This window comes from Meles meles, chromosome 3, assembly GCF_922984935.1.
Source record: "Meles meles chromosome 3, mMelMel3.1 paternal haplotype, whole genome shotgun sequence".
In the NCBI taxonomy this organism is placed as follows: domain Eukaryota; kingdom Metazoa; phylum Chordata; class Mammalia; order Carnivora; family Mustelidae; genus Meles; species Meles meles.
In genome coordinates, this window is record NC_060068.1 from 32,889,127 (window position 1) to 32,961,215 (window position 72,089).

Genomic DNA, 72,089 nt, shown 5'->3' on the forward strand with positions numbered 1-72,089 from the left:
TGGGGCTAATAATACATTATATGTTAATAAAAAAATAAAAATTATTTTAAAAAATCTGGTTTGTCTGACAGAAGTTGGTTACTCCAGCCTTATTTTGATGTCTATTAGCATGATAAATAGTTCTCTACCTCCTCACTTTCATTCTGAAAGTGTCTTTGGATCTAAAATGACTATACTGTAAGCAACATATTGAATGGTCTTCTTCCTTTATCCGTTGTCATACCCTAAGTCTTTTGATTGGAGCATTGAGTCCATTTACATCCAGAGTAATTATTGAAGGACTTGTATTTACTGCTATCATATTACCTGTAAAGTCATTATTATTGTTGATCATCTCTTTTCCTTTCTGGTCTTTGTTACTTTGGGGATCTCTCTCCACTCCAATGATTCCTTTTAATATTGTCTGCAGGGCTAGCTTAGTCATCAAAAATTCCTTTAGCTTTTGTTTGTCCTGGAAATTCTTTCCTTCTTTTTAAAAATATTTTATTTATTTATTTTACAGCAGATATCACAAGTAGGCGGGGGGGGGGGGGAGTGGTGAGCTATCTCCCTGTGAGCAGAGAACTCGATGTGGGACTCGATCCCAGCACCCTGGGATCATGACCTGAGCTGAAGGCGGAGGCTTTAACCCACTGAGCCACACAGGTGCCCATGTCCTGGAAATTCTTTAGCTCTCCTTCTATTCTGAATGACAGATTTGATGGATAAAGTAATCTTACTGCATATTTTTTCTCTTTTGTACATTGAATATATCATGCCAGTCCTGTCTGGCTTGCCAGGTGTCAATGGACAGATCATCTGCCAGACTTATGTTTCTACCATTGTCGTCTATGGACCTCTTCTCCTGAATTGCTTTCAGGATTTTCTCTTTATCTTTGAAATTTGCAAGCTTCACTATTATATGTCAAGATTTGACCTAATTTTATTGATTTTGAGGGGGCTTATTGTGCCTCCTGGACTTTGAATATCTGTTTCCTTCCTCAGTTTAGGGAAGTTCTGAGCTATAATTTGTTGAAATAAAACTTTTGTTCCTTTCTCCCACTTTTCATCTTCTGGAACCCCAGTGATATAGATATTATTTCACTTATGGAAACACTGATTTCTCTAAGTCTGTCTTTGTGATCTAATAGTTCCCTTTCTCTTTTCTTGTCAGCTTTCTTATTTTCATCATCTTATTTTCTATATCACTGATTCACTCTTCTACTCCATTCATCCTTGTTTTTTATGGCTCTACCTGGGATTGAATATAGGCAACAGCATTTTTAAATTTGGCCTGAATAAGTTGTAGGGTTTTTTTTTTTATTTCTACACTAAACATTTCTCCATTGTCTTCTATGCTTTTTTCAAACCCAGCTAGTATCTTTGTAATCATTGTATTAAATTCTAGTTCTGACATCTTTACTTATATCCATATTGATTAAATCTCTTGCGATGAATACTACATCTTGTTCTTTCTTTTGGGATGAATTTCTATATATCCTCATTTTGTCCAGAAAAGAAATTCAGAAAGAAAAGGAAACAAACAAACAACCAAACACAAGAATAACAACAATGAAAACAGAAAACAAAACAAAACAAAACCAAAAAAGAACAAAACCAAATAAACATTAGACCCTGAGTGTGTTTTGGTCTCCTTGTTCAAAGAAACTAGATCCCAAAATAAGAAAGAAAGAAAAACATCACAGATAGATGATAGATAGATAGATAGATATAAACATAAAGATAGATTGATATTTATATAATAAAAACAATGAAAGGAAACAAAAATTTTTTTAAAAATATATAATGTATATATATAAATTAATTTAAGAAAGACTCAAAGAAGAATTGAAAAAAATTAACAATAACTGACAAAAGTAATACTAAAAGACTAAAGAATAAAAAAATACAAAAATGCTATATACTGTTTTCCCCAAGAGCTGAAGTTTTGCAGCCCTCTATGATCAGTAAACTTGGTGGGAGCCAATTGCTTGTGCTGGCCTTCTTGGGATTGGGCCTGTCATGATGATTCTCAGGTGGACCTGTCTTATTGCAAATGTGTCTCTTTGTGCTGAAGCAGTGCTCAGTGTAAGTGGTTCTGGATTTCAACATGTGTGGCTGTTTTGCTCTCTAAAGTATTTCTACACTGATCTATGGGTGATTTCAGCATTGATCTATGAATATGGTGGCACCCAACTCTCTAGCTCCAAAGCTAAAAGTTCACACTCCCCACTGTTTAGTGAGCCCTCACAGAAAAGCAATCACTCTTGTCTCCCGAGTTTCCATCAGAACTCTGTGTTCACCCTGTCTGTCACCAAGATTCTTTGTTTTTGTTTCTGTTTTTTGTTTTGTTTTTAATTTCAGGCATATGACTGAGTTTCAAAACTCTAAATTTTATGGACTCCTGTGGCTGGGACCCATGCTGCTCCTCCCAGGGGAGGGAGTGGGTCTCATCACACTTCTGCTTTTCATTGGGCCCCTCATAGGAAAGTGGTGGCATGACCTTGGAGTGGTTCCTAGTTTGTCGCAACATAGAGCAGGAAGCTAGACCCTAGACTGACTCCTTTCAGTCAGTTTCCCAACCCTATGCCTAGAAACTCTGCCCCATTCAGGCATTCTCCCACCTTCTTCTTGTGACCCTGGGGATCCTGAAACCATACTGCCACACCTGTGATTCCGCCTTGATTTACTGCCTGAGCACCTTTAAGCCAGGGACCTCCTTCATTGTAGCAGACTTAAAACATTCTGATTTTGCTCTCTTTTGCTTATAATACTTTGCAGCAGCCTCCTTAAGCAGGGTCCATCCTCTCTGACATATCCTCAGTAATGTCACTCCAGCTTCAAGTCTCCACACCTCCTAACTTTCAAAAGGTATTCACTTTTCTACAAATAAACTCACAGCATTTCTTTTCTCAGATCTTTGATTGATTTCTCAGGTGTTCAGAATGATTTGATAACTATCTGGCTATATTCAAGGGATGAGACAACTTAAGATCCCCCTATTCCTCTGCCATCTTAACTCTAATTATACTGGAACTTTTAAAATTATGAATAAATTAAGAAATTTTTAAAAAATCTTCTGCTTTGGGGCACCTGGGTGGCTCAGTGGGTTAAGCCGCTGCCTTTGGCTCAGGTCATGATCTCAGGGTCCTGGGATCAAGTCCCGCATCGGGCTCTCTGCTCAGCAGGGAACCTGCTTCCCCCTCTCTCTCTCTGCCTGCCTCTCTGTCTACTTGTGATCTCTCTCTCTGTCAAATAAATAAATAAATAAATAAATAAATAAATAAATAAATAAAAGACTCTTCTGCTTTGTTAGACCAACCATTTGCTTAGATTAATTTGTTTTGACTTGCTTTTTGTTCCTACAAGAGTTGGGTCTTTTTTTAACTATACAGTTATATACCTATGTAAATACCTATGCATATTTCTAGTGAAAATAATTTGCATTAAGTGAAATCTAGTTCTTGCCATTGCCTCTTTACACAGTATGATCACTTCCCCTGTAGGTAATTACATGTTATTCCTAAAGTTTTCTCATGTTTAATTGAAGAAGATATGGAAGTATACATTTATATTTTGAACTGCCTTAGGTCATCAGTAACAAACTACACACATAATTCCCCATCTTACTTTTTGCACTGAACAATAGTGTATCCTGAAGATGAGTGCCTAACAATATAAAGGGAATTACTCACTCTTTTGTATAGTTGTCAAGTCATCTGTTTTGTAACTAACATTTCTATTGAAGAATATTTCAACTTAGTGTTCTCCCATTTCAAATACTGCTACAAATAATAAAATATGTGTTTTTTGTATTTTTTCCAGTTTTTTGTCCTCCCCCCAGCTGATTTAGGTAAAAATGACAGATTAAATCATATATATTTAAAGTACACAAGGTGATGATGTGATATAATTGTGCATTTTGTGAAATGATTACTACGATCACGTTAATTAATACATTAATCACCTCACATATTTTCCTTTTGTGCTTGTGTGGTAGAAACACTTGGGACCTACACTGTTAACAAATTTCAAATATACACAACAGTATTATTAACTATAGTAACATTCACCTTATAACTGAAAGCTTGTCCTCTTTCAGTAGCACTACACATTTTCCCCACTTTCCAACTACTAATCTACTCTCAATTGTTATGGTCCAGATTCTTCAAAGAGGGATCACTGTGGCAAAGTGTAAATGTATGTGTAATTCCCCTAGAGATGGTGTAATTCACCATATTATAGGCTATATCATATGTGCAACCACCAGCATTACATGACAACCAGTTTTCTACAGTTTCACCAAACTTTGCAATTTCCCCTAATCTAATAGGGGATAAATGATAGCTCAGTGTAGATGCCATTTCTAATTTGCATTTCCCTTATTAGATGAGGGATTGGATATGTTTAAGGACCTTTTGATTTTTTTTTTTTAATTTCCAAGTAGTAATCATAATCCTCTTGTCTCTTATTCCCTGACCTCTGAAGCTTGGGCACAAAATATACTGTTACCAAGCAAGGAGTGTCTAAACCCACAATATGCAGACCCTTTGACTATTTTGCCATCTTATGTACTTGTCTCTCTCATAAACACCCCAGATAAAGACTTTTTCTTAGCTGATGTTTCTCTTTCATCTCCTGTGACACATGTTCATCTCACTACCTTTTATGTTTATTAAATACAATGGTAAGCCTAAAAAGGAGAAGAAGGTTATCAGTGAACATTAATTGGTGATCTATTAAAAATCAGAACGTTATTGCATTCACGAATGAAGGCATATGTTTTGGAGAGGAAAATGGTGGCAAACTAGGAGGACCCTAGGTTCACCTTGTCCCACAAACACAACTAGATACCTATCAAATCATCTTAAATACCGCAGAAATAGACCATAACGACTACAAAACAAACTCCATGACTAAAGGAGTGAAGGGGCCACATCGAAGAAGGTAGGAACTGCAGAGCCAGGTACAGGGGAGAAAAGAAACATGCATGCTGTGGAGGGGAGAGAGGCATGGTCACAGAAAAGGACAAGAGGGAATGGAGCACACAGGTAACACAAAAGGAAAACATTTCCCAAAGCAATTGGCCTGGGAAACAAGAGGGTCTAAATGTCATGAGTTCTTGAAACTGGTAGGTCTTAAAGCCTGGAATGGTAAAGGTCAGTGGGCTCAGCTGGATTAGAGCCCAGAGGGCACAGCACTGCTCCCGGTGAAAACACAGGCAAACAACCCCAGGACAGACAGCCTGGAAACAGTGATCTAAATAGTGCCTGGGGCACATAGTGGGGAGATGTTTCGATCTTCTCAGACTAGTTGCTGAGAAGCAGCATCATGGAGACACCTCCCTAGGAACAAAGGAAGTGGCCAGTGTCATTTCCCTTCCCCACCCCTCAGATAAACACAGAGCCACCTGCAGGAAACAGCAGAGTGCCAACACTGGCTGCTTAAGTTGCATACACCAAAATCCACCCTTCTGGAAATGCCAGAAGGCAGTGGAAATGCCCGTCTTAGGCTTCCATCAGTCCCAAGGTGACAGACTCCTCCCCCAGAAGACCAGCCCAAACCCCTGTCCACACCACATCTCCCACCAACCAGAGAGTTCTTCAGGCCTTCAGTTCTCATAGAGGTGGTGTCAGGTCTTGTTTCACAAGAAATCAAGATCCCACTTGGTTAAAACTCAGAATTCAGCAAAAGGACCAAACACTGCCTACTGCAGACAAATAGAGCCTTTACAGACAACTGGCCTGAAGGATAGAGCAGCCAAAGCACAACAGCTGGGTACATGCAGCATACACCCAAGACACTCTCTAAACCTGCACCACTTCTTTACACCATATACAAAAATAAATAGAAAAATGGATTGAAAAATTCAATGTGAGACCTAAAACCATAAAAATCCTAGAAGAGAACACAGGCAGTAACTTCTCTGATATTGGCTTTAGCAACTTCTTTCTAGAAGAATCTCCTGAGACAAGGGAAACAAAAGCAAAAATAAACTATTGGGATTACATCAAAAGAAAAAGCTTCTGCAGAGTGAAGGAACAGCCAACAAACTAAAAGGCAACTTCTGGAATGGGACAAGATATTTGCAAATGACATACCTGATAAAGGGTTTGTATCCAAAATATATAAAGAACTTAAACAATTCAACATACAAATAATAAATACCATTAAAAATGGGCAGAATATGGGGCGCCTGGGTGGCTCAGTGGTTTAAGCTGCTGCCTTCGGCTCAGGTCATGATCTCAGGGTCTTGGGATCGAGTCCCACATCTGGCTCTCTGCTCAGCAGGGAGCCTGCTTCCCTCTCACTCTCTCTGTCTGCCTCTCTGCCTACTTATGATCTCTCTCTGTCAAATAAATAAATAAAATCTTTAAAAAAAATGGGCAGAATACACGAACAGACATTTTTCTAAAGAAGACACGTAGCTGGCCAAAAGACCCATGAAAAGATGCTCAATGTCACTCATTATCAAGGAAATGCAAATCAGAACTACAATGATATATCAACTTGCACTCGTCAGAATGGCTAAAATCAACAATACAAGAAACAGCACGCATCGGTGAGGACGTGGAGAATGGAAACCCTCTTGCACCATTGGTAGAAATGTCAAATGGTACAGCCACTCTGGAAAACAGTATGGAGGTTCCTCAGAAAGTTAAAAATAGAAGTACCCAATGATACAGCACTACTAGTTATGTGCACAAAGATTAGAAAAATACTAATTAAAAGGGATACATGCATCTCAGTGCTTATCTGCAATAGTCAAATAATAGAAACAACCCACGTGTCCATTGACTGATCAATGCATTAAGAAGATATGATATATAGATACAGATAAAGACATAGATATAGATAAAATGAAATATTGCTCAGCCATAAAACAATGAAACCTTGCCATTTATAATGACATAGATGAGGGGAGAGTTATGTTAAGTGAAATAAGTTGCTCAAAGAAGATAAATATCGTACAAATTCACTCACATGTGGAATTTAAGAAAAAAAACAAATAAGCAAAGGGGAAAAAAGAGACAGAGAAAGGCAAACCAAGAAACAGACACTTAACTATAGAGAACAAACTAACGGTTACCAGAAGGGAGGTGACTGGGGGGATGGATTAAATAGGAGATGGGAATTAAGGAATGTACTTTTCGTGTTGAGCACTGGGTGTTACTTTGGAGGTGTTGAATCACTATACTGTACATTTGAAACTAATATTACATTGCATGTTCCATAATTGGAATTTAAATAAAAATTTTAAGAAGAGAATTTACGACAAAAAAAAAAAAAAAAAAGAAGAGAATTTACGGATTCATAACAGAATGTCAGGAACACCAAAAATGCACTATGCATGCGTTTATTTCAAAATTCATTTTCAGAACCCACTCTGTGCACAGCCAGTTTTAATAGTATGTCAGTAGAAAGAGCGGTGCTGTGTACGAAGTAACCATCAAAGAGTTATTCTCTCCACTAATCAGAAAATTCCAGATTACTGTCCTTCACTTTTCCCAAAATAATCATACAAAGGAAGGATTCTTTAGAGCTCATTGCTCTCACTGTCAAAGAATAGCCATTACCTTAGTGGTTTACTCAAGGGTGTATTATGGAAATGTCTGTGATACCCTTGAAGCAGTGGGTCAGAAGGCTTAAAGGAAGCCCTAAGTCGACTTTCCAGGCACCAGTGCCATAGCAGCACTGAGAATAGTTCAGGAGCTGGCTGTCTCACTTTTCCCATTTTCGTTCCCAACATCCTGAGGTAAACAGGCTTGCCCAGAGTCCTCAAAGTCCTTAGAAATCTGTTTTTTAAGAAGAACTTTTGCATCACTTGCCACAGTCTCAAGGACAATATTTTGAAGGTAGAAAATCTTGTTAAAGCAAATACCAGAGGCAATGGGTCCTCCAAGAACAGGGAAGAATTTTTCCACATATCTCCACAGTTTTTCTCCTAAGGATTTCTCATCCTTCTCAACTGAGAGCAAATGGGGAAACTTAAGATTTTCCTTGAGTTTCTCCACCGATACGTTCAAGTCCTTGGCTATGATTTTCAGGGATGAGTCATCCAGCCCAAAGTAAACCCTGTAGAGGGTTAAAGTGTCCTTTAAAGTCTCTATATCTTTATCACTGATGTAACCCATCATAGGGACAAAGGCCGATGCTCCAGCCTTTATGGCCTCCAGCCAGACCTTCTGTCTCAGGGAGTCCCTCTTTTGGTCAATGGTGGCCTCAGTAATATTCGGCAGGTGTTGCATAAAGATGTGGCGCTTATGCTCTGGGAGGTCCCTCAGAAGGGTACTCTCCAGCCTGGGGAAATCATAGTCAGCCAACTCAAAGCTCGAGATTAAGAAGACCTGAGGATCCCTCACATTGGCCTCTTTAAGTTTCTTCTCACAATCATCGCGGATCTGTTTCAGGGTTTCTTGTTCATTAAATTTGTTGGGTTGACTCCTTTTTACGTTACTTAAATCACTGTCTATTTTAGTTCGAACAAAGTAGAAATTCTTCTTCATTTTTTCAATTGCTGTAGACAGTTGTGCATCATTGCTTTTGAAGCGGGTAGCGGAGATGATGATAAAGAAGTCATACTCCCTAAATTTCATTTTCTCCAGATACTCATGAGGCTGAAATTTAGTGGTCCCTATGCCAGGCAGGTCCCATAATGTCACATTGGGAAACTTTGGGTGTTCATATTTCGTTCTCTCCATGGTTGTCTCTACCGGCCCAGTAGCGGCAGCCCCTTCCTCCTCAGCCCCCAAGCCCCGTATGGCATTGATGAAGCTGGACTTCCCTGTCCCAGACTCCCCAGTCACAGCGATGCTCAGTGGGGCATTATCGATATCTCTCAATGCCTTATTGATGACAGAAACCGCACTCTGAAGGTCCCCCGCTTTCAGGCTTGATTGAATTGACTTGCTGGCTTCCTGAGAGATGATTTTGCTTTCCATCTTGAAGTCCTTAAAAAACTTCTCGAAGCTGGAGGCCAAATCACCACCATGAGAGGGTTGGGAAGAGGTGGACTGACCCATGGCTAGAGCAGGGGAAGGCACTATGGGGAGAAGAGAAGAGGGAAGGAAAAATAGTTAGTATAACAAAGGGTGGCTTGGGCTGTGCTCTTAGGGACAGTATAACATCAGTCCTGGCCACAACATTGTCTCCAGCAGCCCTTCCCTTTCTGTCCAGACATTCTGTAGACTTTCTGACCTGGATGTAAAATTTGGCCTTGCTCAGTCTCTTCCCTTATCTTGGAAAGTCCTTCTTCTTTAAGATACTCTTCATTCCTACAGAATAATTTCAAAGCCTGATTCTTTTATCCAAACTTTCCTGTCCACATTACTCTTTGTTTATCTTGCTTTAGTTTTCTAAAAACTGACTCTGGAGTCAGAGTCAGGCTTGGGAATGCATTAGAGTGTCTGGTCCCCAGGCCCTCTCCTTTTTCCTACTAAAGTGTCTGAAGTAGTCTTTTCATCTGTTGCCTCGGGGTTTGCTGGCCAAACTTGACAGACAACAGAGTTTTTAGATCAGGAAGCAAGTCACTTCAAGTCACCACTGATGTTGTGCCAGCACACAGGCTGGAGAGGTGAGCTTGGGCTAAAACTGAAGGATCAGACACATCTTCCAGGGGCTTCCTGGCAGCCATTGGCTGAAGCCAATGGAGGATGCAAATGCAAGATGGAGGATGGCAAAAGCAAATTTTGGAAGAAATTATTTAGAGCAAGTGTACAAGGTCTGAACTGACACACATATGACTAGGGCATGGAAACATTCTCTTAGAAGAAAAAACTGGGAATCTAGCTTGCAAGGGGTAGCTATTAAGCAACTTAAGAAAGCACTTGTGAATGCTCAGCAGGAACATTCAGATGCAGAAGAGTAGGAATCTTGACCAAGTGGCATGTGCAGGGTCAACCCCTTGCTGTGTGGAGAGCAAACACTATCACCCCTTTGGGCAGCAGGCAGGACAAAAAGCAGAATTGCAAACACTGAGTGTGAAAGAAGCGTACACAATTAGGGCCTCAGGGAGGAGCCAACGAGATGAGACTTCAGCCCTATCAGGTGTGGTCTCATGCCTGCGCATTCTCAGGGGATGTAGGAGCAAATACACAGGGGAGTGAGGAAATCTCTGACTGAGACAAGTCCTGAGGAATAGAACAAATAAAGCAAAAGGAAATCAAACGATGGGGTAGGAAAAGCAAACAGTTGTGGACAGCAAGATCCTATGTGCTGAGCAAATTTCAGGCTCACAAAAGCCATGCCCTCAGCTGATGTTGTATGTGATGTCCTGTTATTTATTATTTTCTGCTGCGACAGCAATGCAGGGAGAGCAGGGGCAGAGTACCTTATGGTATCCCTGAGAGCTTGTATTCCGATTGCTGGCAGTGGGTCCTCTGTGGCTGCGGTAGAAATGGGAGGAAATGTGAGAAATCCATGCCAGTAAACCTTAGGTGAACATCTAGACACACATTTCTTATCTCATCTTATCAACAACATGACTCACGGACTTTATAGTTCTACAGAGCCATGTGTTAAGAAGAAAGGCACAGGGTCATAACAGAGCCACTTAAGCTAGTGCCCCAAGTCAGTTAACCAAGGCTTAATACCTAAAAGCAGTCTCAACCTCCAGGGATGTAATCTTTCAGGAGTCAACAAGGCTATTTCCCGACTAAAAACTATACTGACAGATCCCCATCTCTCCCTTAGGAGGGCAAACTTGGCTAAAACAATGGATTCTTTTCTGCTTTCTCTCTGTGCTTAAAAACTTTTCCCTTTCTGTAGTTTGATAGAGCTCCTTTCTATTTGCTAGGTGGGATACTGGCTGATTCATAAGTCTTTTAAGAAATCCAATTAGGTTGGGCGCCTGGGTGGCTCAGTGGGTTAAGCCTCTGTTTTAGGCTGAGGTCATGAGCTCAGGGTCTGTGGACTGAGTCCCCCATCAGGTTCTCTGCTTGGCAGGGAGCCTGCTCCCTCCTTTCTCTCTCTCTCTGCCTACTTGTGATCTCCCTCTGTCAAATAAATAAATAAAAATCTTAAATAAATAAATAAATAAATCCAATTAGGTCTCCAAAGCAAACTTTTGACTCTATCTGGGGAGAAAAAGAAACACAGGGGTGGCACCCCATGAATCCTTTTGAGTTCAGAGTCTTTCTCAATATTTCCAAGGGCCACCAGTAAGTCCGTCTTGGTTTGAGCTCTTTTTTGCAGTACAATTCCTGACTGAATTGCCTCTCAAGTCCAGGTTAATGGATCACTCTGTCACAGACGCGGAAGGCAGTGACAGAGCACGAGCCCTTGGCCCTTGGCTCAGACACAAGTCCACCCTGGAATCCCTGCCCCAGTTCCAGGCCACAGTCTGTATTTACTGGTCTTTCCTGGCTTAGTCTCTTGCCCACTTCCTGTCTGCAGACTTTATTAGTGGAACCTGCTGGTTTAGTCCATGATGGACATTGGTTTTGATGTATAGAGGGCACTCTATTGAACAGTTCCTCGTAACTTGTAAACCTAGCCCCTGGATCTGAACTCAGATTCCAAGTTGGGAACTGCTGGTTGCAGTGACAGTTCTCCGTGTGTGTGGATCAGGCTGCAGTTCCCCTTCTTGGAGATGTGTTGGTTCAATCCTTGTCCCAGTCCCTGGCTATTTGGGTACTGATGGTGTGCATAGTTCCATTACCTCAGTACTCTTATTTTCTGTTCATGTGTACATGAGATTAAGCCTTGGTTTAAAGAAAAATAATAAATAAGTAAAATGAGTACATAAATAAATAAATATATGGGATCTTTAAAATCCAGAGTTAAGTGCTCTATCCTCCAGCACATTATTGTATACCTAAGAACTATGATTCTACAAGCTATAAGCATCTACAAGCCCGTTTTGTGTCCTAACAACTTGACTTGATAACGTTCAGGTTGGTAGCCACAGAGCAAGGCCAGACAACAGTGTGAACCGCTCCCTATTTCTCAGGGTCATGAGATCAAGTCCTGCATTGGATTCCATCAAAGCACAGAGTCAACTTGAGAATCTTTCCTCCCTCTGTCCCTCCCCCTGCTTCCACACATGCTCTCCCTCTTTCTCTCTAAAAAATTTAAAAAAAAATCCTTTTATAAAATCCCTTTAAAAAAAGAATTAGTATATAAAATATATGAGGAACTGATACAACTCAACACCCAAAAAACAAATAACCCAATTTAAAAATGGCAAAAGACGTGAGCAGACATTTTGTCAGACAAGACATCCAGATGGACAACACACATATGAGAAGATAAACGTCATCACTCATCATCAGGGAAATGCCAGTCAAAATTAAAATGAGATACCACACGCATGTCATAATGGCTAAAATGAACAACCAAGAAACAAGAAGTGTTGCTGAGGGTGTGCAGATAAAGGAATGCGGTACATAGGTGGTGGGAATGACTGGTGTAGCCACTGTGGATAAGAGTACGGAGGGCCCTCAAAAAGATAAAAATGGAACCACCCTACCATCCAGTGATTGGACTACAGGTACTATTTGGTACTATTTACCCCCAACATAGAGAAACCCTAATTCAAAGGGATGCAAGCACCCCTCTGTTCACTGCAGCATTATTTACAATAGTCAGATTAAGGAAGCTGCCCAAGTGTCCACTGATAGATGAGTGGATAAAGAAGATGTGCTACATATTATTTAGTCATAGAAGGAATGAAATCTCACCATTCGTAATGACATGGATGGAGTTTGAGAGTATCATGTTAAGTGAAATAAGTCAGTCAGACGTAGACCAATACCATATGATTTCACTCATATGTGGAATGTAAGGAAAAAAGCTAATGAGCAAAAGGAAAAAAAGTGACTGAGAGAGACAAACCAAGAAATAGACTGTTAACTATAGAGAACAAACTGTTGGTTACCAGAGGGGAAGTGAGTGGGGATGGATGAAACAGGTGATGGGTGTTAAAGGGTACACTTACTATGATGAGCACTGAGTCATGTACAGAACTGTCGAATCACTCAATTGTGCGCTTCAAGCTAATGTAACACTGTATGTTAACTATACAGGCATTAAAATTAAAAACAATAAATGGGAGAATAATTGTGATGTCTCATGATGTGTGATTACTCCTTTTATGGGTGATCTAAGCATAATAATTAAGAACAAGCATACGGGCATCTGCCTGGGTGGCTCAGTGGGCTAAAGCCTCTGCCTTTGGCTCTGGTCATGATCCCAGGGTCCTGGGATGGAGCCCCACATCGGGCTCTCTTCTCAGCGGGGAGCCTGCTTCCTCCTCTCTCTCTGCCTGCCTCTCTGCCTACTTGTGATCTCTGTCCTTCAAATAAATAAGTAAAATCTTTTTTTTTTTTTTTAATTTTTATTTCTTTGACAGAGAGAAATCACAACTAGGCAGAGAGGCAGGCAGAGAGAGAGGAGGAAGCAGGCTCCCTGCCAAGCAGAGAGCCCCATGCGGGGCTCGATCCCAGGACCCTGGGACCATGACCTGAGCTGAAGGCAGAGGCTTTAACCCACTGAGCCACCCAGGCGCCCCAATAAGTAAAATCTTAAAAAGAAAAAAAAAGAACAAGCATATTGAATAAATGTATAAATAACATTTTTAAAAATTTTAGGTGAACCTGTAGGGGCCCCTCTATGGTTCCGGCCTTATGCCATGTGACTCTTGATCTTGGGGTTGTAAGTTCAAGCCCCATGTTAGGCGTAGAGCTTAAAACAAATAAATTATTAGGTAAGCTTTTAAATAGTTTCCAAAATCTTTCTGCTAAACTGAAATCTTATAGTTCTGCTGAGTTAGACTAAGTAATGATTTAAGTTAAATTCATTAAATATTTAGATCATTTCCAAATAACATAAAATAATGAAACATTAATTACTAAAATCGGGTTTCCCTAATTTTGTTTTTTTATTAAACATAAATATAGGTCTGTTGGTAAACTTTTTTGGAGTCCTTTACTGAAAGGTGTACTATTAAAAAAAAACACACACATTTGTAGAAATTACAAAATGTATTTCTAAATTTGCCAATCTAAAGAATGCTGGTGTAACACAGTTAACTCATGCTTACTATTTCATTTTCACTAGAAATTAAAGTATCTAAGTAAGGGCGAAGAACTCTAATTAACTAATGTGGCTAGAGCTAGTAAAAATAAAAAAGGAAATATCTCTTAATAAAAGAAAAGTAAAAAAAAAATGTATGTGGATTGGTGATGCACTTTTTTTGAGGCAGAAGAAAGTTGTAAAAAGATTGTGAAAAAGGAATCTTTGGAAAGGAATTTTATGCATGGTCAGGACTGATTCACATTGGGATGAAAGAATTTTAATACAAAAGAAATTTGAGGGGGAGATGAACCATGAGACTGTGGACTCAGAAACACACTGAGGGTTTTGGAGAGGAGGGGGCGGGGGATGGGTGAGCCAGGTGGTGGGTGTTAAGGAGGGCATGTATTGCATAGAGCACTGGGCCTGGTGCGTAAACAATGAACTCTGGAACATTGAAAAGAAATTTAAATAAATAATTTTTTTTTTAAAAAAGTAAGCTCGTGCAAAATTAGAATTTGGTTTCTTGCCTGTCAAAAAGACAAAGTTTTCTTTGTTCTTCCAGGATTTAATCTGCTTTTGGTAGTAGGTTGTGAAAGACCATTTAAGTGATCTTCCTAGAAAACAAAGATCCTATGTTTTATGTTCTATTTGTGTAGGTATATAAGCATTCTAGAAATTAGGTGAAATTCCTGGAAATTTGATATGTCTTAGTATAATGTTATCCTGCATAATTACTCTCTTATCTTCTGAAATTGTTGTCATCAAAACTGAGGCTCGGGGCGCCTGGGTGGCTCAGTGGGTTAAAGCCTCTACCGTCGGTTCAGGTCATGATCTCAGGGTCCTGGGATCGAGTCCCACATCAGGCTTTCAGCTCCATGGAGAGCCTGTTTCCCTCTCTCTCTCTACCTGCCTCTTTGTCTACTTGGGATCTCTCTCTGTCTGTCAAATAAATAAGTAAGAAAAAATTTTTGAAAAAAAAAAAAAACAAAACTGAGGCTCACACTGAAAGGACTGAAACAGAGTACCAGGAAAATGTCCCAGCTGACTCTCATGCAAAGACAGTCGGCAAAAGTATCTATAAAGAATGCGGCGCATGTGGGTAACATCCGCCTCTGTAAAAATGTCCCCTCATTGTGAGATTTCTGCCATTCTGATGCCAGGGTAACATGGCAACCCTCTGCTTCTGAATCAGAGAAAATGAAATACATAAACCATGGCTTTAAGTTGAACGAACAGTTAAGGCTTTGGGAAACCCAAGGCAGCTGCTTGGTTTTCCTTGGCTCACTAGCAAACTCCACGGTGTTTTTTGTTTGTTTATTTGCTTTTTTCATTCCTTCACCCATCACCGTGCATTTAAGATGATTCAAACTATGACTACATGGTGGAGGGAAGACTTCTATAAAGTCGTGGGAACAGCTTGCCAGCAATTTCTGACTTGTCAGACCCATTATCCTGGAAAAATTATTTTTGCCCTCAGAGGACTCACATCACCTCTTTTGAGAGACATTTGAACACCCAGAGCTGGTCTTTATGCAGCTGTCACCTAGCCTGAGTCATCAATGTGTTCTTCTTACTGTACGTGTGTTTTCCAGTTCAGGTGAAGTTTGCCCTGCTGCAAAGCAGATGCCCTCACAGTGGGAAAGGAACTGTCAATGATTTCTTTCTTTTTCTCTTCCCCTCTTCCTTTAAAAACATTTCCCTTCCTACAGCTCAGTGGAGCCCCTTTCTGTTTGCTAGACAAGACGGTGCCCAATTTATGAATCATATAATAAAGTTAATCATCCTTTAAAATGTATTTATTTGAGGGGCACCTGGGTGGCTCAGTGGGTTAAAGCCTCTGCCTTCAGATCAGGTCATGATCCTAGGGTCCTGGGATGGAGCCCTGTATCGGGTTCTCTGTTTAGTGGGGAGTCTGCTTCCTCCTTTCTCTCTCTCTGCCTGCCTCTCTACCTACTTGTGATCTCTGTCAAAAAATAAATAAATAAAATCTTTAAAAAAATATTTATTTGAATTGTGTCATTAACAGATAATACATGCATTGTCTCCCCCACAGAAAGGCAGTTAGGCATGAGATGGGGAGTAGGGGGTGTCTGATCAGGAAGCTCTTGGGGAAAAGCCCCATCCACTGACACCCCAGACATTCACATGATCCTTCTGCAGTTCACAGGAATAAAGTTTGTCCTCCAACCTCCCTCTGAAAATGTCCCAAATAGTTAAATGCTCTAAATGGCTCACAGCCATCCACCAGACATCCTGCTCCTCAGCCTTTCAAGTCCACAGAAACTGAGGTCAAGCATCCAGGCTCTCCCAAGCTGAGACATACAAATCTGTGATTTCTTGCTTACCAGCTCCTGGAGGGAAAGAGACTTCTGGTGTCAGCGTTGAGCTCTGAACGTGTCCCCGGGCAGCTCAGGAGATGCTGAGCCTGGTGGACGTGCCCCCTGCAGCCCAGAGCAGGAGCACTGCTCAGCTCAGACTGGCCTTGCACTGGAACATGTCCTGTGTGCTGGTGTGGTCACTGCAGAGAGAAAGAGCTGATTGTCGTCTGGAATGTCTATACTGCCTGTGAGGAGCACTCAGGACTTAAATAATCTCTGGTCTCTGCTCCACCCTCAGAAGAATCTGACCAATAGTAAAAAGCAGCAGCCATCACATTGCAGAGCCCTGCATTTCCCGGAATAGAAAGTGAAATTGAAGCTCTGAGGGCTCCTTTTCCGAGAAACACAGCCATCACCAGGAAGGGAAACTGAAAGGCATCAGGACCATTGATATGGTGTGTTTTTAGCTTCATGAGTCAGAAGAGGACAGAGGATCCCAGGCAGCAGGCTTTTCAGTGACCCCAAAGGACACCTAACTGAGCCCCAGACTCCAGGCCAGGCAGAATCTGAATGCACATTCAGAGAACACAGTCTTGGGAAAATGACAGTCATGCCTCACCTGTTAACCTCAGACTGCTCATACTCTATGGGAAGTGAAGACTAGCAAAGAGGGTACCTAGTCCTAGTCACTGGTTCCTGGCAAGAGCTTCAGAATCCCTGGGTATTTCCTGACTGTTGGAAGCTGACTTTGTTTTGCTAATGAAGTGATTCCAGGCAGGATCCTCAATTGCTTCAGGTCAGTGACTGGAGAAGAGGGTAGACACTGAGCTCAATTAAGTAGCCAGTGATTTAAGCAATCCTGTCTTTGTGATGAAACATCAACCAAAACCCTAGACACCAAGGCTCAGTGGGCTTCTTAGTTATGTTTGCATTGATGTTCTGGAAGGTTGCATACTCTAGCTCCATGGACAGAGGCATGGAAGGGTTGTACTCCCCACCAGAACCCACCCTATGTGTATCCTTTTAAATAAAATCGGACTTGTAAGTGTAACACTTGTCTGACTCATGTGAATCATTCTGATCAATTAGCAAGCCTGAGGGGGTTACAGGACCTCTCTAATTTGTAGACAGTTGGAGATCCAGGTGGCCTAGGGACCTCCCCCGCCCCCCAGTGCAGCTGGTGTCTGAAGTGAGAGTAGTCTTCTGAAGGACTGAGTCCTGAAACCTAGGGAGTCTTTGCATGGTTAGTGCAGGAATTAAAAGACAGTATAACCAATTGGCGTGGAAACTGAATAGGGAGTAACCCTGTGTCCTGGGGAGCCATATCCTGGCTTTAATTTTTCTTTTCATATTTTTAAAATATAAATCTTCTATATAGTTTACAATTCGAAGGGTATAAAATGTATGCAATAATATGTCCCTCCACTGAGGGACAATGGGCCTTTGTCAAGTGTCTGTGCTAGAGAGACCATGTCATCCTTATAGGTCCATTTTATGAATGTATGAGCAAATATGCACAATCCATTTTCTACTATTTATAAAAATGGCAGCCTTCCTTACATAACGTCCCGCACCTTGGATTTTTCATTTGATATTTGGTAATAGTTGTGGACATGTACACTCAACCCTCCTCCTTTTAAAATAGTGTACACCTGAAATTAATGGAAGAGTGTACGTTAACTAACCGGAATTTAAAAACAAAAGAAAAAAATAAATTATGTAAAATAAAATAACAAAAGAATAAAAATATTTTTATTAATATGTTTTCAAGTAAACATCTGTTTTACTGACAAGTAGGTTAAGAAATAAGACCTAGGTGAACTATGGCTCAATAAAACTGTCGTTTTAAAAAAGGGGAAAAAGAAATGGGACTTGCCGTTAACCCAGTAAAGTCTGGTGATGCCCTGCAAATAGCAAGTCCCTCTTCCAATGTGGAGTTTCTTCCCCTTTTTTTTTTTTAATTGAAGCACAATTAACATAAAATGTTCTATTAGCTTTAAGTGCACATAATATGAATATAATAGCTGTAGACATTACTCAAAGCTCTCCTTGGTAAATATGTCACCCTCTGTCACCACAGAACATTGTTACAATATTATTTATATTCCCTATGTTGTACCACTCATCTCTGTGATTTATATTCTTTACAGATGGAAGTTTGTACCTCTTAATCTCCTTCATTTATTTTGCCTTTCCCTCCTCCCCTAACCTTGCCTCCCCTGAGGCAGCTACTAATTTGTTCGCTGTATTTCGTAGTGTTTTTTTGTTGTCTGTTTAGATGCCACATATAAGTAAAATTATATCATATTTGTCTTTATTTTTCTGAATTATTTCAATTAGTATAAGACCTTGTAAGCCCATCCATGTCATTCTTTATGGCCGAGTAATATTCCATTGTATATAGTACATGGTCTATTTCTATTGGTCTATCAGTGCACACTTGCATTGCTTCCATATCTTGACTATTGTAACTAATGCTGCAATAAACATAGAGATGCAGATACCTTTTTGAGTTAGTGCTATTGTTTGCTTTAGGTAAATTCCCAGGAATGAAATTACTGGGTTAGGTGATACTTTTATTTTTAATTTTTTGAGGAAATTGCATTCAGCTTTCCACAGTGGTTGCACCGATTTATATTCCTGCAACAATACATGATATTTCCTTTTTCCCACATCCTCACCAATACTTGTTACTTTTTATCTTTTTAATACTAGCCATTCTGACCGGTTGAGATGTTGAGATGATGTCTCATTGTTGTTATGATTTGTGTTCCCTTGATGATTATTGATGTTGAACATCTTTTCATAACTATTGGTATATGTTTTTGGTTTTGTTATATCTACTCAGGTCCTCTGCCTATTTTTAAATTGGATATCTTTTTCCGTGTTGAGTTGTAGAAGTTCTTTATACATTATCTGTATTAACACCTTATCAGATGTATCATTTGCAAATATCTTCTTCATTTGCTAGGCTGCCTTTTGTTTTGTTTATTGTTTCCTTCACTTTAAAAAAGCCTTTGTTTTGTCATGGTCATAATGGCTTATTATTGTTTCTGTTTATCCTGCCTGGAGAGACATATCCATAAATATGTTCCTGAGAGAGATGTCCAAGTGATTATTGCATATATTTTTTAAATTTTTATTTATTTTTTAAATTTCTTTTCAGTGTTCCAGAATTCATTGTTTTGAGCACCACACCCAGTGCTCCATGCAGTACCTGCCCTCCATAATATCCACCACCAGGCTCACCCAACCTCCGACCCTCTCCCCTCCAAAACCCTCAGTTTGTTTCTCAGAGTTCGCAGTATCTCAGGGTTCGTTTCCCCCTCTGATTTCCCCCAACTCACTTCTCTTCTCCATCTCCCAATGTCCCCGTGTTATTCCTTATGCTCCACGAGTAAGTGAAATCAAATGATAGTTGACTTTCTTTGCTTGGCTTATTTCACTAGCATAATCTCTTCCAGTCCCGTCCATGTTGATACAAAAGTTGGGTATTCATCCTTTCTGATGGAAACATAATACTCCATGGTACATGGACCACATCTTCCTTATCCATTTGTCTGTTGAAGGGCATTTTCATTCTTTCCACAGTTTGGTGACTGTGGCCATTGCTGCTAAGAACATTGGGGTACAGATGGCCCTTCTTTTCACTACAACTGTGTCTTTGGGGTAAATACCCAGCAGTGCAATTATATTTTTTAGGAGTATTATGGTCTCGTGTCTCACATTTAGGTATTTAATCCATTTTGAGTTTATTTTGCAGTATGGTATAAAAAGTAGTTCAGTTTCATTCTTTTGCATGTAGCTGTCCAGTTTTCCCAAAAACTCATTTGTTGAAAAAATTGTCTCTTTCCTTTGTGTGTTCTTCCCTATTTTGTTGTACATTAATTGACCATATATGTACAGCTTTATTTCTAGATGAAAATTCTGTCCCATTGATCTCGTGTCAATTCGTGTACTAACACCATACTGTTTTGATTTCTACAGCTTTGTAATAAAACCTGAAGTCTGGAATTGGGATGTTTCCAGCGTTGTTTTTCTTTTCCAAGACTACTTTGGCTGTTTTGGGTCTTGTGTGGTTCCACACGAATTTTAAGATTGTTTGCTCTAGTTCTGTGAAAATTGCTGTTGGTATTTGGACGAACTGCATTAAATCTCTACACTATTATGCATTACATGGACATTTTAACCGTATTTGTTCTTCAAATCCATGAGCATGGGGTGTCCTTCCATGCATTTGTGTCGTCTTCAGTTTCTCTCATCACTGTTTTATAGTTTTCGGGGTGTAGGTCTTTCACCTCTTCAGTTATTTATGTCCAGATATTTCATTACTTTTGGTGCAATTTTAAATGGGATTGTTTTCATAATTTCTCTCTGCTGCTTATTTTTTTAAATTTTTATTTATTTATTTTCTCAGCGTAACAGTATTCATTGTTTTTGCACAACACCCAGTGCTTCATGCAATACGTGCCCTCCCTATTACCCACCACCTGGTTCCCCCAACCTCCCAGCCCCCGCCCCTTCAAAACCCTCAGGTTGATTTTCAGAGTCCATATTCTCTTATGGTTCACCTCCCCTTCAAATTTCCCTCAACTTCCTTCTCCTCTCCATCTCCCAATGTCCTCCATGTCATTTGTTATGCTCCACAAATAAGTGAAACCATGAGATACTTGACTCTCTCTACTTGACTTATTTCACTCAGCATAATCACTTCCAGTCCCATCCATGTTGCTACAAAAGTTGGGTATTCATCCTTTCTTTTTTTTTTTTATAAACATATAATGTATTTTTATCCCCAGGGGTAGAGGTCTGTGAATCACCAGGTTTACACACTTCACAGCACTCACCATAGCACATACCCTCCCCAATGTCCATAACCACCTCACCCTCTCCCAACCCCACCTCCCCCCAGGAACCCCCAGTTTGTTTTGTGAGATTAAGAGTCACTTATGGTTTGTCTCCCTCCCAATCCCATCTTGTTTCATTTATTCTTCTCCTATCCCCCTAACCCCCCATGTTGCATCTCCACGTCCTCATATCAGGAGATCATGCTGCTTCATTATTACTTTATATAAATGCAGTGGATTTCTGTATACTGATTCTGTATCTTGTGACCTTACCTAATTCACTGATGAGTTCTAGTAGGCTTTTGGTGGAGTATTTAGGGTTTCTTTCTTATTTTTTTTTTAATGTATCATGTATCACGTCATCTGTAATAGTGTAAGTTTTACTTTATCCTTAACAAATGTTTTAAATATTTTGTTTATTTATTTGAGAGTGAGAGAGAGTAAGAGGGAACATGAGTGGATGGAGAGAAGGGCAAAAGGAGAGGGGGAAGCAGGTTTCCCACTGAGCAGGGAGCCCAATGGGAGGCTCAATCCCAGAATCCTAAGATCATGACCTGAGCTAGAGGCAGACACTTAGCTGACTGAACTATCCAGGAGCCCCAAGACCCGGGGATCTTGAAAAGGTCATGGCTCTGGGGGGAGAGTAAGGTTGTGTAAGTCCCAAAGCTGGCCACATCAGGTTGATGAGATGAAAAAGGACTTATTCCGTGTTCATGCTCTTTATAAGAACAGATTGTGTGTAGTGGTAAGATGGCAAGCAGCGTGGACTTTGAGAGTGTAAATTCAGCACTTGGGATGCGTATCAAAACCTAAGGAACAGAATATTTAAGTTCAATGTCCCTTATAAGAGGGTCAATAACTCCTTTCCTTTGAATATTTTAAACATCTGTTATACATGAAGCAATACAAACAATCATCCACTGTCTCCCTTACTGACAACCTTCTGCCCTACAGGAGACCCCTTCTGAGCCGTGGATGAGCAAGGAATGCTCAGGGGATTGTGGGCCAGTAGTGTCTTCCTCTACACCTCTGTGCCGTCCACTCTCTGGGGAGAACTTTCAGATTAATGGAGCATTTGAGGGACAGCCTCCCCCATATATACCTGTTACACCATAAAGCACCCACCCTATACCACTGATGGAGAAAATAGTGGGAAAATCTTAATTATAGTAACAGCAAGTATAACTATTCTGGATCTTGGAGGCAGATATTGTTCATGGCACTCAGGTCCCTTTTTGTAAATTTGACGTAGAAATTTCTGTGGAAGGAAAAACACTATTCTTCCAATTTGCCCAATGAATTCATCTTTGTTTTCCAGTCCCATTCTTAATTCACCTTCACTCTCTTCTATCTCCCGCGCCTCATTGTGCCCTGTTCACAAGTCCCTTGGCCCATCTAGTGTTGGTAAAGTCTTAGAAATACAAACTCTGACTTTGTTCCCTCCACTCTGTTCCCCCATAGTATCTGGAAATATGACATCATAGAACATTGCCCTTTTCCTCTTTCTATAGTGCCCTCCTACATGATAAATTATCTACTTGGACATGTTCCCATATTAGTGGATTTCACATAGTTTGCTGATGAAAGTATTGATATGATGACTGGGGGAAATCCTTCATAAAAAGCCAATGGACAATTGTTACCTTGATTGCTACTGAATGTTTATTACCTGACTAAATCAAACACATGTAAACTACCTCATAACATGTGAGAATAATGAAAAACATGGGGTGCATTTCTGTCATGATTTAAGCAATACAGACCTGAGTGCAGGGAGAGACCATAGTCAAATCCCTGTTGACAGTGGAGTATCAGTGTAGAACAGGACCCCACCACTGACAGAACCTAACACAATTTGTTGTTCTGTTAGGCAATTTGACCCATCTTTGTGGCACCTTCTTCTCCCCGCCCCTCCCCCACCCCCGTGGCATCACACCCAGTAAACATTCACTAAATTCCAAATTTTCTTCCATTTTAGAAACAGCTTCACACACAATGCTTCTCTCTTCTTCAAAGAGGATGGCATGAGCAGTGGGATGAAATATTACCTCTCCACCAGCTGCCACTGTCATTCAACCCTCCAAAGCACAAGACAGTATCTCCTCATTGCAAGTACACCACTGGCTCCCTCAACAGCTCCAGAAAAATAAGAGATTTCTGATATCAGAGGTCATTAATGTTTCCACTTACATAGCTGAAAATGCTAATGCAAATTAGCTCTCTGGTTTCTTAAATCCGTTCATGAGGGCTGAAAATGTCAAGATTAACAAAGAGCTCCCTTGAGTCCCAGGCTCCTGTGAGCACCCCTACATAACTGACCTCCCTGGGAAATGCAGGCACTGGGGCCTCCTGTGATCACTGCCCTGAGCAAGGGGCTGGAGAGTCTCTGTCATGCCTGGGTAAAGTATGAAAACAACAGGAAGGATGACAGCCTCAGACTTGAGCCCCTCCTTCAGGAAGACTTGGCTGAACTTTGCAGCCCACATTTACAGAACATGAAAGTGAAACCACCATTAAAGTGTTTTGACTTCTGCTGGCTCAGGGAGTGAGGGGAGGGCAGAGAGTCACCAGGGGTAATGGGAGGCAGGTCTCCAATGACCTCTGATGTCACCTAGCCAAGACTCCCATGGGAGTCCTGGAGGCAGTGAGGAAGACTGTGAGCAATTTTCTAAAGCTTCTAGAGAATGAGAGAAGCATTTCCCTTCAGAAAGGAGAGGGACTATATCATTTCTCTGTGGGTTTTTTTTTTTTCTTTCATTTTTAGGTTCCCTGTTGCTGACTGTCATGTTTTCACTCTTGGGCATGTATGACACTGGCAGGTCATGGGGTCACATCTCATGAACAACTTAAACTACCAAGAGGGACTCTGGGGAAATCTGGGAAGACAGCAGGGTGGGAGTTCAGAGAAGGAGGAAGGAGCCTGGATTCTAGGATTATGTGGAAGATCAGGAGGAAATTACCAAAGTTTATTTAGAAGAAGCAGAACATAGGAGGATCTGCTATTTCAGATAATATTTCTTTTTCTTTTTTTTTTATTAAGATTTTATTTATTTACTTGGAGAGAGAGGGAGCAAACACAAGCAGGGGGAGCAGCAGAGGAAGGAGCATGTTCCCCACTGAGCAGAGAGCTCAACAAGTGGCCTGATCCCAGTACCCTGGGATGATGATCTGAACTGAAGTCCGATGTTTAACCAACTGAGCCATCCAGGCACTCCTATATAATATTTATTTCTATGTATAGTATCTAAGGAAGGTGGATGCTGTGACAGGGACAGACCAACTGACCCACAGAAAGGGACACAGGGACCTGTATAAGATTCAGGTATATTTGGAGTTCTGTGACATGGGAGAAGTGCATGGGATGTCATGGGGTACAGAGGCACCACCTAGTAAATGGAGCTGACAAACTGGTTCTCCATATGGACATAAGTTACTGAATCTCTCCTTACATTACTTATGATAATCAGTTCCAAAGGGATTTAAGACCTAAATCTCAAATGAAAATGGCAGAAAATCATATAACTGTTCTTAGAGAAGGATTTCTTTATTTTTTTGTAAGTTTCAGAGGTAGAGTTTAGTGATTCGTCAGCTGCGTATAACACCCAGACTCATTTCAAGTGCCTTCCTTAATGCCCACCACCCAGTTATCCATCCTCCCACCAATCTCCCCTCCAGCAACCCTCAGTTTGCCTCTTTGGTTACGAGTCTTTTATGCCCTCCTTAAGGAGGACTGGATGGTATATGTAAATAATGAATCTTTGACCAATACATCAAAAACTAGTGATGTATTGTATGGTGACTAATATTACACAATAAAATTTAAAAACAAAAATGAAAACAAACAAAGAGTCTCCCTCTCTGGTTTCATCCTATTTTATTTTTCCCTACCTTGCCCTATGATACTCTATTTTGTTTCTTAAATTGAAGGTGAATTAAATCATGTGATGATTATCTTTCACTGACTGACATATTTTGCATAGCATAATACCCTCTAGTTCCCTCCATGTTGATGTAAATGGTAAGATTTCAATTTTTGATAGCTGAGTAATATACCTCCTCTTCCTTATCCATTCGTCTATCAAGGGACGTCTGGGTTCATTCCATTGTTGAGTATTATGGACATTGTTGCTATAAACAATGGGGTGCAAATCACTATGATTATATCCTTTGGGTAAATACCTAGTAGCGCATTGCTGGGCTGTAGGTAAGCTCTATTTTTTAACTTTTTGAGGAATCTATGTACTGTTTTCCAGAGTAGCTGTACCAGCTTGCATTCCCACCAGCAGCGTAAGAGCGTTCCCCTTTCTTCACATCCTAAGCAATATTTGTTGTTTTCTGACTCAGCCCTTTCCACAGTTTGGATATTGTGGCATTCCTGCTATGAACATTGGGTGCAGGTACCCCTTCAGATCACTACATTTTTATCTTCAGGGTAAATACCTAGTAGTGCAATCCCTGGGTCATAGGGTACCTTTATTTTTAACTTCTTGGGGAAACTCCATACTGTTTTCCAGAAAAGCGGTACCATCTTGTATTCCCTCAAAAGGAGATCCCTTTTCTCCACATCCTCACCAATATTTGTTGTTTCCTCTCTTGTTAATTTTACCCATTCTGACGGGTGTGAGGTGATATCTCATTGTGGTTTTGATTTGTATTTCCCTGATACCAAGCTATAAAGAGAATTTTTTTTTTTCATATGTCTGTTGGCCGTGTGTATGTCTTCTTTGCAGAAATATCTGTTCATATCTTCAGCCCGTTTCTTGTCTGGATTTTTTGTTTTTGGGGGGAGTTGAGTTTGATAAGTTCTTTATAGATCTTGGATACCTGTCCTTTAACTAATATTTCACTTGCAAATACCTTCTCCCATTCTGTAGGCTGCCACTTTTGTTGACTTTTCTGGTGCTGTGAAGAAGCTTTTTATCTTGATGAAGTCCCAATAGTTCATTTTTGTTTTTGTTTCCCTTGCATTTGGAGACATGTCTGGCCAGAAGTTGTTGCAGCTGAGATTGAAGAGATTGCTGCCTGGTTCTCCTCTAGGATTTTGATGGATTCCTCTCTCACATTTCGGTCTGTCATTCATTTTGAGTCTATTTTTGTGTATGGTGTAAGAAAATGGTCCAGTTTCATTCTTCTGCATGTGGCCGTCCAATTTTCTCAGCACCATTTATTGAAGAGACTGTCCTTTTCCACTGGATATTCATTTCTGCTTTGCTGAATGTTAGTTGACCATAGAGTTGAGGGTCTATTTCTGAGTTCTCTATTCTGTTCCATTGATCTATGTGTCTGTTTTTGTGCCAGTACCATATTATCTTGATGGCTATAACTTTGTAATATAGCTTGAAGTCCAGAATTTTGATGCCATCCCTTTGGTTTCTTTTTCAGAATTCCTTTGGCCATTCAAAGTCTTTTCTGGTTCTGTACAAATTATAGGATTATTTGTTCCAGCTCTTTGAAAAATACTGATAGTATTTTGATAGGGATTGGATTGAATGTGTAGATTGCTTTGGGTAGCATAGTCATTTTAACAATATTTGTTCTTCCAGTCCATGAGCATGGTATATTTTTCCATTTCTTCATGTCTTTCTCAATTTCTTGGATGATTCTTATATAGTTTTCAGAGTACAGATCCTTTACCTCTTTGGTTAGGTTTCTTCCTAGGTAGTTTATGGTTTTTAGTGCAATCGTAAATGGGAGCAATTCCTTGATTTCTCTTTCTTCTATCTCATTGTTAGTGTATAGAAATGCAACTGATTTCTGTGCATTGATTCTTTATCCTGCAACTTTGCTGAATTCCTGTTTTGGCTTTAGTGGTTTTTTGCTGGAGTCTGGGTTTTCTGCATAGAGTATCATGTCTTCTGCAAAGAGTGAGAGTTTGGCTCCTTATCTGCCAATTTAGATGCTTTTATTTCTTTTGTTGTCTGACTCCTGAGGTTAGGACTTCTAGTACTATGTTAAACAACAGTTGTGAGAGTGGGCATCCCTGTTATGTTCCTGACTATAGGGGGAAAGTTCTCAGTTTTTCCCCATTGAGAGTGATATTCTCTGTGGACTTATCATAGATGACTTTTCTGATATTGAGGTATGTTCTTTCTATCCCTTCACTGTGGAGAGTTTTCATCAGAAAGGATGCTCTATTTTGTCAAATTTTCCCCCCTACATCTTGAGATTATCTTATGGTTTTGTCTTCTCTTTTATTAATGTGGTGCATCACATTCATTGATTTGCAGATATTGAACCACCTTGCAGTCCAGGAATAAATCCCACTTGGTCATGGTGAATAATAATTTCAAAGTAATATTGGTTCATCTCCCCTTCTGATTACCCCCCCCTTCATTTTCCCTTAATTCTTGTAATGTCCTCAGAGGGTTTCTGGGGGCGGGGTGAGAGATGGGTTAGCCAGAGATGGGTATTAAGGAGACATATATTGCAATGAGCACTAGGTGTTACACGTGAATAATGAATTGTGGGACACTACATCAAAAACTAATGAAGTACTATATGGTAACTAATAGAATATAATAAACAAATTAAAATTAAATTAAATTAAAAAGTAGTTTAAAATAAACCTAATACTGCAATGTGGATGTACCATATACTGTAACTGAACACTATAATATACTTTATTGAGGGAGCCTAAAAAAATCACTTTTAACAAAAATTTTAAAAATTCTAAAAATAGAGTAATGATGGATCCGGTTAGCTAGTATCTTGGTGGGAATATTTGCATCTATGTGCATAAGAGATATTGGTCTGTCATTCTCCTTTTTGGTGGGATCTTTGTCTGGTTTGGGGATCAAGGTAATGCTGGTCTCAAAGAATGAGCTTGGAAGTTTTCCTTCTTTTTCTATCTTTCGAGACAGCTTCTGAAGAATAGGTTCTTCTTTAAATAGTCTTCTTTTTTTTTAAAGATTTTTATTCATTTATTTGACAGACAGAGATCACAAGTAGGCAGAGAGGCAGGCAGGGGGGAGGAGGAAGCAGGCTCCCCACGGAGCAGAGAGCCCGATGCGGGGCTCAATCCCAAGACCCTGGGATCATGACCTGAGCCAAAGGCAGAGGCTTCAACCCACTGAGCCACCCAGGCACCCCTAAATGTTCTTCTTTAGTTCTTCTCTAAATGTTTGGTAAATTTCCACTGGAAGGTCATCTAGTCCTAGACTCTTGATTTTGGGGGAGATTTTTGATTACTGCTTCAATTTCTTTGCTGGTTATAGGTCTGTTCAGGTTTTCTATTTCTTCCTATTTCAGTTTTGTTAGTTTATATGTTTCTAGGAATGCATCCATTTCTTCCAAATTGCCTAATTTTTTGGCATGTATGTACTCATAATATGCTCTTATAATCTTTTGTATTTCTTTGGTATTGGTTGTGATCTTCTTCTCTTATTTATCATTTTATTAATCTGAGTCTTTTCTCTTTCATTTTTGGTAAGTCTGGCTAGGGGTTTATTGGTCTTCTTAATTTTTCAAAGAACCAGCTCCTAGTTTTCTTAATCTGTTGTATTATTCTTTTGATTTCTATTTCATCGATTTCTTCTCTAATCTTTATTATTTCTTTTCATCTCATGGATTTAAGCTTTATTTGCTATTCTTTTTCCAGATCCTGTAGGTGTAATCTTAGTTGTATATTTTAGAATTTTGTTCCTTGAGAGCAGTTTGTATTGCTATGTACTTCCCTCTTAGGTCCATTTTACTACATTCCAAAGGTTTTGAAGAGTTTCTTCCCATTTTCATTTGTTTCCAAGAATTTTTAATTCTTCTTTAATTTCTTGGTTGAACCATTCATTCTTTAGTAAGATGCACTTTAATTTCCATGTATTTGTGTTCCTTCCACATTTTCTCCTGTGATTTAGTTCAAGTTTGAAAGTAGTGTGGTCTGAAAATATGCAAGAAATAATCTCAGTCTTTTGGTATTGTTTGAAACCTGTTTTGTGACCCATTATGTGGTCTCTTCTGGAGAATGTTCCATGTGCACTTGAGAGGAATGTGTATTCTATTGCTTTAGAATGGCATGGTCTGTGTATATCTATGAAGTCTATCTCGTCCAGTGTGTGACTCAAAGCCCTTGTTTTCTTGTTGATCTTCTGTTTAGATGGTCTGTGCATTGCTGTGAGTGGGGTGTTAAATTCCTCTACTAATATAGTATAATTATCAGTGTTTCTTTAATTTTGATATTAATTGGCTTATATAATTGACTGCTCCTATGTTAGGGATGTAAATATTTACAATTATGAGATCTTTTTAGATAGACCCCTTTATTCTTATATGGTGTCTTTCTACATCTTTTATTACAGTCTTTGGTTTAAAATCTAGTTTGTCTGATATAAGGATTGCTACCCCAGCTTTCTTTTGATGCCCATTACCATGATAAATGATTCTCTACCCCTTCATTTTCAAACTGGAGGTAACTTTGGGTCTGAAATGAGTCTCTTGTAGATAACATATCAATGGGTTTTGCTTTTTTGTCCAATATGACACCTCAATCTCCTGATAGGAGTATTTAGTACATTTATATTTAGAGTCATTATTGAAAGATATGAAATTAGTGCCATTGTATTTCTGTAAAGTCAGTGTTTCTGTATATTGTCCCATTCTTTTGTTCTGATCTAAATTATTTTGGGGCTCTATCTTTGCTTATAGGATCCCCTTTAATGTTTGTTGCAGGGATGTTTTAATGATCACAAATTCTTTTAGTTCCTGTTTGTCCTGGGAGCTCTTTATCTCTCCTATTCTCAATGATAGCCTTGCTGGATAGAGTATTCTTTTCTTTTTTTTTCTGAGATTTTTATTTATTTACGAGAGGGAGAGAGAGAGAGAGAGAATGCACACAAGCAGGGGGAGCACCAGGCAGAGGGAGAGGGAGAGTCAGGCTCTGTTCTGAGCAAGGAGCCAGCTGTGGGACTCGATATCAGGACCCTGGGATCATGACCTGAGCCTAAGGCAGTTGCTTAAACAACTCAGGTGTCACTTTTTTTTTTTTTTTAAGATTTTATTATTTGAGAGCAAGAGCACGAGTGGGGCCAGGGAGGAGTGGAGGGAGAGGGAGAAGCAGGCTTCTTGCTGAGGAGGGAGCCCAATTGAGATCATGACCTGAGTGGAAATGGAGAGTCAGATACTTAATCTGCCAAGCCACCCAGGAGCCTCCCATTTTTATTTTTTTATTTATTTTTTAACTTTTTAAAAATAATTTTTTCATAAACGTATAATGTATTATTAGCCCCAGGGGTACAGGTCTGTGAATCGCCAGGTTTACACACTTCACAGCACTCACCATAGCACATACCCTCCCCAATGTCCATAACCCCACCACCCTCTCCCTACCCTCTTCCCCCCAGCCACCCTCAGTTTGTTTTGTGAGATTAAGAGTCTCTTATGGTTTTTATCCCTCCTGATCCCATCTTGTTTCCTTTATTCTTTTCCTATCCCCCAAACCCCACACATTGCATCTCCACTTTCTCATATCAAGGAGATCATATGATAGTTGTCTTTCTCCAATTCACTTATTTTGCTAAGCACAATACCCTCTAGTTCCAACCACGTCATCGCAAATGGCAAGATTTCATTTCTTTTGATGGCTCCATAGTATTCCATTGTATATATACACCACATCCTCTTTATCCATTCATCTGTTGATGGACATCTAGGTTCTTTCCATAGTTTAACTATTGTGGACATTGCTGCTATAAACATTCAGGTGCACATGCCCCTTCGGATCACTATGTTTGTATCTTTAGGGTAAATACCCAGTAGTGCAATTGCTGGGTTATAGGGTAGCTCTATTTTCAACTTTTGGAGGAAGCTCCATGCTGTTTTCCAGAGTGGTTGCACCAGCTTGCATTCCCACCAACCCTTTCTCCATATCCTCGCCAGCATCTGTCATTTCAGGACTTGTTAGTTTTAGCCATTTTGACTGGTGTGAGGTGGTATCTCATTGTGGTTTTGATTTCTATTTCCCTGATGCTGAGTGAGTTCGAACACTTTTTCATGTGTCTGTTGGCCATCTGGATGTCTTCTTCACAGAAATATCTGTTCATGTCCTCTGCTCATTTTTTGATTGGATTATTTGTTCTTTGGGTGTTGAGTTCGATAAGTTCTTTATACATTTTGGATACTAGCCCTTTATCCGATATGTCGTTTGCAAATATCTTCTCCCATTCTTTCATTTGTCTTTTGGTTTATTGACTCTTTCCTTTGCTGTGCAAAAGCTTTTGATCTTGATGAAGTCCCAAGAGCTCATTTTGCCCTTGCTTCCCTTGCTTTTGGTGATGTTCCTAGGAAGAAATTGTTGCAGCTGAGGTTGAAGAGGTTGCTGCCTGTGTTCTCCTCAAGGATTTTGATGGATTCCTTTCTCACATTGAGGTCCTTCATCCATTTTGAGTCCATTTTCATGTGTGGTGTAAGGAAATGGTCCAATTTCATTTTTCTGCATGTGACTGCCCAATTTTCCCAACACCATTTGTTGAAGAGGCTGTCTTTTTTCCATTGGACATTCTTTCCTGTTTTGTCAAAGGTTAGTTAACCATAGAGTTGAGGGTCTATTTCTGGGCTCTCTATTCTGTTCCATTGATCTATGTGTCTGTTTTGGGGCCAGTACCATACTGTCTTGATGCTGACAGCTTTGTAATAGAGCTTGAAGTCTGGAATTGTGATGCCACCAACTTTGGCTTTCTTTTTCAATATTCCTTTGGCTATTCAAGGTCTTTTATGGTTCCATATACATTTTAGGATTCTTTGTTCCATTTCTTTGAAAAAAATGGATGGGATTTTGATAGGGATTGCATTATATGTGTAGATTGCTTTAGGTAGCATAGACATGTTCACAATATTTGTTCTTCCAATCCATGATCATGGAATATTTTTCCATTTCTTTGTGTCTTCCTCAATTCTTTCATGAGTACTTTATAGTTTTCTGAATATAGATTCTTTCCCTCTTTGGTTAGGTTTATTCCTAGGTATCTTATGGTATTGGAGTGCAATTATAAATGGGACTGACTCCTTAATTTCTCTTTCTTCTGTCTTGTTGTTGGTGTAAAGAAATGCAACTGATTTCTGTGCATTGACTTTAAATCCTAACACTTTACTGAATTCCTGTACAAGTTCTAGCAGATTTGGAGTGGAGTCTTTTGGATTTTCCACATATGGTATCATATCATCTGCAAAGAGTGATAGTTTCACTTCTTCTTGTCTGATTTGGATGCCTTCAATTTCTTTTTGTTGTCTGATTGCTGAGGCTAGGACTTCTAGTACTATGTTGAATAGCAGTGGTGATAATGGACATCCTTGCTGTGTTCCTGATCTTAGTTGAAAAGCTCTTAGTTTTTCTCCATTGAGCTCCATTGAGAATGATATTCGTGGTGTTTTTTTCATAGATGATATTGAGGTATGTACCCTCTATCCCTACATTTTGAAGAGTTTTGATCAAGAAAGGATGCTGTACTTTGTCAAATGCTTTTTCAGCATCTATTGATAGTATCATAATGGTTCTTTTCTTTCTTTTATTAATGTATTTTATCACATTGATTGATTTGCAGATGTTGAATCAAACTTGCAGCCCTGGAATAAATCCCACTTGGTCGTGGTGAATAATCCTTTTAATGTACTGCTGGATCCTATTGGCTAGTATTTTGGTGAGAATTTTTGCATCTGTGTTCATCAAGGATATTGGTCTGTAATTCTCTTTTTTGATGGGACCCTTGTCTGGTTTTGGGATCAAGGTGATGCTGGCCTCATAAAATGAGTTTGGAAGATTTCCTTCCATTTCTATCTTTCGGAACAGTTTCAGGAGAATAGGAATTAATTTTTCTTTAAATGTTTGGTAGAATTCCCCTGGGAAGCTGCCTGGCCCTGGACTCTGGTTTGTTGGGTGTTGTTTGCTGACTGCTTCAATCTCCTTATTGGTTATGGGCCTGTTCAGGTTTTCTATTTCTTCCTGGTTCAGATGTGATTTTTTATACATCTCTAGGAATGCATCCATTTCTTCCAGATTGTCAAGTTTGTTGGTGTAGAGTTGCTCATAATATGTTCTTATAATTGTTTGTATTTCTTTGGTGTTGGTTGTGATCTCTCCTCTTTCATTTGTGATTTTATTTATTTGGGTTCTTTCTCTTTTCTTTTTGATAAGTTTGGCTAGGGGTTTATCAATCTATTAATTCTTTCAAAGAACCAGATCCTAGTTTTGTTGATTTGTTCTCTTGTTTTTTGGTTTCTATTTCATTGATTTCTACTCTGATCTTTATGATTTCTCTTCTCCTGCTCTATTTAGGCTTTTTTTGTTGTTGTTCTTTTTCCAGTTCCTTTAGGTGTAGGGTTAGGTTGTGTATTTGAGACCTTTCTTGCTTCTTGAGAAAGGCTTGTATCACTATATATTTTCCTCTCAGGACTGACTTTGCTGTATCCCACAGATCTTGAACTGTTGTGTTTTCATTATCACTTGTTTTCATGAATTTTTTCAATTCTTCTTTAACTTCCTGGTTGACCCATTCTTTCTTTAGAAGGATGTTGTTTAGTCTCCATGTATTTGGGTTCTTTCCAGCTTTCCTCTTGTGATTGAGTTCTAGCTTCAGAGCATTGTGGTCTGAAAATATGCAGGGAATGATCTAATCTTTTGATACCAGTTGAGACCTGATTTATGAACCAGGATGTGATCTATTCTGGAGAATGTTCCATGTGCACTAGAGAAGAATGTGTATTCTGTTGCTTTGGGATGGAATGTTCTGAATACATCTGTGATGTCCATCTGGTCCAGTGTGTCATTTAAAGCCTTTATTTCCTTGTTGATCTTTTGTTTGGACGATTTGTCCATTTCAGTGAGGAGAGTGTTTAAGCCCCATACTATTATTGTATTATTGTCCATGTGTTTCTTTGACAATTGGTTTATATAGTTGGCTGCTCCCATGTTAGGGGCATAGATATTTAAAATTGTTAGATCTTCTTGTTGGAGAGACACTTATAGTATGATATAGTGTCCTTCCTCATCTCTTATTATAGTCTTTGGCTTATAACCTAATTGATCTGATATAAGGATTGCCACCCCAGCCTTCCTCTTATGTCCATTAGCATGGTAAAGTGTTTACCACCCCATCATCTTAAATTTGGAGGTGTCTTTGGGTCTAAAATGTGTTTCCTGTAGGCAGCATATTGATCGGTTTTGTTTTTTTATCCATTCTGATACCCTGTGTCTATTGATTAGGGCATTTAGCCCATTTACATTCAGGGTAACTATTGAGAAATATGAATTTAGTGCCATTGTATTGCCTGTAAGGTGACTGTTACTGTATATTGTCTCTGTTCCTTTCTGATCTACTACCTTTAGGGTCTCTTTTGCTTAGAGGACCCCTTTCAATATTTCCTGTAGAGTTGGTTTGGTGTTTGCAAATTTTTTCAGTTTTTGTTTGTCCTGGAAGCTTTTTTTTTTTTTTTTAAAGATTTCATCCATTTATTTGACACACAGAGATTTCAAGTAGGCAGAGAGGCAGGCAGAGAGAGAGAGGAGGAAGCAGGCTCCCTGCTGAGCAGAGAACCCGATGCAGGGCTCGATCCCAGGGCCCTGGGATCATGACCTGAGCTGAAGGCAGAGACTTTAACCCACTGAACCACCCAGGCGCCCCTGTCCTGGAAGCTTTTGATCTCTCCTTCTATTTTCAATGATAGCCTAGGTGGGTATAGAATTCTAGGTTGCATGTTTTTCTCGTTTAGTGTTCTGACTATATCATGCCAGTTCTTTCTGGCCTGCCAGGTCTCTGTGGATAAGTCGGCTGCCAATCTAATATTTTTCCCATTGTATGTTACAGACTTCTTGTCCTGGGATGCTTTCAGGATTTTCTCTTTGTCACTAAGACTTATAAATTTTACTATCAGATGATGGAGTGTCGACCTATTCTTATTGATTTTGAGGGGGGTCTTTGCACCTCCTGAATTTTGATGCTTGTTCCCTTTGCCATATTAGGGAAATTTTCTACAATAATCCTCTCCAATATACCTTCTGCTCCCCTCTCTCTTTCTTCTTCTTCTGGAATTCCAATTATTCTAATGTTGTTTCTTCCTACAGTATCACTTATCTCAAATTCTCCCCTCATGGTCGAGTAGTTGTTTGTCTTTCTTTGGCTCGGCTTCTCTATTCTCCATCATATGGTCTTCTGTATCAATAATTCTCTCTTCTGCCTCATTTATCCTAGCAGTAAGAGTTTCCCTTTTTGATTGTACCTCATTAATAGCTTCTGTGATTTCAACTTGGTTAGATTTTAGTTCTTTTATTTATCCAGAAAGAGCTTTCATTTCTCTGGACAGGGTTTCTCTAATATCTTCCAAGTCTTTTTCAAGCTCAGCTAGCACCTCGAGAATCATCATCCTGAACTCTAGATCTACATATTACCAGTGTCCATATTGATTAGGTCCCTAGCCTTAGGTACTGCCTCTTGTTCTTTCTTTTATGGTGAGTTTTTCCACCTTGTCATTTTGTCCAGATAAGAATATATAGGAGCAAATAAAATACTAAAAGGGTGGCAAGGACCCCAGGAAAATGTGCTTTAAGCAAATCAGAAGAGATCCCAAATCATGGGTGGCGGGATGGGAGAATGGGGGTAAAAAGAAGTTCAGGAAAAAAATTTTAAAAAGAAAACAAATAAGGAAAAAAACATAAAAAAGAAAATATATATATATATATATTTATATTAGACTGGTGACTAGAACAGGGTCACCCACTTAATTTAGGGAGTATTTTGGTCTTTTAGAAGAAACTACCTCCCAAAATTTTTAGAATGAAAAATGTATATAAGGGTAAACACAATGAAGGGATGGAATATGACTATAGAGATATATTTTTTTTTAATTTCTAAAAAAGGAGCTCATAAGATAAGTTAGTTGGGAGAATAAAGAAAAAGAAAGTGGAGAGAATTTGCTTGGGCTGGAGACTAGAACAAGCCAAATGCTAGATTTATGGTGTATTTTGATCTATTAGAAGAAGTTGTATCCCAATTTTTTTAGAAGAAAAAGCCCTATGTATATACAAAAAATAAAGTTAGATACAATGAAGGATAAAATATGACTAGAATAATGAAGTTTCAAAAAAGATTATTTTTTTTTAATGAAAGGTATTGTTAAGATAAGCTAGTTAGAAAATGTTAAAAGAGGAAATGGTAAAAGTTAAAAAAAATTTAGCAGAAGAAAAAAACATAAAATTTTAAAAAATTATTTAACTTTGGAAGACTAACGAATCATGGGGAGAAAGCCATGAATTCCATGCTTTGCTTTCTCCTCCCCTGTAATTCTACTGCTCTCCTTGGTAAGTGAACTTGGTCTTGGCTGGATTTCTTGTTGATCTTCTGGGGGAGGGGCTTGTTGTAGTGATTCTCAAGTGTCTTTGCCTGAGGCAGAATTGCACCACCCTTACCAGGGGCCAGGCTGAGTAATCTGCTGGGGTTTGCTTTCAGGAGCTTTTGTTCCCTGGTTGCGCTTTCCATAGAGTTCCAGAGAAAAGCAGCAAAAACGGTGGCCTCCCAATCTCCGGCCCAGAGGAGACTGGAGCTCGGGGCCCCACTCTTCAGTGCACCCTTGGAGAAAATCGCTCAATCACTCCTGTCTCCCTGGCCTCTGACTGCACTCCAAGCTCACCCAGCCTGTGACCAAGCATCTCTGTCTCTGGCACACAGCTCTGCCTGGAGTCTCCAAACCCTGCAGATCCCTGAGCTCTTCCAGGGGGGTCTCCCCGGATCTTGTGGGGATCCCACTCACAGAGCAGTGGTCTCTGACACGGATTACACTTCAAGGTAACCCTGAGTTGAGAGCTCACTCCTCAGCTCTGTCTCTGTAGCTAGCTCCCCCACTCTAATACCTGTGAGCTCTGCAACACTCAGATACCCCCGATCCTTCTGTGACCATACAGTACCTGAGACCATGCTGTCCCTGCATGGGCTTCACCCCAGTTTAGCCTCTGGAGTGATGTCCCTCATTGGAGCAGATTTTTAAAGGTCTTGACTTTGTGCTCCATCGCCCTGCCACTTGCTGGAAGCCGGCCCCTCCCCCTGCGGTCTATCTTCCTGTCACATTGGGTTCACTTCTTCACCGGTCCTACCTTTCAGAAAGTGGTTGATTTTCTGTTTCTAGAATTGTTGTTCTTCTTCTCTTCAATCTCCTGTTGGATTTGTAGGTTTTTGGAATGGTTTGATAAGCTATCTACCTGATCTCCTGCTACTTCATGTCATCTCAGCCTGCTACTTCTCCTCCATCTTGACTCCTCCTGGATAAAGTATTCTTGGCTGCATATTTTTCTCATTCATCACCTTGAATATACATGCCAGTCATTTGGTCTGCCAGGTCTCTGTGGACATGTCTGCTGCCAGCCTTATGTTCCTACCTTTGTAAGTTAAAGACCTCTCATCCTGACCTGCTTTCAGGGTTTCCTATTTCTCTCTGAAGTTTGCAAGCTTCATTATTATGTCTAGTTGTTTACCTATTTTTATTGATTTAAAGGGAATTCTCTGTGCCTCCAGGACTTGAAGGCCATTTTCCTTCCCCCAGATTAAGAAAGTTCTTGGTTATAATCTGTTCAAATAAACCTTCAGCACCCGTCTTTCCTCTTCCTCTGAGACCCTTCTAGCATTGTTTTTGCTTTATGTTAACACTGATCTCTCAAATCTTCCTTTTGTGATCTAGTAGTTTTTTTATCTCTTTTTCTCAGTTTCCTTATTCTCCATCATTTTGTCTTCTGTATCACTAACTCTTTCTTCTGCCTCATTTATCTTAGCAGTTGGAGGCTCCATTTTTTGTTGCATCTTGGTAATAGCTATTTTGATTTTGGCCTGATAAGATTTTAGTTCTTTTATTTTTTTTGGTTAGGGATTCTTTACTGTCTTCTATGATTTTTTCAAGCCCAGCTACCATCTTTATAATTGTTTTGAATTCTATTTCTGACATCTTACTTATATCCATATAAATTAAATCTCTGTCAGTGAGAACTGCTTCTTGTTCTTTTTTGGGGTGAGTTTTTCCATCTCATAATTATGTCCAGAAAATAATAGATGAAAGAGAGAGAAAAATGTAAAACTAGTAATAACACAATAAATGTATGCACTAAGGAAATCAGAAGAGAGCACAATCTAAAAAAAAAAAAAGAGAGAGAGAGAGAAAGAGAGATGGAGAGACAGAGAGAAAGAAATAATCAAGCAAGAAAGGAGAACAGAACACAAAATAAACTAGATCCTGGGTGTATTTTGAGGTGTTTGTTTGAGGAAATTATGTTCCAAAATAAGAAAGAAAGAAAAACATTTATATATACAAAAAATAAAATTGAATACAATGAAAGGAAACCAAAAATTTATTTATATATATGTAAATGTATGTATAATCTAAATATAAAAATTAAAAAAGACTTAAAAAGTTAATTGATAAAATAAAAAATAGCTAGAAAGGAAAAAAATTTAAAATTTAAAGACTATGGAATAAGAAAAAAAATTATGAATGTTATATACTGTTTCACCCTAGAGTTCAAGTTTTGCAGTTCTGTATAATCAGTAAACTAGGTATTAGCCTCATGTACCTACTGGTCTTCTGGGGCAGGGGCCTGTTGCACTGATTCTCAGGGGTCTTTCCTGGGTGAAATGTACCACCCACCCTTGCCAGTGTGCTGGGTTCAGTGCAAGCAGCTGTGGATTGCACTATGTGGTGCTGTATTACTACCTGAAGGCTTTCAGCACCAATGGGGAGGATAAAAATGGTAGCACCCCAAACCCTAGCCCCAGAGCTGAAAGGTCACACCCCACTCACAGAAAAGCAGTCAATCACTCTTGTCTCCCTGGTTTCCATCTGAACTCTATGCTCACCCATCCTGTGACAGAACATTTTTTAACTCAGGCATGCAACCCTGGTTCAAGTCTCCAAATTATCAGATCCTGTGGAGCAGTCCCCCACCCCTCCTCAGGGGAGGAAGGGGCGTCTCACTGGGCTTCTGCCCTTTGCTTGGCCCCTGCTTGGAGAGTGGTCACCCAACCAAGCAGCAGTTTGTGGTTTATGGCAACACTGTGTAGAAAGCCAGCTTCTAAACTCACTGTTTGCAGCAGACTTCCCTACTCTGATGTTTGGGAACTCTGTCACACTCAGGCTCATTCTTTTTGTGGCCATGGGGATCCTGAGACAATGCTGTCCCACCTGATATTCTGCCCTTTTCCACTACCTGAGCTTTCCAGGGAGTATGTCTCCCACCCACGCAGACTTCAAAAGTTCTGATCTTGTGTTTCCACTGCTTAAATAATTTCTGGTAGCCTCCTTAAGCCAGACTCTTCCCCAGCAGTTTATCTTCTGATATATATCTCCAGATTCATGTCTCTGCACCTCCTACCTTGCAAACGGTTACTTTCCTATTTGTAGAATTTCAGCAACTCTTTTCTAAGATCTCCAGTTAATTTGGCAAGTGTTCAGAATGATTTGATAACTATCAAGCTGAATTCCAGGGACAAGATGAAATTAGACTCCCCTATTCCTCTGCCATCTTAACGCCTCCTTTTTCTTCTAGAGAAAGTTTTCTTAAATGAGATGATACTGGTATAAAGATACCAAGATGGCAGCTGTATAACACAGACTGACCAATGTGATACCTTTGACTACATTAAAGTGAAAAGCTTCTCTTCATGAAAACAAATGCAAAAAGAAAGTTTAGAAATCTCCACAAATCTGGAGATTTTTGTATAAATGTAGTCAACTAATGATCAATGGAGGGAAAGTATTTTAAAAATTCCAGAAGTCACTAAGAAAACCTGAAACAATCCAGCATGGAGGTGGGCAAATGACATGTACAGAATATTCATAGAAAAAGAAACATGTATAGAGAAAAATAGAGAAACTACCACAAGCTAAGTAGTGAGAGAAATTCATCTCTGTGCACTATGATGTGACATCATTAATTAGTTTGACTGCAAAATTTGAAAAGTTGGACAAATTCAGGTATTGGTGAGAATGTACATTGATAGACTCTCTGAAACATGGCTGCTGGGACTGTAAATCAATACAATCTTTTTGAAAAAAAAAAAAAACAGTATGGCTAAATCATAAAATATCAGATGCATGTGCCTCAGGATTCAGCATTTCCACTCGTAACACTATACTTAAGGGTCACTCTGCAAATATGTGCAGAAGGCATGGACATGTGCTCCTAGCAGCAGTCTTCATAATTGTGGAAAAAGAGAAGATAGGCATTGACAGAGAACAGATAATTAAGTTTACCTACATGGTGTGGAAAGGACTGAACCACAGATATATGGAGAGTAATGAATCTTTTGGTATAATGTTGACATTACAGATGAATTTATGTAACCTTCTGAATGCTGAGTGTTGATGGAAGTGCTCTAGGTTACTAGTTCCCGCTGACATTTCTGAAACCAGGGATGAAGAGTTCCTACAATTTTCCTTGGAGACAACCAGGTGGTCATCCAAGGAATGTGCAAGGAATTGGCATTGGGCTTTTTACTGGCAACATGGCATGCTAGAAGGACATAGATCTTCATAGTTCTAAGAGAATATGATGTTGTGTCCAGAATTCTCTACTCAGTTAAACTATTGAAAGTGATCACAAAACAATGGCATTAATTTGAAATGCAAAGACTAGAGAGCTTACCGCACAGAGAACTTTTCTCTCACTTTGAGAATGGATGCGATGTCAATCAACAGGGACAGGGAATCCAGAAGCACCAATGCCACTAAGTTAATGGACAGCTGTGAGCAAGGCCTCTGCTCCAGGCTGGGAGAGAAAGTGGTCCAAGTGAGAGCAGGAATTAGAGGTGTTTCAGAGAACACCTTCAGGGAGAACCCTCGCCTGTTCTTCTTCAGGGAAGTGCTCACATTCTACTGTCATTGATACTCTCCCTCCAACTACTGAGCATGGCTGTATCTAGCTATCTATCTCTTTTCTTTTTTCTGCTTTTTTCTTGTTAAATATAGATCCCCAAACTGGATTAACTCTGTGTGGCCCGAGGCTAGATGAAATGACCTGAAAATGTTGGTAGAGGCTGGTCCTTCAGTAGGTAGCAAGGAAGGACATGTCCAGGGGCCAAGGAGGAAAGAGCTGTGATTGGAGAGGGTGCAGCTCCTTCATGCTGGGTACAGGCAGGAATGACTCTCACAGAGAGAGGAGGTCACTCACAACTGGCCATTTTGTAAGGAGCTTCTTGATGGTATTATCTGGTATCTGTTGTTGTGGATCAAATTATCCTGAAACTTAGTGGCTTAAAACGAGTATTTATTTGCTTATAGTTTCTGAGGGCCAGAAATTCAGGATCAGTTTTAATTGTGTTTTTTTGGATATGGGTCTCTCCTGAGATGGCAGTCAAGCTATCAGCTGGGCTGCATCTCCTGAAGTCTTGCTTGGGTTGGAGGATTTACTCTCAAGACGACACATTTACATGACCAGCAGTTAATGTAGGCTGCCTCTGCTATCCTCCACATGGCCTCTGATTCCTCAGGACCTCTCCAAAATTTTTATGGTAACTAGGCCGAGAGAGGAAAGAAGAGAGGGAGATGGAGAGAGAGGGGAAGACAGAGCTGGAGCAGGAGCAAGACAGAGCCAGTGAACAGAATATTTATAAGACAGAGATAACTTTTAATAACAAAGTTCTGGGATTTGGGGACACTCATTTGTTGCTGCCATATTCTATTAGTCACTCCAGGGAAAGGGTTTAAACACAGTCATGAAAACAGGAGGAAATGTTAGAGGTCATGTTAAAGTGTCTACCACTGACTACAGGGAGGTCAAGGTTGTGTGAGTCCACAGAGTGTGAGATGAGAAGTGAAAGAACATAGACATCAGAGAAATGATGTTAAAGTTATGTGAGAAATGGATGTCAGAATGAGACTGTATGTCACATTGAGTGGATATTTTCTTCCACCTTTGGATGCAGGCTCACTTAATAAATGACAAAAGTACAACATATTTGGGGATTTCCTGACAGGAGTTCAAAATGAGCAAGTCATCTCATATACCTCAAGGAACTTACAATCAATGAAAATGAAAGTAATTGAGTTTGATTAAGAATTCAGAAAGGAGACCGTGTGAGGACAGGACCTCAGATGTCCTGACTTCCCTTCAGAAGGAGGCTGCTGAGACATCACTTCTTCAGATGATGGAGTCTGTCAGGATTTTCTTCAGGATGTCCTTTGTATCCTTGGCAACTATTTCAAGGAGGCGTCTGTGTTTCCACTTTCTAAGGGAGTTGAAAACAAAGCCACCTAACAGTGGGATACATCTCAGAATGAAACATAAGCAAGAGATTACATCACAATTCATGCAAGAAAATAGCCAGTCCCCTCTGCGGACAGTGTTTAGATCTCGAGACTTCATAATGGCCCTGTACTCCTCTATGGGTTTCCCCATACTCTGAGCCATCTGCTGGAGAGATTCATCGTCTATACCAAAGAGCAAGCGATAGGCCATCAGACTTTCCTCCAGATCATCTGCATTCCAGATACCAAGGGTGTCAAAAGACTTTGAGGCTATTTTCTTCCTGCAAGTGATCACTTTGTCATTAATGGCCTTCTTATAAGTGTGGGACAGATTCTCTAGGGGACCATGGTACCTGGTGTCAGAAATGTCCCTGTGAAAGGTGCTCCTAAGCTTGGGGAAGTCATGCAAGAAGGGGTCAAAGCTAGAGACCAGGAATATGTTGGGTTTACACACTCCCTCTTTTTGCAGATTTTCCTGGATATTCTCCTGAATATTCTTCAGGAGTCGTTCCTTCAAGTGGGCACTTGTGTTGATGTCCCTGTCCAGCTTGGTCCAGACGATATAGAACTTCTTTTCCAGGCCCTGGATGATTTTGGCAAGCTTCACGAGATTCATGCTGAACTGTTCTGATGCAATGATGATGACGAGGTCATACAGACTAACCTGCATCTCCTGCAGGTAGTTCCCCAGGCTTTGGGTATCTGCCCCTATTCCGGGTAGGTCCCACAGCACCACGTTGGGAAAGTGGGAGGAAAAGTAGCGAGTGGGAGTCTGGGTGGTCCTCACCACCCCAGTGGGAGCTGAGTCCTCCTCCTCTTGCCCAATTCCCCGCAGTGCGTTGATGAAGGAGGACATGCCATTGCCGGAGTCCCCAGTCACTGCAATGTTCACTGGGGCACTGGATGCTGTCTTCAGGGTCTCCTTGACCACAGAGACTACCTCCAGCAACTTCCCTCCTCCCAAGGCCTTTTCCATGTTTATGGCAATCTCCTTGGGTAGGGCACTCCAGCCCATATTGTACGGCATATCAGAGGTGGAGGATGCAAGTAATGGGGTGTGAAGAGAGTGGGTGGGCTCTGTCACATCACTGAGCAGTGGAGTGACCTGCAGAAATAGGAAAAGCAGGGGAGTTAAGAGAGCCCGGCACATAGGGTGGCAGAGGAATCATCAGATTTGGTAACCCAAACCGAGGGCATCAGATCCACACCCAATGCCTTGTGCCAACTCTCCATACTATTCAATCCCGAGGACCGACAAATCCTCAATACATATGTCTTCAAAGTCAAGAACAATTTAATTATTTTAACAGCAGTGAAATGTGCGTTTTCCCCCATTTTCCTTATCTTTCACCACTGACTGCATACCTAAAAAATCCCTGTCCCTCATCCACTGCAACATTTAAGTTACACAAGCTTTCCAAATAATATCCTACTGAATTTTAAGTCAGTACTTAATGTTTGTAGTTGATTATTTATATTTGCTGTGATCATTTCTATAAGTATTTAAGCTTTCCAATGAGCTTTCTCTTGTAAGCTGAACCCTGCAGTAAGATTGCAAGCATTTGGGGCGCCTGGGTGACTCAGTGGGTTAAAGCCTCTGCCTTCGGCTCAGGTCATGATCCCAGGGTCCTGGGATCAAGCCCCACATCGGGCTCTCTGCTCAGAGGGGAACCTGCTTCCTCCTCTCTCTCTCTGCCTGTCTCTCTGCCTAATTGTGATCTCTGTCTGTCAAATAAATAAAATCTTAAAAAAAAAAAGAAAGATTACAAGCATTTCATATGGCAGAATTGGGAAAGAGAACTGGTTGGAATTACCCACTGGACTCTCCTCCTGGGGGCTACATGCACAGTGCTGGCTGGTGGGCTTTCACAATCCCACAAGTTATGGCTGCTTGCTGTGGTAATTTCCCTTAAGACATCTACTATCTCTGTGTGCACAAATGCAAATTTTAAAACACTTTCTAATTCAAGACTGGCTCTTTGCTGAGGAGTTTTCTTGTATAACCTCATTGTACATCATTGTACATCAGGGCTCTCCTGGTGCTCCTGGATATGAGACCTCACATCCAAACACTCGAGTTTCTGCTGAAAAGGACTGCAGTCCTGTCTGTAGGACAAATTTCATGTTGAGCTGTAGGAGCTATGGTGCAGCTTGTTACCCATCACACTGGCTTTCCTCTCCAACGGTGTGTCCTCCTTGCATGATTGCCCCCCAGAGTTCTCTGAGTGCTTTCTTCCAATGAGGAAATTGCCAAGAGCTCTGGCTGAGTTTTCAGACAGGCTTGGCCTGTAGTAATGTGAATGTTTTAACATTGAAAACTGAGCCCCAATGTTCTGTCTTGTGCAGCAGGGAATGTACCCACCTCAGAGGACTTCAGGGAGGGCTTCATGCCAAGATCCAAGTGAAGGCCTGGGAAGGCCTGCCAGCAACTGCTTGGTGAATTCTCTTTCGTATTATGACCTCTGAGGAAGGCTTTTCTCTGGTTCTTCTTATTCCCTCCACCTCTTATTGCAGTGTATGAAGATTTTGATCTGTGAGTCTGTGTGGGCAGGATGTTCTGCATGCCTTTTCTTGATTGATCTTCTCTGAGCTCTATTAAACCAGCGATAGTATTATTCCTGGTCACAGATCAAGAAACAGTGTCTCACAGATGAGAAACAAGCCTCAAATTGCATAGCAATGACCCAGGATCCAAGATATAAATTCACAGTGTGAATTTCTGTTTCTGTCTGTACAGGAGAGGAGGATAATCCTAGTAAATGCTGAATCTCCAGCCCCAGGGGCTAGGGGAGGCTGGATTCTGAGATGCTTCTCCCGGGGATGTGGGTCCAATTATTGCTGTCAATTACCATCTACTTTACCTGGATGCACCCTTACTAATTTGGGGGAGAGAATGGAAATCACAGTTCTCTCTCAACTCCCATCCTCACTCCCTATTAAACTGACTGATTTCCAAGTGCGAAGAGAAATCCCAAAATGTGTCCCCACTTCTCAGAAAATGTTGCAGGGAACCTAACCCCCACTGGGAGTTAGAGATGCCCAGTGAAATGATCAGGAGATACTGGGAGTTCAGAGGGAGGGAAGCTGATGGATTATGATGTGATCATGATCCCATCTGCTTGGGGATTAGAATCTCCTGAAGCCTGTGCCTACAAAGTTTTCAGGGTTCTCCATCAGGAGAGTTGCAATAGGTCAGCAAAAATGGTGCCTCTTCCTGCAGGGAGTGGAGGTGCCCTGAGCTCGGTGAGGGGTGAATGAAATGGTGGTGGGCAGGCACGCATGGCTAAAGCTGGCTAGAAGTCAAAAAGATGGAGCTCTGGGCTGGCTCAGGCTGAAAGAACATTCTGGAATAATAAGAAGAGTAGCCCTTGCCCTTGTACCCAAAGCCTTCTTTAAGACCTCTCTTGACTATTATCCAGAATAACCTCGATTCTTGTTTATGGGGTACAGAGAAGTCCCTGGAGGCTTAAACTGCCTTCGTGGCTCCAGGGAGACAATCTCTTGGGTGAGTTCCAGGCTCACTGACTTGGTTGCGTGAAGGGCTTTCTGCTGCCCCTCAGCATGCTATGTATTCTGCGTGCCTGTAAATTTGCCCTAGTATGGGATGGAAAAGACTGGATGTCATTATCAGTGTTCCTGTGGTGCCCAAGCCAGCCAGAACATAAGACCTGGGCTACAGCCCTTGAATTCTTTCCCTGGTTTCTCTAAATCCCATCACAACTTCCACATGTACCCACCTCACCTTGACGTCCCAACTGTTAGATCAGTCGAAAAAGTTTGAAGTCCCAGAAAGCAATCTTTCATCCCATGTTAGATGATTAGTATCATAAAAATACACATGCAAGTCTTTGCACTTACAGTAAGTAATTCCCTAGATTCTAGTACCCTTAGTCCCCAGCAGGTATGGGACATACTTCTGTTAGATGAATGAAACACAATATACCATTGTATATCCTCTACTTATTGGTTGGTAGATAATTTAACTTTGCTTCCTAAATCTGTCATCTGAAATGTTGAAGCCAGTTCTGCCACAGCCCTTCGGAAAGCAAGTAAGGGCTGGGGCAGAGTATGACCATCCCCCCACCACAAGGTGGATGTGGGAGGTGAGCACAAACCTACATTTTTCCAGACCATTTCTATGACTATGTCTGACCATGGACTTTTCACATGTCTTCTCAGCTGAGCCCCTGTCCTGGACCCTACTGAAGGGGGGTGATTGAATTTACGAAGCACCAGCCACAGCTCTCCTATTCCCCACTACCTGCTCATCTGGTCTCTGCCCTGCACCTGCTGCTAGACAACCCTGCACATGGGACCATCTCAGGATCCTTTTAGGCAGTACTGTGCCCATGTGTCACTACCAATGCAGGATGGGACAAGGGTAACTCCATGACAAGCTGTAAATTATTCCAGGAGTGGTCAGTGCATATGTGTCTGCAGGACACTGAGGCTCAGATTACTGACCCCTAGAAGCCATCATAGACAAGTGCAGGTACAAGTGCCTCTCCCCGCTTCCTTCTTGTAGATCCTACTCATGCTAAACCTCTGATTCCCCTCTCTAAAGAGAGTTTGAGGGTCTCTGAGTAAAGAGACATAGGCCTTTATGGAAGGAGCCCAGGTAGCAGATTCAACTAGAGGGGGGAGCTGCGCTTGCAAAAGAACCAGACCCCGTGAGCAGATCTCTCCGCCTTCTGAATGAGATCAGCAGGGAGAGATGCATTTCACGTGAGAACTAAGTACACACTCAACACACAAGCATGCACACATATGCATATACCTGAAGAAGGAGTTTACCAACAGTCTCTCTACCCTTTACTTTAACCTACCGGATTCTACTGCACTGGGTACATTTTATTTTGAACTCTTGTTATAATGCACCAGATAGATTTCATGACCTAAGAACCAGGAAGGAAAACACTCATTAGTGGACTTCCAATGCAGGGTCCTATATAGTTCATACCATGCCCAATGACCACCAAACTGGAAATCTCAGGCACCAAGGACTTTTGTAGTTTGAACCCAACATGGGACAAGCCCATATTTCCCCCATTTTATCATCATAGGGAAGGGGTGAGGGGAAAAAATCAACATACTGATTTATTCTAGGAAAGTATAATAAACATCTGCATCATCAGTGGGCATGAAGAACAAAAGGACCTGGTCTGGGAAAGAGTATTTCAAGAGTCCACCTCACTGAGGTGAAGGATGGAGTTGGTGTCCACCAATGGGGATAGTGTCTCCAATGCAGATACACATGTACACTGTTATACATTGTCTAAGGTCTGTTAGACCCTTTGTCCCTGAAACCCCATCCCCACTCCCTAATCCACAGGAGGTCAAGGCAGTGTTCCAGATAGACTCGCCCAACTCCAGGCTAACCCCTGAAATTGTCATTGTCTTACATACTCCTTAGACCCTAAGAGAATATGAATGAGAAATCTTCCTGTCCTTTTCCAACCCCAGTGCTGTGAACATGGAGGCGATAACCCCGTTACCTCCACACTGGAGGGCTGGATAGGTTTGCAGCAGCCAAAGAGACTGGGGGCTGTTTTGTCCCTGAAGAATATCAGAGAGGGTCCCAATGGTGACTACTCACTGAAATGGGTAATCCAGTCCCTAAGCTCTTCTGCTCGGGTGTCAGACTCTATCTTTCACGTCACAGTAGGAGGGTTATTAGCCAAGTTGGGTTGTAGGAGCCCTCTCACTTACCTGCTCCAGGAAGCATTGTGTGACTACTATCAAGAAGGTATCGGTGGTCTTCCTGGAAGTTACCCCTCGCTAGGGAAGAGTCCAGCCCTGAAGCAGAGACCATTCCCTCTGAGACCACCCAAAACTTGTTCAATGCTCAGGATGCTCTGTAAGGGAAGAAGAGAATTGTGTTGGATTGGGGTGTCCTAGGAAGAGCCTGGAGAGGAAAGAAAAGGAGTTATGAAAGTGAAAGTGCAGGGTTTTCTGTTCCGGTGCCTAACCTGCTCAGAGCTGTGTAATTTCTGGTTAATGGTCCTGGCAGAACCTCAGCCCAAGTGCAGGGAAATCAGGGATGGCTGCTTTCAGTTTCTATTCCTGGAAATCACACCAGTTCTCAAAAAGGGGGAGAACCAGTTTCACTTTCTCTATTCTGGAGTGTGAGACTCCTACAGCATTAACCTGAGGCATGTCAGGATTATTTGAGCACCTTCAGCAGAGACACCCAGGGAAGGGTAGGAGTACTCTGTGACCAGCCCCACGAGGTCACTGCTTATGTTCTTCTCTAGGATTCTGATGGATTCCTGTCTCACATTGAGGTCTTTCATCCATTTTGAGTTTATCTTTGTGTATGGTATAAGAGAATGGTCAAGTTTTATTCTTCTACATGAAGCTGTTCAATGTTCCCAGCACCACTTATTGAAGAGACTGTCTTTTTTCCATTGGGTATTTTTTTCCTGATTTATCAAAGATTAGTTGACCATAGAGTTGAGGGTCCATTTCTGGGTTCTCTATTCTGTGCCATTGATCTATGTGTCTGTTTCTATGCCAATACCAAACTGTCTTGATCACAGCTTTGTAATATGGCTTGAAGTCAGGCAACATGATGTGCCCAGCTTTTAACATTCCCTTAGTGATTCGGGGTCTTTTCTGGTTCCATACAAATTTTAGGATTTGAAAAAAGATGGCATTTTTATATGGTGTAGGGATGGCATTGAAAGTGTAGCTTGCTCTGGGCAGGATAAACATTTTAACAATGCTTACTCTTCCAATCCATGAGCATGGAATGTTTTTCCATCTTTTTGTGTAAATTAAAAAAGACACAAAAAGATTTTAGTCATTCTGACAGATGGTAATACCTCATTATAGTTTTGATTTGGATTTCCCCATCCATTCCTTCACTTTTGATCAGCAAGTGCCTTTACGTCTAAAATGAGTCTCTTGGAGTGCCTAAGTGGCTCAGTCAGTTAACCAGCTGCCTTTGGCTCAGGTCATGATCTCAGGGTCCTGAGATTGAGCCCCACATCGGGCTCTCAGCTCAGTGAGGACTCTGCTTCCCTCTCTCGCTGCTGCTCCCCCTGCTTGTGCTCTCTCACTTGTGCTCCCTTTCTCTCTGAAAGAAAGAAGGAAAGAAAGAAAGAAAGAAAGAAAGAAAATCTTTTTTTAAATAGTAGAATAAAATGAGACTCTTATAGGCATCAAAAATATTTTTTAATCCATTCTGATACCCAATGTCTTTTGATTGGAGTGTTTAGTCCATTAACATTCAAAGGAATTATTGATACATATGTATTTAGTACCATTTTATAACTGTTTGTCGTTAGTTCTGGTGATTTTCTGTCCTTTCTTGCTTTTGTCAGTTTTGGTCTCTCCTTTGCACTCAAAACTCTTTGGTCTGGGGACACTTGAGTGACTCACTTGGTTAAGTGTCCAACTCTTGATTTCAGCTCAGATCATGATCTTAGGGTCATGAGATTGAGCCCTGGATGGACTCTGCACTAAACGTTGAGCCTGCTTGAGATTTCTTCTCTCCCCACCACTTACATGTGCACACACTGTCTCTCTTTCAAAATAAAATGAAATTTTTTAAAAAACACTTTGGTCTGGTCACATAGTGTTGGGGTGGAGGTGTGTGCTTGTCTTCATGGGGTAGGGCCTCCGTACTGGGACCGAGCCTAGCTATGAGGGATGGAGAAGGTCAGTCTCACCAGAGTGCAGCGGGGTAGGGCTTGGTGTAAACAAGTTAGGCTGCCAATATCTGCCTTGTGGTGCTTCCAGCAGTTGGAGCTGAGGTGGGTGGGAGGGAAATGGTGCAAAGAAGGGGGGCTGTGAATTGTTTCAGGAGAGGCATCTGTGTGAACACTTCAAGGTCACGCTCCAAGGAAAGTAAACAATCTCTCCCTTGTGTGCCCCAAGCATTCTTCGGATCCCTGTTTCCAAGCTGTCTGACCTGGGTTGTTTGCCTGCCTTCTTTCCAGAAGCAGCACAGCCACACCTGCTGTGTTATAGCCAAGCCTGCTGTGCTGCTTAAAACTGCAGGCTTTAAGCCAAGCTGGTTGCAAGAACTCATAATATATAGCCCCTCTTGTTTTCCAAGTCAGTGGCTGTGGGAGAATATTCTCCTGCTGTGTTCCCCCATGTGCTCCTCTACTTCTCTCTCTCTCACTCTCTCACACATGTTCTCCACATCCATGCCGCCCCCCGCCCCCTGGTATGCAGCACCCAACATCCCTTTCTCCCCTAAACCATGACTCCACACTTCCTACCTTCTGCAACCCTGCCTCTTCTCTCCCTTTAGTTGTGGAGTTTGTTCTGTCCGTCGTCAGGTCAATTCCTGGGATATTCAGGATGACTTGATGGTTATCTCATTGGGTTCATGGGACGAGGGGAGCCTACGGTCCTCCTGCTCACTGCATGCTTCCTCTCCCCAAGCCAGTATCCTTAATAAGAACAGATGCAAATTTGTTCAACAAAATACTAGCAAACAAAATTCAACATCATATGAAAAGAGTCATACATCAGGGTCGGTGGGATTTATTTTATTTGTGTCCCAGGGGATGGAAGCTTAATTTCACATGAGCAAATCAATGTATATAATATACCACATAAATGGAATAAAGGATAAAAATTAGATGGTCAACTCAGTTCAAGGAAAAAAAAGAAAAGACAAAATTAAATGTCTTTTCATAAATAAATGTTCAGCAAATTGTGCATAATAAAAGCCATATAGGCAGGCCCCCAGCTAACATCATACTCAAAAGTGAAAGGAAGAAATCTTTCCTCTAAGATCAGGAAAAAGACAAGGATGCCTTGCCACACCATTCTATGCAAAATAGTCCTGGAAGTTCTGGTCATAACTATCAGGAAAAAAAAGATATAAAAGTCATCCACACCACAAAGGAAGAGGTAAACCCAAAGATTTCACCAAAAACGTGTTCAAAGTAATGAGCAAAGTTAACAACATTTCAAGATACAAAATGAGTATACAAAAATCTGTTGCTTTTCTGTACACTAAAAATCAACTAGCTGAAAGACCAATTAAGAAAACAATTAGAATTACACAGAATGAGGGATGCCTGAGTGGTTGAGTCGGTTAAGCGTTTGCCTGCAGCTCAGACCATGATCACAGGGTGCTGGGATCGAGTCCTGCACTGGGCTTCTTGCTCAGCAGGGAGTCTGCTTCTCCCACTGCCTGCCATTCCCCCTGCTTGTACTCACTCTCTCTCTGGCAAATAAATAAAATCTTAAAAAAAAAAATTACAACAGTATCAAAAAATAAAATAAAATTCCATCCATAAGGGAATGAATACAGAAGATGTGATTATATATCTGTATATACAAAACATACAGTGTATATGTATATGTAAAACATAAAATCTGTATATATAAAGTAAATACTACTCAGCCATTAAAAACGAATAAGATGTTGCTGGGGACACCTGGGTGGCTCAGTTGGTTAAGCATCTGCCTTCAGCTGAGGTCATTATCCCAGGGCCCTGGGATCGAGTCCTGCACCGGGCTCCTTGATCAGCCAGGAGCCTGCTTCTCCCTCTCCCACCTGCCCCCCTCACTTGTGCTCTCTCTCTCTCTGACAAATATAAATTATATTAAATTTAAATTTAAAAAAAGACTAAGATCTTGCTTTCCAACAACAACATGAATAGACCTAGAGAATAAAATGCTAATTGAAGTAAGATATATACCATAAGACTTGACTTATACGTTGTAACTGTCCTTCAGAACAATGTATTACTTAAAATATAACCCATGGGAAATTCTACTAGTTACCAAGCATGTTTATTATAGCCTCAAGAAAAACACATACTGGCAACAGGCCTTTGGGGGAGAGGACGATATACGGCCTTGAAGCCTAGGAACGCCTCCTGCTTCATTTTCCCCTTATCTCCCCTTTCCCCCCACTGAGAGCACCTGTGGCTAATTAGGTAAGCCCTTTGAATGTGCTTGCTCAACTGTAAACTTTATACTGCTTGACTGAACATATTTTGCCTTCCTTCTTGTTTCTCTACAAGACATATGACAATGTTCAGCCTTCTTCCGCTCTTCTGTTAATTACTGTCTATATCTAATAAAAACGGAGCTGAAAATTTGTTCGGGTCAATGGTCTTTTCTACTGTTGTCCCCTGCTCCCTTTCTCTTACAGCTGGCTTGTTTGTGCTTCATCCCTCTCCCGTGTGCCCTTGGGCAGCAACAATACCTGGAATTTAAGAAACAAAAGAAACAAAGAAAAAAAATAGAAAAAGAGAGAGAGAGGGAAAGACCCTGAAACACAGAACACAAACTGGTGGTTCCCATAGGGGAGGAGATATCCCAGATATCTGATCTATATCTATCTATCTATATGTAACTTGTGGTTTAATATATCTATCTCTATATCTATCTATAATATATCTATCTATATATAACTTGTGGTTTAAGCGTGGTATGTTTGTGTGTGCATAAACATATATATTTAATAGTGATATATATACATATATATATAATGTAATATATTCAGTTATGAAAAAATAAAATCTTTCTACTTGCAACAACATAGGGGTATCTTGCAGGCTTTAGCTAAATGAAATATTTCAGAGACTGACAAATACCATATGATACCATATGATCTCACTATTTGTGGAATCTAAAAAGCAAAACAAACAAAAAACCCTAAAACAATGAGATCCTGGCTAAAGAGAACAGAAAATGTTCTCTAGGAAGTAAACTTTCTGAATCTTTGGATTTCCAATTAGTGCCTTTATTTAGAGCTCACTTTCAATAAATAGCTTAACTGAGTGTAGGATTCTGGATACAACATCATTTCATCTTAGAACTCTGAAGATCTATCTCCTTCCAGCATGCCATGTTGCCAGTAAAAAGCCCAATACCAATTCCATTCGCATTCCTTGGATGGTCACCTGGTTGCCTCCATGGAAAATCGTAGGAACTCTTCACCCCTGGGGACTATGTCAGGAATGTCACCAGGGACTGACGACCTAGAGCACTTCCATCCACACTCAGCATTCAGAAAACTCCTTAAATGATAGTTGATGTGAAAAGGTAAGGAGATGCACATTACCAAGTGGGAGAAACCCATCAGGAAAGGCTACGTACTGCACATTTCCAACTGTGTAACATTCTGGAAAAGGCAAAACTACAGATTCAGTAAAAAGATCAGTGGTTCCCAAGGGTTTAGGGGAGGGAGGGACAAGCCGGTGGAGCACAGAGGCTGTTTAGAGCAGTGAAACCACTCTATGTGATGTGGTAATGGTGGGTTAATGGCAGACAAATTATACTTTTGTCAAATCCCATAGAATACACCACCTCAAGAGGGAACCCAATGTAAACTATGGACTATGGACGTGGAGGGAGAAAGATGGGTCAGTTTGGGTTCATGAACTGTAGGATGGTGTGAGGTGTTGACAGTGGGGAGGCTTACTTGTGTGAGGGCAGGGGGTACATGGGAACCCTCTGAACCTTTGGATCAATTTTGCTATTTACCCCAAACTGCTCTAAAATACAGTCTAATGAAAAAGATGATGGCTGTTGACATTGTTCTTTAGTTTTGACATTGTCCTTTGTTAAGGACAAAGTGTTAAGGACAAAGGGCAAAGGACCAAGTGTACTATGTGTTCAGCAGTTAGCTACAGTAGGATGTATATTGTGGAGGCCAAGAAAAACAAGGCTGTGCCCACCTTGAGTCTAGCCCTGACATAAGTGCAGCCATCTTGATGTTCCAGATTATTACAAAATATCTCTTGGGCTCTGACCTACTCAGGTTAACGCTTTAAACAGTCCCTCTCTCCTTTAATGATTAATTTAAACCCCTGGACTCAGCTACCTCAGTCTTTCATAACTCCCCAATACGTTCCCCAACTGATCAATGCTGACCCGAGTAGGTAGGGACAACTCTACGCCCTTACTCAGCAGGAAGAAGTTACAGAAGATGAGACCTTCCACCTTCAACAACCTTAAAGATTTAAGGGTCAGAATTGTTCAGGGGGAAATGTGGAGGCCAAGAAAATTAAGGCCATACCACCTCAGGTTTAGCTTTAGCATAAGTACAGCCATCTTGGCAAAGCAAAAGCTGGCACCTTGCACCCCCTCTCCACCCGCTCCCCTCCCCTCGGCCTTATGTGTGACATTCCCCAGGCATCCCTGACTGCCCTAAAAGAAAAACAAAGAGTTAACTTGCAGAGATCACAATCCTGAAAGGCAGGAGTCTCCCTAGGTTTACAAATGTCCTTGAGATTTACAACAAAGAAGTTACCTTATCAATAGCCCAATTTCCAGAGGCACACATAACTCAGCTCCTCAAGCCCTAACATCACCCTCCCCAGCATAAAAACTGAAGGAGGCTGAGGCTGAGGCGGAAGAAAATGGAAACAAAGTTAAAACTAAATCTCACTAACAAGAACACTCGATAGCAGGAATGTGACATTCCACCAGGAAACTCCCAATTGTCGTCATGTTAGTGCCTCATCAGAGGGAGAAATGGCCTTGACTTGATAATAACCAGGCCCCCGATATCCTGACAGTCTTTTTTATCCTGATAGCCTTTCTGAACATCCCCTTTGTCCTCACTTACTGCTGAGCCAGCAGTCGTGGCCCAATTATCTACTGCCAAGTCCACCCCCACTCTGCCTTTAAAAACTCTGACTGTAATCCGGTTCGGGGTCCAAGTCCCTACTCTGCTGTATCGGGTGTACTTGGGCCCAAGCTTAAGCTTGTCAAATAAACCCTTGTGTGATTGCATCAGTGCTTGGCTCCTTGGTGGTCTCTTGGACGCGAAAACTCGGGAACAGAAATATGATATCTCATACGTACATACACACAGAATACAGCAAGATATAAAGGAATGCCAGGGTGGCTCCATCAGGTGTCTGACTATTGGCTTCCGCTTAGGTCAAGATCTCAGGGTCCTGAGATGGAACCCAACATTGGGCTCCCTGCTCAGCAGGGAGTCTGCTTAAAGATACTTTCCCTCTTCCTTGCCCCTCCCCTGATTGCAGGCACTCTTTCTCAGTCTAAAATAAGTAAATAACTTTTTCCAAAAAAATATAATCATGCAACATAAAAAGATCTAAATATAAATACCTGTGAACTCAACTTCCAAAATTAAGAACAGGAATGTTTCTTATATAAGTGAATATTCCTACACAATTAATCCATATCCTGTCTCTCCATATCTCTTCTCAGACATACAGCACCTTCGAATTTTAATTTTATCGTTTTTTGCTTCCTTCCATTTTTACCACAATCTGTGGTTCCTCAGAAAATTAGTCGTCCTTGGAGGGTGTCTTAGAAAAATATAATTATTTTGTGCCTCATCTTCTGCAAGCTGCTTTTCATTTACAATTGTTTCTATCACATGTGTTTTCCATTTTGCAAAGATAGAACATATTATCTATTTTCTGTCAGTGGACACTTTGGATTGGGGTTCTTTACAGTTGTTTCTTTCTATTCAACACAGTTCTGCTACAAACATGTTACACATGTTTCTTGTACACCTGTGTAGAGCCTTCTCCAGAAATAGGAGAGGAATTGGTGGGTCTTAACATTCCAATGCTTACACATCACACAAAAGGAAGAGAATGCATTGCTTAACAAACAACATCAAATTTCCCATCATTCAAGTGTTTTCTGTATGTCTGTCACTGCTGGAGAGTTGAGAAGGACCTGCCTACCCTTATACTCAAATGCAGAGTACACTTACAAGTTGGTGCCTGTGACCACCATTCCTCCCTTCAGAAGGTTACATGGTGTCAGACCACATCTGCCTCTGAAGCTGCTTCCTGAGTCAGGTCCTTTAAGCTCTGCAGGATCTTCAGGCTCAAGCTCCTAGGTCTTCTCTGAATGATTTAAGTCAAATTCATTGTATTTCTAGATCACATCCAAATAAATTAAAATCATGAAACATTAATTACTAAACATACATGTCTCTAATTGTGGCTCCTTTATTACTGAGAAACTAAAGATAAATGTAAGTCTGTTGGTACACCTTTTTGATGTATTGTATGGGAAGACCATTAGTATTAAAAAAAAATATGTTTCTAGGAAAAAAAAGTGTATTTATAAACTTTCCATCTCAAGAACAGAAGACTGGTCTATCACACAGATAACAAGTGCTTACTACTTTATTTTCACTAGAAATTAAAGCTTTTAAGTGTTCAGACCTCTAATGTGTGTGATTAAAGATACTAAAAATTAAAAAAGGAAACATCTCTGAAAGAAAGAAAACTAGGTTATGTGCTTCTGGTTAAAAAAAATGTATATGGAAAAAAATGTATATGGACTAGAGAAACACTTTTTTTGAGGTAAAAGAAAGCTGTAGAAATATTATAAAAAAGGAACCTTTAGAAAGGAATTTATTCATGGTTGGGACTGACCAACATTGCAATGAATATGTTCTCATAGAAAAGTAAACTGGTGCAAAATTAGAATTTGGATTCCTATCTGTTAAAAGGACAAAGATTTGATGGTTATTTTAAACATTTGATCTACTTTTGGTAGTAGGTTGAGAATGTTACACTTATGTTTTAAGAGATCTTCCTAGAAAACAAAGATCCTGTGTTTTATGTTGCATTTCCATGGGTATATGTATTTTAGAAATTATGTGAAATTCCTGGGAATTTGATACATCCTAGTCTAATGTTATTGCTTGTAATTACTCTCTTACCTTCTGAAATTGCAGTCATCAAAACTGAGGCTCACACTAAAAGGACTGAAACAGAGTACCGGGAAACTGCCCCCAGCTGACTCTCATGCAAAGGCCTCCAACAAAAGAATCTATAAAAACATGACACATGTGGCCAACGTCCATTCTGCCTCTCTGCAAAAATGTCCCCTCGTTGTGAGATTTTTGCCATTCTAATGCCAGGGTAACATGGCAACCCTCTGCTTCCAAACCAGAGAAATATAACATGGGTAACCAATGGTTGTAAGTTGAATGAACAGTCAGGGATTTATGGAACACAAGACAGTGGCCGGATTCTCCTGACTCACTAGCAAACACATTCTTTGTTGTTTTTTTATTTCTTCACCCATTATATATATTTAAGATGACGCAAACTATGGATACATATTGGAGGGAAGACTTCTATAAAATTGTGGAAGTCTACCAGCAATGTCTGACTTGTCAGGCCCATTATCCTGGAAAAATTATTTTTGCCCTCAGAGGACTCTTTTGAGAGACATTTGAACACCCAGAGCTGGTCTTTATGCAGCTGTCACCTAGCCTGAGTCATCAATGTGTTCTTCTTACTGTACGTGTGTTTTCCAGTTCAGGTGAAGTTTGCCCTGCTGCAAAGCAGATGCCCTCACAGTGGGAAAGGAACTGTCAATGATTTCTTTCTTTTTCTCTTCCTCTCTTCCTTTAAAAACATTTCCCTTCCTACAGCTCAATGGAGCCCCTTTCTGTTTGCTACATAAGATGCTGCCTAATTCATGAATTATATAATAAAGCTAATCATCCTTTAAAATTTATTTATTTGAGGGGCACCTGGGTGGCTCCGTGGGTTAAAGCCTCCGCCTTCAGCTCAGGTCATGATCCCAGGGTCCTGGGATCAAACCCCGCATGGGGCTTTCTGCTCAGCAGGGAGCCTGCTTCCTCCTCTCTCTCTGCCTGCCTCTCTGCCTACTTGTGATTTCTGTTTGTCAAATAAATAAATAAAATCTTTTAAAAAGTTATTTATTTGAATTGTGTCATTAATAGATAATACATGCATTGTCTCCCCTACAGAAAGGCAGTTGGGCATGAGATGGGGATTAGGGGGTGTCTGATCAGGAAGCTCTTGGGAAAAAGCCCCATCCACTGACACCCCAGACATTCACATGATCCTTCTGCAGTTCACAGGAATAAAATTTGTCCTCCAACCTCCCTCTGAAAATGTCCCAAATAGTTAAATGCTCTAAATGGCTCACAGCCATCCACCAGACATCCTGCCCCTCAGCCTTTCAAGTCCACAGCTCCCAAGATCAAGCATCCAGGCTCTCCCAAGCTGAGACATACAAATCTGTGATTTCTTGCTTACCAGCTCCTGGAGGGTAAGAGACTCCTGGTGTCAGCGTTGAGCTCTGAACGTGTCCCCGGGCAGCTCAGGAGATGCTGAGCCTGGTGGAATTGCTCCCTGCAGCCCACAGCAGGAACACTGCTCTCCTCAGACTGGCCTTGCACTGGAACAGGTCCTGTGTGCTGGTGTGGTCACTGCAGAAATTAAACAGCTGATTGTCGTCTGGAATGTCTCCACTTTGTGTGAGGAGCTGGCGGGACTTAAATCATCTGTGGCCTCTGTTCCACCCCCACAGGAACCTGCCCAATAGTAAGAAGCAGCCATCACATTGCAGAGCCCTGCATTTCCAGAAATAGAAAGTGAAATCAAAGTTGAGGGCTCCTTTTCCGAGAAACACAGCCATTGTTGGGAAGAGAAACTGAAAGGCACCGTGGCCGTTGATATGATGTGTTCTGGCACTGTGAGTGAGAGAAAGACACGGGATACCGGTCAGCAGGCTTCTCAGTGACCCCAAAGGACACCCTAACCAGCCCCAGGTTCCAAGCCAGGCAGAACCCGAATCCACGTTCAGAGAACACAGGACTGCGTCCTAGGACAATGACACTCATGCCTCACCTGTTAACCTTGGACAGCCCAAACTGTACAGGGAGTGAATCTAATGAAGAGTCTATCTAGCCTTGTGCCTGGTTCTGGCACAGAGCTTCAGAATCCCTGGGAACAACTGGCAGTTTCTACTTTTATTTTACAGTATCAAGACTAGACAGCCTATTGGATTTCTACTTTCACGAAGTTAGTTGCAACAGAGACCTAAAACCTTGCCCTTAGAAAAAAAAATATTTTTTGTATTTGAAAATATTATGTATCCTCTCTTTAGTGGTGTAAAATGCTCTCTTGTATCTCTTCCCAATTAACACTCTTTTTAATTAAAAAAAAAAATCCCTCGGGATATCCTGACTGTTGGAAGCTGACTTTGTTTTGCTAATGAAGTGATTCCAGGCAGGATCCTAAATTGCTTCAGGTCAGTGGCTGGTCACCAGGAAACCAACCATGTGAACAGAGAGCAGAGGCTCTGGGCCAGCTGAACCTCTGGGGAGGAGAAGAGGGTAGACACTGAGTTCAATTAAGTAGCCAGTGATTTAAGCAAGCCTGTCTTTGTAATGAAACATCAACCAAAACCCTAGACGCCAAGGCTCAGTGGGCTTCTTAGTTATGTTTGCATTGATGTTCTGGAAGTTTGCATACTCTGGCTCCATGGACAGAGGCACGGAAGCTGAGTACTTCCCACCAGAACCCACCCTACTTGTATCCTTTTAAATAAAACTGGACTTGTAAGTATAACACTTGCCTGACTCATGTGAATCATTCTGATCAATTAGCAAGCCTGAGGGGGTTACAGGACCCTCTAATTTGTAGACAGTTGGAGATCCAGGTGACCTAGGGATCCCCTCCCCCACCCCCCAGTGCAGCTGGTGTCTGAAGTGAGAATAGTCTTCTGAAGGACTGAGACCTGAAACCTGGGGAGTCTTTGCTAACTCTGCATGGTTAGTGCAGGAATTAAAAGACGGTATACCCAGTTGGGGTGGAAACTGAATAGGGAGTAACCCTGTGTCCTGGGGAGCCATAGTCTGGCTTTTGGTTTTTTTGTTTGGTTTTGTTTTTCATTTATTTGTCAAAAAGACATCAGCTATGTAGTTTATAAACCAAGAGCTGTAAGATGTATACAATGCACACAATGGGCATTCTTCAAGTTTCTGTACCAGAGGGGACCCTGTCATCTTTTCAGGTCCATTTAAGGAACATCAGAAGAAATCTGCAGATCTGTTTTCTCCTCTTTACAAAAATGGCAGCACTCCCTACACAGTGTCCTGTACCCCAGGTTCTCCACTTGCTATTTGGTAATTGTTCTAGATGAGCACACTCGAGGCTCCACCTGTTAAAAATATTTTTATTAATGTCTTTTCAAACAAACATCTGGTAAGAAAAATAGCTGAAGAAATAAGACTTATGTGAGCTATAGCTCAATGAAGCTGTCATTCTAAAAAAGAAGAAGAAATGGAATGAACCATCCGCCCAGTAAACTGTTGTGATCCCTGCAAACAGCAGCTCTCTCCTCTAACCTGGAATTTATATCCCTCACACACCCATCAGCTTTCATTAAAGAATAATTAACATAAAACATTACGTTAGTTTTAGGTGCACAACACTGATTCGACAACTCTATACATTACTCAAATCTCTCCACAGTAAGTACAGTCGCCATCTGTCACCATACGACACTGTGACTATATTATTGACTACATTCATGTTGTCTGTTCATGAACATGTTGTACTGTTCATCTCTGTGACTTACTTTATAACTGGAAGTGGGTACTTCCTAATCTCCTTTATCTGTTTTTACCTTCCCCTCACCCACCTCCCCTCTGGCAACTACCAGTTTGTTCTCTGTATTATTTACCAGTCTGTTTTGTTCTCACTTGTTTGCTTGTTCAGATTCCACTCATAAGTAAAATTACATGGTATTTGTCTTTCTCTTTCTGAATTATTTCACTTAGTATAACACCTTCGAAGTGATCCATGTTGTTGCAAATGGCAAGCTCTCATTTTTTATGGCTGAGTAATCCATTGTGTGTGTGTGTATATACACACGTATATTTATATAGACACTCTTCATCTTCTGTATCTATTCATCTATCAGTGCACACCTGCATTGCTTCCATGTCTCGACCATAGTAAATAATGTTGCAATAAACACAGAGGTGCAGATACTTTTCTGGAACTAGTGGTTTTGTTTTCTTTGCCTAAATGCACAATAGTGGCATTACTGGATTTTATGTTTTACTAGATTTCATCTGCTATATATTTTTAATCTTTTGATGAAAGGCCATACTGTTGCCCACAGTGGTTGCACCAATTTACATTCTCACAACAGTGCCTGATAGTTTCCTTTGTTCCACATCCTCTCCAACACTTGGTGTTCTTTCTTTTTAATAGCAGTCATTCTAACTGATGTGCGCTATCTCACTGTGGCTTTGATTTGCATTCCCTGATAATTAGCAATGTTGATCATCTTTTCTATGATTGGTATTGGTATTGGTAATCTGCATGCTTTTGCTTGGGAATTTCTTGGGCAGAAGTAATGTCTACTCAGGTCATCTGCCCATTTTTAAATCACATTCGTGTGTGTGTGTGTGTGTGTGTGTGTGTGTGTGTGTGTTGAGTTGTATAAGTTCTTTATACCTTTTCTATAATAATCCCTTATCAGATATATTATTTGCAAATATATTCTCATTTATGGCTTGCCTTCTGTTTTGTGTTTAGTTTCCTTCCCTGTGGAAAAGCTTTTTATTTTCTTCTCATCACAATAATTTATCTTTGCTTTTGTTTGCCCTGCCTGGAGAGACATTTTTGTGAATATGTTGCTGAGGGAGACATGCAAGAGATTATCGCATATATTTTTTAAGAGATTTGTGGTTTCACAAAACAGAAGATCATAGGGGAGGGGAAGGATGAATAAAATAAGATGAAATTAGACAGGGAGACAAACCATAGAGACGCTTTTTTTAAAATAAATTTTATTATTTTTTAAATTTTTAAATTTTTTTAAAAGATTTTATTTATTTATTTGACAGAGAGAGAGTGCACAAGCAGGCGAGTGGAAGGCAGAGGGAGAAAGAGAGAATCAGACTCCTTGAGGAGCAGGGAGCCCTACACCAGGCTCCATCCCTGGACCTCAAGATCATGACCTGAGCTGAAGGCAAATACTTAAGGGATTGAGCCACCCAGACACCATTTTTAAATAAATTTTTAAAGATTTTATTTATTTTTTTGAGAGAGAGAGCACAGCGGCGGGGACAGAGGGAGAGGGAGAAGCAGGTACCCCACTGAGCAGGGAACCAGACATTGGGCTTGATCCAGGACCCTGAGATCATGATCCAATCAAAGGCAGATGTTCAACTGACTGAGCCACCCAGGTGCCCCAACTATAAGAGACTCAACTAGGAAACAAACCGAAGGTGGCTGGAGGGGAGATGGGTGTGGGGATTAAGATAACTGGGTGATGGGCATTAAGGGGGGACACATTATGAAATAAGCACTGGGTATTATATGCAACTGATGAATAACTGAACTCTACCACTGAAAATAATAATACATTATATGTTAATTAGTTGCATTTAAATAAAGTTAAATTTAAAACAAAACCAAAAACCAATGAATTGTACATTCTTATTTTTTTTAATTTCTTTTCAGTGTTCCAGAATTCTTCGTTTATGTACCACACGCAGTGCTCCATGCAATATGTGCCCTCTCTATTACCCTCCACCTGGTTCCCCAACCTCCCGTCCCCCCGCCCCTTCAAAACTCTCAGATTGTTTTTCAGAGTCCACAGTCTCACATGGTTCGTCTCCCCCTCAAATTTCCCCCAACTTCGTCCTCCTCTCCATCTCCCCATGTCCTCTGTGTTATTTCTTATGCTCCACAAGTAAGTGAGACCATATGATACTTGACTCTCTCTGCTTGACTTATTTCGCTCAGCATAATCTCCTCCAGTCCTGTCTACGTTGATGCAAAAGTTGGGTAGTCATCCTTTCTGATGGAGGCATAATACTCCATCGTGTATATGGACCACATCTTCCTTATGCATTTGTTCTTTGAAGGGCATCTTGGTTCTTTCCACAGTTTGGTGACCGTGGCCATTGCTGCTATGAACATTGGGGTACAGATGGCCCTTCTTTTCACTACCTCCTTATCTTCGAGGTAAATACCCAGCAGTTGGTGCAGCCACTTTGGAAAACAGTGTGGAGATGCCTTAAGAAATTAAAAATAGAGCTTCCCAATGAATTGTACATTTAACTATGATTGGGGGTTGAATTAATGAGGGATTAGCAAGTAAGGTAGAGAACTCTAAAGAACCACCACAACAAAATAGTTTCATGGTTTCAGGTCTCACATTTAAGTCATTAATCCATTTTGAGTTTTCTTTGGGGTATGGTGTAAAAAGTGGCCCAGCTACAGTCTTTTACATCTGGCTGTCCAGTTTTCCTAAAACCATTTATTGAAAAAACTGCTTTTCTCCCTTTGCTTATTCTTATCTTCTTTATTATGCATTAGTTGACCCTATGCATTTAGATTTATTTCTGGGCTTTCAGTTTTATTCCATTGATCTTGTATATATTTTCATCCCTGCTTTAATTACTACCAGTTTGAAGTATCACTTGAAATCTGGAATTGTGATACCACTACCTTTATTTTTCTTTCTCAAGATTGCTTTGGCTATTTGGGGTCTTTGAAATTCCATGCTAATTTTAGGATTGCTTGTTCTAGTTCCGTGAAAAATGCTGTTGGTATTTTGAGAGTGATTGCATTAAATCTGTATAGTGCTATGTTTTGCGTGGACATTTTAACAGTATATGTTCTTCCAATGCATGACATGGAATATGTTTCCATTTGTTTGCATCATCTTCAGTCTTTCATCAAGGCTTTATAGTTTTCAGGGTACAGAGCTTTCACTGCATTGGTTAAATTTATTCCCAGATATGTCATGTTTTTGGTTCAATGGTAAATGGGGTTTTTTATGATTTCTCTTTCTGCTGCTTTATTATTAGTTTATAAAAATGCAATGGATTTCTGCACAATTTATTGTGTATCCTGTGATGTTATTGATTTTATTGATCAGTTCTAGGAGGTTTTTGTTGGAGTCTTGATGTTTTTCTCTGTCTAGTTTCATGTCATTTGCAAATAGTGAAACTTTTACATCTTCATTTAATTTGGATGCATTTTATTCTTTTTTTTTTTTTCTTGTCTGATTGCTGTGGCTAGACTTCTTGTATTATCTTGAATAAATGTAGTGGGAGTGAACATCCTTCTGTTGTTCCTGATCTTAGGGGAAAGGCTCTCAGCTTTTCACCATTAAGTATGATGTTCACTGTAGGTTTTCCAAACATGGGCTTTATTATGTTGAGATTTGTTCCCTCTAACTCTATAGCAATTTTTTTAATGAATGGATGTTGTACTTTGTCATTGTTTTTTTCTGCATCAATTGAAAGGATCATATGGTTTTTCTTCTTTCTCTTTTTCATATGTTGTACCACATTGATTTTTTTTTTTTGACAATTTGCATCTATTGAATCACATTTGCATTTGGAAACAAGTCCCACTTGATGGTGGCGGGTGATATTTTAATGTATTGTTGGATTTGGCTTGCTAATATTTAATGAGGAATTTTGCATCTATGTTCATCAGAGAATATGGCCTGCAGTTCTCTCTCTCCCTCTCTTTCTTAGTGTCTTTATCTGAATTTCATATTAGGGTAATGCTGGCTTTATAGAATGATTTTGGAAGTTTTCCTTCCTCTTCTATTTTTTGGAATGATCTGATAAAAACAGGAACTTTCTCTTCCATAAATATTTGCAAAAATTAACCTGGGAAGCCATCTGGTCCCGACATTTGTTTGTTGGGAGTATTTTGAATACCGATTCAATTTCATTGCTGATAATCAGTCGTTTGGATTTTCTATTTCTTCCTGATTGAATTTTGGGAGGTTACGTGTTTCTAGGAATTTATCCATTTCTTCTATATTATCCAATTTCTTGGCAAATAATTTTTTGTAATATCCTCTGATAATCTTTTGTATTTCTGTTGTGTCACTTTCTATGTATCCTCTTTCATTTCTTGTTTTGTTTATGTGAGCTCATTTCTCTCTCTCTCTCTCTCTTTCTTTTTTGATGAGTCTGGTAGAGGTTTATCACTTTTGTTGATCTTTCCAAAGCAACTGCTCCTGGTTTCGTTGCTCTTTTCTATTGGTTTTGTTCTTTCATTTCATTTATTCCATTTGTAATTTATATTATTTCCTATCTTCTACTGTTTTAGAGCTTTGTTTGTTCTTCTTTTTCTATCTCTTTTAGGTGTAAGGTGAGGTTGTTTATTTGAGATTTTTCTTGCTTCTTGAAGTAGACCTGTACCAATGCTAACTTAAGTCTTAGAATTGCTTTTTCTGGGGTTGCCTGGGTGGCTCAGTTGGTTAAGCAGCTGCCTTCAGCTCAGGTCATGATCCCAGGATCCTGGATCGAGTCCCACATCAGGCTCCTTGCTCTGCAACGACCCTGCTTCTCCCTCTGCCTCTACCTGCCACTCGCATGCCTGTACTCTCTCTATTTCTCTGACAAATAAATAAATAAAATCTTTTAAAAAGCAAAAAAAAAAAAAAAAAGAATTACTTTTCCTGCATCCCAAAGATTTTGAACCACTGTGTATTGTTTTCAAGTGCCTCTCTGTATTTTTTTATTTTCTCTCTCATTTCTTGGCTAACCCACTCATTGTGTAGAACCAAGTTTTTTATCCCCCATGTACTTGTGCTCTTTCCAGATTTTGTCTTGTGGTTGATTTCTAGTTTCACAGCACCACGATCAGAAAAGGTGCATGATATGACTTAGACCTTTTGAAACTTGTTGAGACTTGTTTTGTGGCCTAATATGTGATCTAATCTGGAGAATGTTCCATGTGCACTGGGAAAGAATGTGTATTCTGCTGTTTTAAGATAGAATGTTCTGGATATGTCACTTAAATCCACCTGGTCCTGCTTGTCATCCAAAACTATGGTTTCCTTATTGATATTCTGTTTTGATAATCTGTCTGTTGAGGCAAATGGGGTCCCTTATTGGCACATGCACAACAATGTTTATAGCAGCAATGTCCACAATAGCCAAACTATGGAAAGAACCTAGATATCCATCAGCAGATGAATGGATAAAGATGATGGTGTATATATATATACAATGGAATACTATGCAGCCATCAAGAGAAATGAAATCTTGCCATTTGGAATGACTTGGATGGAGCTAGAGGGTATTATGCTGAGCAAAATAATTCAATCAGAGAGGGACAGTTATCATATGATCTCACTGATTTGAAGAATTTGAGAAAAAGGACAGAGGATCATAGGGGAAGGGAGGGGAAAATGAAAGAAGGTGAAACCAGTGAGGGAGATAAAACTTAAGGGACTCTTGGTCTCAGGAAACAGACTGAGGGTTGCTGGAGTGGAGGTAGGTGGGAGGGATGTGGTGGCTGGGTGATGGACATTGGGGAAGGTATGTGCTATAGTAATTCCTGGCAATTGTGTAAGCCTGATGATTCACAGACCTGTACCCTGAAACAAATAATACATTATACGTTAACTTAAAAAAAATAAAGTAATAAAGTCTATTATTATTGTATTGCTATTGATTATTTCCTTTATGTTTGTTTTCAGCTGCTTTATGTATTTGGGTTCTGTCATGTTTATTGCATGAATATTTATAATTCTTACATGTTGTTGAATTCTTTTGTCTATGACTATATAATATTCTACTTTGTCTATTACAATCTTTGTTTTAAAGTCTATTTTGTCTAATACTGTTATATATAACAGTTTCCTTTTTACATCTATGCAAAAAACCAATTCTGTTATACTCAACTAATGAATCACTGAACACTGTATAAAAAACGAATGATGTATGATACCTTGGCTAATTGAATTTAAATTAAAAAATAAAGAAAAAAATGGTTATCTTTTAACAGCAAGGGCATACCTAAGAAACGCTTGTGTCTTTGCAACGTGAACATCTAAGTCATCACAAACTTTCCAAATAATTTCTTACTGATTTTAAGTCAGCACTTATATTTGCACATGATTGTTTACCATTGTCTGGTTGTTATCATAAGTATTTAAGCTCTTCCTTGAGAGTAGATTTCTCTTGTAGGATGAAACCTACAGCGAGATGACAGTATTTTGTAAAACAGGATTAGGAAAAAGAATTGACTGGGATTAACTAGTGGAGTCTCCTCTTACATCCTGCACACACAGTGCTTTTGGCTGGTGTGCTTTCACAATCCCACAAGTAACGAGTGCCTACTTGCTGTTCTCTTAAAAATCCACGACTTCTCAGCATAATCCCCTCCAGGCCCATCCATGTTGATGTAAAGTTTGGGCATTCATCCTGATGGTTGAGTAATATCCCATTGTCTATATGGACCTCATCTTCTTTATCCATTCATCTATTGAAGGGCATCTCAGCTCTTTCCACAGTTTGGCTATTGTGGACATTGCTGTTGTAAACATTGGGGTACAGATGGTCCTTCTTTTCACTACACCTGTATCTTTGGGGTAAATACCCAGTAGTGCACTTGCCAGTTGGTGGGTATTAAGGAGGGCACATATTCATGGAGCACCAGGTGTTATATGTAGACAATGAATCATGGAACACTACATCAAAACCTAATGATGAAAAAAAAAAAAAACCTAATGATGTATAGTATGGTGACTAACATAACACAATAAAAATTTTTTTAAAAATCTACTACTTCTATATGCATGAATGCATTTTTTTTTTTTTAATTCAAGCCTGACTTTTTGGCAGAGAAGCCCTGAAAATTCTAGTCCATGAAGTGCTGCCTACCAGACCAACCTATGGGGCCCTGTGAAGCTGCTAGAGACCCATGCTCACACCCACCTGCAATGTTTCTGTCCCAGAGAGCCCACAGTCCCCACTGCGATATAAGTTCCACACCCGTTGGTAGCCCGCATGGTACAGCTTCTTGCTTTTATGCTCTGGACAGCCAAGTTCACTTCTCCTGGGGTGGGGCCTGTTTGCTTCATTACTCCCCAGACTTCTCTGGTTGCAACCAGCTCCAAAACATGGACTCACCCTGCCCATTGAAGGAAAGAGCCAAGGGACAAGCTCTGCCCAAGACAATGTGAAATCTGCCCAATATTCTTCCCCGTGCAGCAGGGCCGCCATGTCCCCTACCTCTCAGGACTCCAGAGAAAGTTACATGGTATCATCCAGGTGAAGCTCTCTCAGCAGGGCTCCCAGCACCTTTCAGTAAATCCTCTCTCATCTTATTAGGATCTTTGAGGAAGACTTTTCTCTGGTTCTAACACACTCCAACTCTTACCACAGCGTATGATGGTACTATCTCTGTAAGTCTGTTGAGGCTGGGCCTTTTGAAAGCCTCTTCTTAGTTAATCTTTCACAAGTTCTATTAGAAAAGTGATATTATTATCTCTGGCTATAGATGAAGACAGATGTCTTACAGAAAAGAAACAAATCTCAAATCCAAGCTTTGAACCCATAGCGTGATTCTGTTTCTTTCTAGACAGGAAGGGAGGATAATCCTAGTTAATGCTGAATCTGCAGCCCTATGGACTGAAGGGAGGCTGGATGCTGAGATGCTTCCCTTGGGGATGTGGGTCCACTTACTGCTATCAACTGTCTTTATCCTCCTTCCTGGAGGTGCCCTTCCTAATATGGGAAGAGAATGGAAATCATAGTTCTCTATAAGCTCCCATACTCACTCCACATTAAAGAAAACTCACTGAAATTTGGCACTCCCCACTTTTGGAAGTATGAGAGTGCCATTTCCAGTCTGCGACAGGAGAAGAATTAGGCACAAACAAGTCAGCTGCAACAGATTTGGAGCAGGGGACAATAGTCAGAAAAGACTGCTGCACCGAGCAACTCCACAGTCTCACTTTTATTGGATAGAAAGAATAGCCGACAGAAGAATTGCTGAAGGTCAAATGCTAGTCACAGGTCTTGTGGACAAACAAGAAGGAGGATAAAGTTTATAGTTAACCAAGCACATTCAAAGGACTCATCTAACTAACAACTGGCGCTTCTGGAAAGAGAAAGGAGCGACAATGGAAAAGGGAAGTATTTCGTTCCACCCTGAGCTGACCGGGTGTTCCAGGCTGCTTGGCTTCCCTGAAGCAGGCGGCATTCCAGGCGGGCCAGGCGTTCCTGGCTGCCTGGCTTCTGTGAAGGGGCGGCCTTCTGTCCTGAGCGAGCAGGCATCCCCAGCTGCCCAGCTTCAGGGTCGTATATCGTCCTTCTCCCCAAAGACCTGTTGCCAGTATATGTTTTTCTTAAGGCCATATCTAAATGTGCTTGGCAACTAGTAAAATCCTCCAGGGGCTATAGTTTAAGGAACAAATTGTTCCAAGGGGCAGTAGCATGAGAGAAAATCCCAAAAAAGTGTCCCCACTTCTCAGAATCTCTTCTTGGGACCTACACACCCAAGGGGAGATAGAAATTCCTAAAAAAAGGATCAGAAGTTTATGCGAGTACACACAGAAAAAAAAAAAAAAGATGGAAATATCATGTGATCACCATCCCATCTTCTTGGAGACCACAAACCCCTGCTTCTGGTAACAACAAAGTCTTCAGCATTCTCCACCAGGAGCTCCTGTGACAAGCTTGAGCTGCAATAGGTCAGCAAGGATGGTTTCTCTTGCAGGGAGTGGAGCTGCCCTGAGCTTGGTGAGAGGTGAGCAATGTGATGGTCAGGCAGAGCATGAGCAAATCTGGCTAGAATCCAGAAAGATGGAGCTCTGGGTTGGGTTGGGGGAGAGGGGAACCTCCTAGATTGGGAGAAGTGACCGGTGGAAGAAAACTCTGTGGTGCCAAGATAACCATCTTATTCTCAGGCCCTATTCCAATTCTCCTCCCCTCAACCTCTTATCCACCAAGGTGAAAATGTGTTTGCCATATAACTGGACACAGTATGGTTTGCTCACAAGGGCAGTAGTGGAGGATGAGGAAGGAATGGTCAGCGGTGGTAGTGGATATAAAGTCTCTTTTATCTCAGTTTTCAAAGAGCACCCTTTCCCTACCTTTGCACCAAAACCTTCTTTAAGATCTCTTTAGTCCCTTGCTTATGGGGGACATGAAGTCTCCAGGAGGCCTCACCTGTCATCCTGGCCCCAGGGAGTCAATCCCCTGGGTGAGTTTCAGGCTCACTGACAAGGTCATATGAACAGCTTTCTTCTGACCCTGAGCATGCTATGGATTCTGCTTGCTTCTAAGCTTATCCCTAATATGGACTGGGAGAGGCTCAGTGCTCTTATCAGCAGTGCCCTGGGCCAGGCAAGCCAGAAAGGACAAGAATTGGGCAGGAGCCCTTGAATCCTTGCTCTGGTTTGTCTCAATCCCATCATTACCTTCCAGGTACCCATATCACCCTGACTGCTCTATCAGATCACTGAAAATACCCTGTCTCCTCAGTAAGTGCTTGGCAATTAGCTTATTAGCTTGTAAAGTGCATAACCTACATCGATGCCAAAGCATCCCTTCCAAGAAATCCATTCAGATAAACATGTTACCAACTACACAACTGGATAAAGAACCTGGTCACTCTACCCATGAAGCTCTCCTTAGAAAGCCCTGGATGTCTTAGATAACGGGCCACCCATGTCACTCGACTGTTCCCTTCCCATGTTTAAATTACCACTCTCATGTTTTAAATTCATTCATAAAGAGTGAGCCCCAAGCCCTAGGCATTCCACATTTAGCCCCAACGAAGACAGAACCTCAAGTCCACCTCTCTCTCTCTCTCTCTCCCCTTACTTCACCGTGTGGCCCCTTGCATACCGTGTGTCCTCCAACACCTGTGAGTAATACATCTTACTTTTCAAAGTTCCCTGATGGGTTTTGCTGAGGTGTTTCTTCTAATCATAATAAGAAGTGCAAGGGCCAGTCCAGCCACAGCATTGGCTCTGGCCATGGGAATTATCTATGCTGGCTAGCCTCAAGTATTAGGGACCCAGGTTAATGCCCCAGTCTCTTCCAGACACTATAGTGCACACACACATTCAACACTTATGCACACACACACACTCACTCATCCAAAACTATGTTTCACCACACAGTTGGTGTTCTACTCACATCTATTCTGATCAGTTAACCTTTTTTAAAAATGCTGGTCATATTCAGCCTCCTCCAAGGCCTTGTGCATATGCATTGTCCTGCTTGTATGTTTTGTGTTGGTGAACAAGGTAAGGCTTATGCAAGTTTTAGTAAATGAATACATAAAAGTGAAAAATAAAATAAAATATAATGCTAGTCATATTCATAAAACAGATTTCACCACCTAAGACATACAATGAGGACACTTGTTAGGGAATTTCCCATTCAGGTTGCACCATGCCTATTTATCCTGAGCACCAACTAGGGAAATTCATGGAGAAGTGGAACCACCTTATACCAGATGTAGAACCTGAAACATCAAGGACTTTTGTCAGTTCAAAACTCAATGTGAGTCAAGCCCCAGATGTGTTCTTTATCTGATCATCACAGGGAAAGTCTAATGGGAAACCAATACCCAATTTCTTCCAGGAAAGTTGAACAACTCCACATGCTCAGTGGGCATGCTCTTGAACAGACCAGAACTAACTTGGAAAGATGACAAGAGGTACATTGCCTCCATATGGGAGGGCTGGGGGGATCTAGGGGATCCAGAATTTGGATGCTGAACTTTGTCAATGAAGAATGTCAGAGGGAGGCCCTGTTGTGAATACTCACTGAAATGGATAGGCCAGTCCCCAAGCTCTCTTGCCCTGCTGTCAGATTCTACCTTCCATGTCTTCATACCAGCAGGCTTAGTAACCAAGTTGGGTTGTAGGAGCTCTCTCAGTTACCTGCTCCAGGAAGCAGGGGGCAATCATGATCAGGAAGATGTCAGTAGTCCTCTTACAAAGTTACCTCTCCTTGAGAAAGGGATGAGTGCACACATTGCCCATAAAATTGTTCCCTGGGATTTCCCAACATGTCCACCTCAGGATCTCCCTGGCTTCCATCTGCTGAGAGCAGATGCAGATGCTACATCCACCATCGAGTGTCCTTTCTGACTCCAGCTGTGGCCTCTCCTGGTGTCAAGGCACCAGCCCCAACCAGTTTCCGGGCTGAGTCCCACGCTGCTCACTACTGACTGGGTAACTCAGG

The 72,089-nt window shown here is 40.8% G+C and overlaps 2 protein-coding genes across 10 annotated transcripts; both read right to left on the reverse strand.

Annotated features, from left to right (window-relative positions):
* Positions 1-7,436: 7,436 nt before the first annotated feature.
* Positions 7,437-16,550, reverse strand: LOC123939074 (T-cell-specific guanine nucleotide triphosphate-binding protein 2-like). 2 transcript variants are annotated; one of them, XM_046000949.1, is made up of 3 exons: positions 16,341-16,550; positions 10,310-10,364; positions 7,437-9,022 (listed from the first exon to the last, which is right to left on the reverse strand). In XM_046000949.1, exon 3 carries the CDS (start codon positions 9,000-9,002, stop codon positions 7,686-7,688), a length of 1,317 nt encoding a protein of 438 aa, XP_045856905.1. In that variant the 5' UTR covers positions 9,003-9,022; positions 10,310-10,364; positions 16,341-16,550; the 3' UTR covers positions 7,437-7,685. The 2 variants fall into 2 exon arrangements, with proteins under 2 accessions (XP_045856905.1, XP_045856906.1); XM_046000950.1 differs by lacking the exon at positions 10,310-10,364.
* Positions 16,551-41,364: 24,814 nt separating this feature from the next.
* Positions 41,365-58,800, reverse strand: LOC123938241 (immunity-related GTPase family M protein 1-like). Of its 8 annotated transcripts, none has more exons than XM_045999437.1 (6): positions 58,357-58,800; positions 56,040-56,175; positions 50,593-50,766; positions 48,071-48,216; positions 44,724-44,953; positions 41,365-43,466 (listed from the first exon to the last, which is right to left on the reverse strand). In XM_045999437.1, the coding sequence occupies exons 4-6, from the start codon at positions 48,171-48,173 to the stop codon at positions 42,255-42,257; spliced, it is 1,545 nt and encodes a 514-aa protein (XP_045855393.1). In that variant the 5' UTR covers positions 48,174-48,216; positions 50,593-50,766; positions 56,040-56,175; positions 58,357-58,800; the 3' UTR covers positions 41,365-42,254. The 8 variants fall into 8 exon arrangements, with proteins under 8 accessions (XP_045855393.1, XP_045855392.1, XP_045855391.1 ...); XM_045999436.1 differs by having other exon boundaries at positions 56,040-56,206; XM_045999435.1 differs by lacking the exon at positions 56,040-56,175.
* Between the last annotated feature and the right edge of the window lie 13,289 nt (positions 58,801-72,089).

Coding starts and splice junctions, on each gene's coding strand:
- LOC123939074 (XM_046000950.1), bottom strand. CDS start 9,002: ATGGGTCAGTCCACCTCTTCCCAACCCTCTCATGGTGGTGATTTGGCC.
- LOC123938241 (XM_045999435.1), bottom strand. CDS start 48,173: ATGGTCTCTGCTTCAGGGCTGGACTCTTCCCTAGCGAGGGGTAACTTC. Junction 44,954..48,070: donor CACAATGCTTCCTGGAGCAG/GTAAGTGAGAGG, acceptor CTGGTTTAATAG/AGCTCAGAGAAGATCAATCA. Junction 43,467..44,723: donor CCTCCCTGAAGTCCTCTGAG/GTGGGTACATTC, acceptor CTATTTCTGCAG/GTCACTCCACTGCTCAGTGA.